The sequence below is a fragment of the Microtus oregoni genome, unplaced genomic scaffold (genome assembly GCF_018167655.1).
Source record: "Microtus oregoni isolate MIOR12 unplaced genomic scaffold, Mior012 000048F_ref0000485, whole genome shotgun sequence".
Taxonomy (NCBI): domain Eukaryota; kingdom Metazoa; phylum Chordata; class Mammalia; order Rodentia; family Cricetidae; genus Microtus; species Microtus oregoni.
The window spans coordinates 4,753,762-4,822,280 of NW_024543222.1; the positions used below are offsets into that span (position 1 = coordinate 4,753,762).

Genomic DNA, 68,519 nt, shown 5'->3' on the forward strand with positions numbered 1-68,519 from the left:
TCCTGGCTTGCTATGTAGACTAAGCATCACTTTTTTTTTGGGGGGGGGAGGCTTTTTTTTTTTTTGCCAAGGTTGGCCTCAAACTCACTATGTACCAAGGATGAAAGGGACTTCTGCTCCTTCTACCTTCACTTCCCGAGTTCTGAGATTTCAGGTGTATGCCAGCTATTATTATTATGTATCCAGCTGTTATTTTTAATTTAATAACTAGGGTACTAGCCTAGCATGCACAAAGCCCTGGGTTCGATCTCCAGCATCTCAGAAGCCCAAGGATGGTTGCTCACACCTGTGATCCTGGCACTCGGGAAACGGATTAAAAGTTCATAAACAGCGAGTTTGAGGCCAGGCTAAGATAAACTCTCAAAACAAAGCCAACTGGGCTATCCCATGGGTAACTCCTTTCTTCTCCTAAGAGCAGGTTCTGTGATGTGGTCCTCCTGGGACACAGCATCGTCGTGTGCCAGCTCCTCTGCACTTCAAGGAGTTCCCAGGGAGGTCAGGGGACCAGAAAGGTCAAGACCCGAGGGATGGACCGCTGCCAGCGAGGTGCGGAACTGCCTTCCCGGATCAGGCACTGAGACAGCCCCTCCTTCCACACAAGCAAGGGCTAAGCCCGCAGTTGTGGTTAGAGTAACTGCAGGGCTGGACCCATGGGTTGAACAGATCAGAAAGAGAAACAAACAAAACCCCTCAAAACCAAAAAACAACAACAACAACAACAACAACAACAACAAAACAAATGTTCCGATAACAACAGTAGGGAAGCGGGAAAGTCAGGTAGAGATGGCTGGAGGAGAGACGACAGGCCCCAGGACAGAAAGGGAATGAAGAGTCACAGTGGGAAGCAGGGGATGAGATGCCAGGAGGATTTCCGTCTTCGGGACTAATGGACAGAAGAGAGAGGTGGGATGGGGAATAACACTCGATTGTAGAACGAAGGGCCGAAGGACCAGGATTTGGGTTCCACAGAGAACTCTGGACTTCTCTGGAGGAATAAACGGCAGGTGCGGAGGGGCGGGGCCTTGTAGGGGCGGACCTAAGGGCGGGGCTACAAGGGGCGGGGCCGACGCCGGCGGCGGGCGGGGTTCGCAGCTCCGCTCCTCCGAGAGCAGCTGGGGCCGCGGAGCTGGAGCTGGAGCCAGAGCCCGAGTCCGCGACAGAGTCGGAACCCGGGGCTGGGCCGGAGCGGGCTCCATCGACATGGGGTCCGCAGACTCCAAGCTGAACTTCCGGAAGGCGGTGATCCAGTTGACCACCAAGACGCAGGTGCGCCCGGGGGCCCAGCCTCTTCATCCACCTGCCCGGCTTGGGGGCAGGGCAATGACGGGGGCTGGGTGAACTTGGCTCACTCGAGCGTAGGGTGACCAGCTAGTCCAGAGGGGGATGCTGAGACTAGCGCCGGAACGAGATCTTCCCTCTGTACCTCAGGGCTCCATCTCTACCTCTGGGATCCCACCCTAAGCCTCCTCTCCCCTGGGAACACTCTCCCGGGCATTGCTGCTGCCACCTTAGGCTGACGTGTGCCTACTCCTAAAGCCGGCGGCGACAACGTTATCCGCCCCCTGTCCCGCCCCCCAGTGCCGGCAGCCTCGCATAACCAGCCAGCTTCCCGCTCCCACCTACCCATCCATCGCCTGCTCTCCTCCCTGCCCTCAGTGCCCACGGTCCCGGACGCACGGGCCCGGGCTGACTCAATGCAAACAAAGCCGGGCCGGCGCCTGCCGGGGTCGGGGAAAACAGCTGGTGTGCGGTGGCAGCGGCGGCCTCTCTGGGCCCTGGTTGATGCCTGCGGGCAGGGAAGGCCCAGGTCTTCCTGGGAGCTCACAGAGTGGCAGGCGGCAGCATCAGGGTAAGAAGAGGAGCTGTCCTCAGGCCTAGGGAAATCCGCTTTCCAGCTAGGGATGCTCCAGGGGCTTCTCCGGGCCCGGTGGTGCTGGTTGATTGTGCTTTCTGGTACCCGAAATGGAGATTCCGGGTTTGCGCATGAGGAGGGACTCCCAGATTGCCTTTAGTCTGTTGGAGAGGGAGCCGTAGGTACCTCCAGTCCAATCCATGCTCTCTCATTTCCCCCTGAGTCCACAAGTGTCACAGAAGCCTCCTCCTCCTCTTATCTCCACTACACACCTCTTGACCCAGCAATGGTGTGGGAAGCCCTTCTGTGGTTATTTCGAGTCTGGGCAGCTGGGAACGAACAAGCAGGCTCCTTCCTTGTTCTCCCCTTACTCCTTATTGCCAGAACCAGGCTGCTATGATTATGGAGAGAGCCAGCCATGTCCCTGGGGGACAGGGGACTGGCTGTCAAAGGGCTCTGGACCTCCTGCCATCTGGAACCCCACCCCCACCCTGTTGTTCTCTGAGCTCTATATTGTTCTTGGCCAGTTTGAGTGAGATCAGGGAAACCATCTTCCCATGGCCAACCAGTCACAGCCTCAGAGGGCCGACCTCTGCTCCCACACTCTGCTGCCCACCTTGGAAAGGTCAGGGGCTGAAAAACGAAATGCCAGGGCTTCTGTCCAGAGAGCCCATTTCCAGCTGAGAGGCCCCTGATGCAAACCAGAACTTCTTTTTGCTCCCCGTGACTTGTTCCAGAACCTCAGAGATGAGATTCTAGGTCTGTGGGCAGCAGAGGAGGGCGGTGTGGGGCACCTCGCACAGCGGAGGGTGACAGAGAGGGTGTCTCCCATGTTTACTGCCTCGCTGGAAGGTGTGGTGGGCTCAGCAGGTCCCTTGGGGGCAGGATAAATTCAGACAGATCTAGGAAGGTGGGCAGTGACCTGCTTTGGCTCCCTCCCCTGAATATTGCATTCGTGTCTCTTCCTGGATTAGATGGTCTGTTCTTAGCAGAAAGGAGTCAGTTGCTTGAACCAGAGCCTAGAGTAGGCTGGGGACCTAGTCTGGGTTTCTCCCACTTCTTCTTCCCCCTCCCTCTCCCTCTTCATCTTCCCCCCTCTCCCTCTTCCCCTTTTCCTTTTCCCCTTCTTCCTCCTCCTCTTTTTCTTCCACCTCTCCCACCCCTTCTTTTCAATTTATATTATTTATTTTTATTTGTTTTGGGGTATATGTGTGTGTCTGCGTGTGTACACTGTGGTGTATGTGTGGCAGTCAGAGGACAACCTGTGGGAGTCGGCTCTCTTTTCTCACCATGCAGTCGCTAAGGGTTGGAATTAGGTTCTTAGACTTGCCTATCAGCAAGCATGAAGTGCCTTTCCGAAGTGTTTTTACCAAGAACCCTCACTGCTGAGCCATCTCACCAGGCCATGGGCTTTCGTGTAAACGTGGAACTCTCACAGGTGGGAGGGGGCCAAGACCTTAGACTCTTTGCGGTGTCAACTTTGGGCAGCTGGGATTCAAGAATCCGCGATGGTCTTCCTGGACCTGCACTCAGTATCCGCAAGGTGCTTCGGGTGTGTTGACCTCAGAACGACCTCACTTCCAGGCCCCCAGAGGCTGTGCTTTGGGTAGCGGACAGTGGACTCTTTCCTGTAGCCCGGGCCTGAGCGCTCGGGTGTGAGCGCTTGCCGGTTAGCCTTCCCTGCCTTCCTGCCCTGCATCCTGTTTTCTTCCTGCCCTGTTGGCCAGCCCTGGGCTGCCGGGCTTAGCTCTAACTCTGAGGCCAGCCACATTGGCTGTGTTTCCTGTCTCCTCTCTTGGCTGGCACCACAGAGTGGGGCGTTACAAGATCAGAGATTTCCCTCCACCCCAGGATCCTGCCTATCTGAGAATGCTCTGCTGCAGGCCAGGGTCAGAGCTGATAGGCACATGTTCACATGCGCACTCGTGTGTGCTAGAATGCTTTGATCACCTGTCAGAACAGATCATCCTCATCCAGGTAGATCACAGCTGGTTTTACTGCTTGCCACCCCCTCCCCAGAAGGAGATTATTGAAGCCTCAGCTGGGGACTGGGGAGATGGCTCAGTGGTTAAGAGGGCTCACTATTCTTTAAGATGAAGAGAAGTTCACGGCACCCATGTGGGTGGCTCACAGCTCCCTATGGCTCCAGCTTTGGGAGACCCAACACCTTCTTCTGGCCTCTGTTCAAGACCCCACACATGTTCATGCACACAGAAACACACATACTCATAGATAAAAATAAAATAGTTTTTTTTAAAGCTATATCTGGTTCCCTCAACCAATGCAAATGCCTAAGGCACAGTGGGATCAGGGGAGGAGATGCAGACTGAGGTTAGCGATCATGAGGTCCTATGTTCAGTCTCTGTAATGAGAGGTTGTGAAGGGGTGGCGTTTTGACTTCCACAGCCAGGTGTGGTGTAATCCCAGCACTTGGGGGTTGAGGCTGGAGGGTTATTGTAAGGCCAGCCTGGTCTACACAGAGAATTCCAGGCTAGCCCTGGCTACATGAAGAAGGTTGGGGTGGGCAGGAAGACACGTGCTCGTTTCTGAAGGGTTTCCCCTCTTCTTCTGGGTTCAGCCTCTAAGGCCCCTCTTAAGTTTCATTTGGATTTCAGTCCCTAGGTGATGCTTACCTAATGAACAAGGTCAGAGGTCATGCCTAGCTGTGCTCAGCTGGGCTTCTGCCCCTTTAAGGGTGGTAACTACCTGGGAGGTGGGTTGGGTATTAAGAGTTGGCAGATTTCCAGAGGTACTTCCAATGGGGGGAGCTCCACAGGCCTTCTGAGGGCGACTTCTCATTCCACTGGCTCCAGGCCACTCAGACTGGGGTCCCCAGCTCCTGCCTGCCCCCCATGGGTATCAGATGGCTGTATAGCTGAGGTCTGGCAAACCCCACCTCCAGGGCCTCTCCCTAGGCCTTTGTTTACCTCCAGCTAACTTGCTCTACCAGTTCTGAGATAGGCTGCAGCCAGGAGTTGGGCTCTGGAGTGGAGTGGGGGGGCTTTTGTTCAGGGAGTGGCACTTTGTTGAAGTGTGCATTCCCCAGCCTTGGGTTTGAGCAGCCCCCTGGCACTCAGCCTTGTCAGTACCCGCCTCAGCAGCAAGGACAGGGACAAAGGGCTGCCAGGCAGGCTCATCTAGACCTGAGTCAAGAATGTGATGACGTAGCCAGGTGGTGATGGCACAGGCCTTGAGTCCCAGCACTCAGGAGGCAGAGGCAGGCGGATCTCTGTAGGAGGGCAGCCTGGTCTACAGAGTGAGTTCAGGGACAATCAGGACTACACAGAGAAACCCTGTCTGGAAACACAAACAGACAAAAAGAACGTGATGAACAGAGATTGGGACTGGAGGTTCCCCGGGTAGGAGCATGCCTGTACACAGAGATGAAACACCATGACCAGAGCAGCTTGTGGAGGAAAGGGTTTATGTGGTTTACACTTCCATATCCCATTTAACCATCAAAGAAAATCAGGGCAGGAACTCAGGCAGGGCAGGAGCCTGGAGGCAGGAGCTGATGAGGAAGCTGTGGAGGGGTACTGCTTATTCCCAATGGCTTGCTCAACTTGTTTTCTTATAGAACCCAGGATCACCAACCCAGGGATAGCTGGGCTAGACCATCCCTCATCAGCTACTAAAAAAAGAAAATGTCCTATAAGCCTGCCTATAACCCAATCTTATGGAGGAATTTTCTTTTTCTTTTTATTCTTTTGGTTCTTTTGAGACAGGGTTTCTATGTGTAGTTGTCCTGGAAGTTACTATGTAGACCAGGCTGGCCTCGAACTCAGAGATCTGCCTTCCTCTGCCTCCCGAGAGTGCTGGTTTTAAGAGGATGCATCGCTATGCCCAGCTTGAGGTTCCCGCCTGTCAGGTGATGCCAATCTGCGTCATCAGCACGGGAGGGGGTTCTAGCTTCATCAGCGCTGGAGGGGGTTCTAGTGTCATCAGTGCGGGAGGAGGTTTTAGAGATGAAATTTATCATCTAAGTTGGCTGCCTTGGGGCTGGAGAAATGGCTCAGCAGTTAAGAGCACTGACTGCTCTTCTAGAGGACCCGGGTTCAATTCCCAGCACCCACATGGCAGCTCACAACTGTCTGAAAATCCAGTTCCAGGGGATCTGACACCTTCACACCAATGCACATAAAATAAAGATAAATAAATCATAAAAAATTTAAAAAAATAAATAAATTGGTTGCCTTGGTCTTTTGCTTGTAGGACTGTCTATATAATTCAAAGACCACACGTTTTATGTTTAAAATTTGTTTTTATTTATGTGTATTTCTTTGTGTGTATGCCACAAATGTGCATGTTCCTATGGAGGCCAGAAGAGGGCGCCAGATCTTGCTCTCCTGGAGCTGAAGTTCCCTGTACCTGAATCTGAAGGAAGAGCAGCACGTACTCTTAACCTCTGAGCCATCTCCAGCCCCCAGGGCCATATATGTGCTTGTCTCAATAGGGCCTTTAGGACTTTGTTAATTATCTTTTGTTCGTTCTTGAGATATGTAGCTCTGGCTGTCCTGGAACTCACTACGTATACCAGGCTGCCTTCAAACACAGAGAGATCCACCTTCCTCTGTCTCCCTTGTGCTGGAATTAAAGGTGTGCACCACCACACCTGATATGTCAAAATAAACAATAACAACAAAACACTTCTCTGTGTATGTGTGTGGCAGGCTTATATTTGTGCAAAGTCACATGTGTGTGTGGAGGTCAGGGGACAACCTGTGGGAGCTGGTGTACTCCTTTGGATAAGGTAGATCCTGAGTTCAATATTCAGGTCATCAAACTTGGTGGCAAGCCCCTTTACCAAATGAGTCATCTGTCAAGCTTCAAGCCTATAGGACTTTGTAATTATTGTTGAAATGAGAAGCTTATAATGGGAAATGGGGGCAGCCTGAGCAAAAGCCCTAGTTTGGTTTTCTCTGTATAGAGCTTGCTGTCCTGGAAATCTCTCTGTAGATGAGGCTGGCCTTGAACTCACAGAGCTCTGCCCATCTCTGCCTCCTGAGTGTTGAGATTAAAGGTATGCACCACCACTGCCTGACTTGTGTGTGCTTTTTTTTTTTTAATTATTTAATGTTTGAGTGCTCCATCTGCATGTACACCCTTACACCAGAAGAGGGCACCAGATCCCACTATAGGTGGTTTCGTGTGGTTGCTAGAGCTTGAACTCAAGACCTCTGGAAGAGCAGCCAGTTTTCTTAACTTCTGAACCATCTCTCCAGTTCCATGTGTGCTGTTTTGAGACGAGCCCTCTATCAACAGAGTTGAGCTGATGTTTAGACTCCATCCAGCAGGTGGTGGGAACCCCAAAGGCCTTTATGTAACTTTGGCTGTTTGCTTTGGTGTCTGGGGTCAGAGGCCATTGTACAAACAGCCCAAGAGGGGTAGCGTTGGAGGCTGGAGCTCCCAGAAAGTGACTGGACCTGCAGCATGGGCTAGCCGTGGATGCTGAGAGGAGCATGTGGGGAGGGGTCAGTGAGCTGGGCGTTTGGTAGATGTGCTGAAGAGGACAGCATTGGTGACTAAATGGATTGGTTTTTTTTTTTTTTTTTTTTTTTTTTTTGGTTTTTCGAGACAGGGTTTCTCTGTGGTTTTGGAGCCTGTCCTGGAACTAGCTCTTGTAGACCAGGCTGGTCTCGAACTCACAGAGATCCACCTGCCTCTGCCTCCCAAGTGCTGGGATTAAAGGCGTGCGCCACCACTGCCCGGCTGGTGACTAAATGGAATGCTTGTGTCCTTTGTTATCTTCCTTTGAGGGCAGCCCTGTCTCGCTTCTAGTAGCTTGACCTCCTGGTGTGGCCTTGGGATATGGCCCGGCAAGGATGTCAGCTTCTCTTTCATGGGAGAATGAGAACTTAGCCAGGGATACACAAACCCTTGGGGACTCAGATGGTTTTAGTACCAGCTGACCCTTGACCAAGCGCACTTATCTTACCGCTGACCCCCGTCTTGTGGCAGCTGAAAAAGCTCTTCCTCCAGATTGGGAGGCTCCTGGGTGCTGACTGGGATGGAGGGTAGCGTTTGTGGTCTCCTGCCAGGGGTTTGTCTGGAGCTATGGGGAAGGAGCTGTGTAACTGTGGACACTGGATTCCCCTGTAGCCTGTGGAAGCCACCGACGATGCGTTTTGGGACCAGTTCTGGGCAGATACAGCCACCTCGGTGCAGGACGTCTTTGCATTGGTGCCAGCGGCAGAGATCCGGGCAGTGCGAGAGGAGTCACCCTCTAACCTGGCCACCTTGTGCTATAAGGTAAGGGCTGTTTGGCTCCTTACTGCTGCTTCCCTCTTCCCCAGGGTGGCCGAGTGACCCAGTCTGCAGAGAGACAGAGCACACATTCGGAATACCCCATCCCCAGGTCCTAGAGGTCTAGCCTCTTTGCTTCAAGTTCTCCTTGGTAGGGTTGAGGGGAAAGTAATCACGGCCACCGTGGAGGAGCGCTTTATCCCGCCTTGGCCGGTACTTTTCATACACTAGCTCATTTTGCTTTCCCATAAGGTGCTGTTGTTTTTTTCCTCTATGACAAATTTAAAAGAAAATTTAGATTTATTTATTTATTTTACTTTACGTGTTTGAGTGTTTTGCCTGATGTATGTATGTGTTTCGTATGCATGTGTGATGCCTGAGGAGATCAGAAGGAGGAACTGGATCCCCTGGAACTGGAGTCATGGATGGTTGTGTGCCACCATTGTAGGTGCTGGGAACTGAACCTGGGTCCTCTATGAGGACGTTTGTTTTGTTTTGTTGAGACATGGTCTCTCTACATAGCCCTAGCTGTGCTAGAACTCACTGTGTAGATCAGGCTGGCCTTGAACTCATAAAGAGCCACCTGCCTCTGCCTCCTGAGTGCTGGGCTTAAAGGTGTGCACCTCCATATCTGCTTAAACAACACATGTTCTTAACCTCACAGTCACCTCTCCAGCCCCAGTCCTTTTTTAAAAATTTTTTAAAAAAGGCACTTCTATATGGGGTTAAACAAAAGGATTAGGAGCAAAAGAGGCTCTCAGAAGAAAATAAGGTGGGTACATACTCTTCAAGTGAGGGGTGCTGCAGATGAGGTCTTGGTCATCCAGGGGGCTGAACTCTGCTATCCTGATGCTCTGGGCTGCTTTTTGGCTTTTTTCTTTTTTTTAAGATTTATCTATTTATTATGTATACAACATTCCTTCCATGTATGCTTGCCAGAAGAGGGCACCAGATCTCATTACAGATGGTTGTGAGCCACCATGTGGTTGCTGGGAATTGAACTCAGGACCTCTGGAAGAGCAGTCAGTGTTCTTAACCTCTGAACCATCTCTCCAGCCCTATTTGTTTGTTTTTTGAGATAGGGTTTCTCTGTGTAGCCCGGGCTGTCCTGGAACTCGCTATGTAGACCAGGCTGACCTCGAACTCACAGAGATTCACCTGCCTCTGCTTCCCGAGTGCTTAGATTCAAGGCTTGCGTTTTAACCACATCTCAGTTCCCATGAACTAGCTGACCTCTCCAGCCTGGGTGGCCTACACCCAAAGGGTCACTTCCCATGTTCTTCCCTTGCTCTGTGCCCGCAGGCTGTGGAGAAGCTGGTACAAGGAGCAGAGAGTGGCTGCCACTCGGAGAAGGAGAAGCAGGTGGTCCTGAACTGCAGCAGGCTGCTCACCCGAGTGCTGCCTTACATCTTCGAGGACCCCGACTGGAGGGGCTTCTTCTGGTCCACAGTGCCCGGGGCAGGGCGTGGAGGGGTCTGTGGGCATGGCCAGGGAGGAGGGGAGGACCCAGGCAGGGTCACTTGCTGTTGAGGAAGTGTAGGGATGGGGACTAGGGATAGAGTGCCGCTGAGGAGGAAGGAGCCAGGACCAACTTTTCAGGCCCTCAGTTTCCCTCCCAAGAGGCCTTTGCTCCCTATATCCTGGAGCGGGGTGCAGGGATAGGACCCAGTGCCTGTCGTTAGAAGGTCCAGAGGGACCAGATTTCTTGTCTTCTCCCAGACCCCACCTGCTCTGGGCTTATCTCCAGCAAGTGCCAAGGGTTGAGCCCCCATGATTTCCAAGAGGGCTGCAACACTTGAGCTTGGTGTCTGACACCCTGGTGAGGGGGAGATTTCCTCACTGTTCCCCAATTCCTGTCTTTGTTCTGCTCTCTTCTGGCTTAGGGAAGTTTGGGATGAGCAGGAATTCACTTCCTCTTCCTCCCTCGTCCATCTGTCCATCTACGTATGCCTGCGAAGACCCGGTCCCTGTCCTTTACACCCTTGAGCCCTGGGACCACCTCTTCTTGGCCGGCCTCCACTGAGCAGCCTGCATCTCTTGCAGGGGGAGGAAGAGGATGAGAATGCTCGCCCCTTGGCCGAGTCCTTGCTCCTGGCCATCGCTGACTTGCTCTTCTGCCCAGACTTCACCGTGCAGAGCCACCGGAGGAACAACGTGGTGAGACACCACGACATCGCCTCCTGGGCTCTTGAGGCCGGAGATAGAGGGGTGGCCTAGAGAGCAAGGCTGTTAGGTTTATATCTCCTGGGGGAGGGGGGGGTAGGGGTGGCCCAGAAAGCAAAGCTGTTAGGTCTATCTCCAGGGGGGGTAGGGGTGGCCCAGAGAGCAAGGCTGTTAGGTCTATCTCCTGGGGGGGGTAGGGGTGGCCCAGAGAGCAAGGCTGTTAGGTCTGTATCTCCTGGGGGGGGGTAGGGGTGGCCCAGAGAGCAAGGCTGTTAGGTCTATCTCCTGGGTGGGGGAGGGGTTGTACAGCTGGAGAGGAGCCAGCTGGTGTCCAGCTGTGCAAGGCACCTGTTGTCCTCTTTACCTGAGGTGGGAGGGGTGCAGGGCTAGAACCAGGAAAGTCCCCCCAGCCTGCCACACCTCATCCCCCTAACCTTCCCCTCCCTCTTTCCTGCCTCAGACTGGACTCAGCAAGTAAAATTACCAATATAAGACTGAAGAAAACTGAGCATTTTAAGAAATCCAACCACATTTGTTTCTCTCCTTACATTGGGACCTGGGGCCTAGTGGGGGGCTGTCTTTAGGAGAATACTGGGGTATGTTGTGCAACTAGGGACAGTGGGAAGCTTGGGTCCTCTGGGCATGCGTCATGTGGCTGTTGTTTTGTGTCCCCCACCCCAAAATCCTACAGTTCCTCTCTCTTCCCAGGACTCAGCAGAAGATGTCCATTCCCTGGACAGCTGTGAATACATCTGGGAGGCTGGTGTGGGCTTTGCTCATTCCCCACAGCCCAACTACATCCACGACATGAACCGGTGAGCTGGACCCGGGCTGGGCCTTTGCATAGCTCTGAGACCCACAGGTCTTCCATCCAACCTCGGGAACAGGGGTCATTTCTTCCATGGTCCTTGGCCAGGGTGGTGGGCAGGGTTGGCAACTCCCTCCTAGAGGGAGATGGGTCCTAATGCACCCTTTCTGGTCCTTCCTGCAGGATGGAGCTGCTGAAGCTGCTGCTGACATGCTTCTCAGAGGCCATGTACCTGCCGCCATCTCCAGAAAGTGGCAGCCCCAACCCCTGGGTTCAGTTCTTTTGTTCCACAGAAAACAGGTGAGAGACTACATGCCTTTCTAATATTGCCTGGGCACTGGTGAGTTAAGCCCTATTGGCTTTATTTAGGGGGAAGGTGCTGCCCCCTGGTGGCATGAAATCATAATTTAGCTACACCCTTGAACCATCAAGGCCCCAAACCTCCTGGGGGCCCTTGGGTGGCCCAGGTCCAGGTCTCCTAGCTGTTTTTTTTCTTTTATCTTTTCTTTTCTTTTTCTTTTTTGAGACAGAGTCTTTTCTGCGCAACAGGCTGGCCTGGAACTTGCTTTGTAGACCAAGCTGGCCTCGAACTCACAGAGCTCTACCTGCCTCTGCCTCCCGAGTGTTAGGATTAAAGGCGTGCGCCACCACCACCCGGCTCCAGGTCTTTCCTGGAATCACATTGTTCATTACAAATAGAATGTGAGTAGCTTGATAGGCGTCTCTGTGTGTAGAGTACTTGCCTAGTGTGCATGGAGTCCTGGGTTTGACCACCAGCACCACGTGAACTGGGTGTGAACTGGGTGTGGTGGTGCACAACTCTAATCCCAGCATTCCAGAGGTGGAGGAGGCAGAAGAAGTAATAAATTTAGGGTCATCACTGGCTACTAGTGAGTTTTAGGCTAGCCCGGGGTATGTAAGATCCTGTCCCAAAAGCAAAAAGAAAGGAAATTAATTTGTCTATTTTATTGAACTCAAGTGTGTTTTAAAAAGTGAGCGCTATCTTTGCAATGAATTTATAGAACTATGGAGATCATCTGCGTTTCCTTCACTTACGCTTCTTTCCCCACCTCCGGTGTGTAGTTAGTATTTCCCGCACACTTCATCAGGACCAACCACTCAATAGCACTCAGCAGCCAGCCACATGGGACCTGTGGCTGTCCTTTAGGTCAGGGGGTGGAGAAGAGGAGAGGTCTGGACCAGGAGGGGACACTCACGAGTACAAGTGGGTGTCGCACAGTCATCCGTGGGACACGATATTTGAAACACGCACTCCAACTGGGCATGCCCAGCTCTAGGCGGCTATGATGCTGGCTCAGGTGCTGGCATTCTGAAACTTTTAACCTTCCCGCTTCTGGACTCTGATCCCTGCATAGCACAGCTCGCCTCCTCTGTGTTTTGAGGGCTTCCTGCTGGACTTCTTTTTATCCCCAGAAGAGGAAGGCTCCCACCCAGTCACAGTCAGAGGCTGGCCAGAGTTTCTCCTCATGGCTGCGTCAGACAAACGGCCACTCTTTGTTGCTTGTTTAACTGCTGGATCACAGTCTCCTCACCTGTAAGATGAGGAACTTGAACGCTGACATCTTCTGGACCCAGTTCACATCATTCTGTGGCCCGGGAGCTGGGGGATGGACCTGGGTCCTGCTCCCCAAGGGGAAGCTGTGTTCCCTTGCTCTTCTAACTGCTTGTCTGAAGCCCCTGAGCACTGAGAAGGGTGTGAGCATGTTCTCCACAAGGAGCCCCTCACCCTTGGCCCAGCCTGGCCCTGGTCGGGGTCAACTTCATGCGTGGATAGGGAGGGTCTAAGGGACACTACTGCCTCCCTGGTCCTAGCCTGCAGCCCAGTAGCTCAGCAGCTTCTTCTGTGGCCTGAGAGGCAGGCCCAGGGGAGCAGCCCTGCAGCTCTGCTCCGCTCTCCCCTGCAGACACGCACTGCCTCTCTTTACCTCGCTCCTCAACACCGTGTGTGCCTACGACCCTGTGGGCTACGGCATCCCCTACAACCACCTGCTCTTCTCGGACTACCGGGAGCCCTTGGTGGAGGAGGCCGCTCAGGTGCTTATTGTCACCTTGGACCATGACAGTGCCACCAGCACCACGCCCACTGTGGATGGCACCACCACGGGCACTGCCATGGACGATGCTGATGTAAGGATGGGATGGAGAGATGGCTGGAGGCAGATGGTATCTCTTAGCAGAGGTCCTGGGCAAGAGGCACACCATGGGAGGGGACCTGGGGGCGTTCATCTGCTGCTGCCCAGGCTCACCAGAGTGGAGCATCTGCTCATCATAGCTCCTCCCCTTGGCAGCCTCCGGGGCCTGAGAACCTGTTTGTGAACTACCTGTCCCGGATTCATCGTGAGGAGGTGAGCTGGGCATAGATGGAGGACTCTAACTGCCCACCTTCTGCAACGGCTGTGGGGATAGAGGAGTCCTGTCCTTCTGCATTTCATGCATGGCCACCCTAAGTTAAATAGTAATGGCAATGTTTGGGAGATTTTGAGGTGCAGAAAGGGCTGATGGGAGTTGGGGCTGTGTGGCTCAGATGGTAGAGCACTTGCCTGACATGCACAAAACCCTCCCTCCATCCCCAGCACCACACAACCAGGTGCGTGTAATGCCAGCATTTGGGAAGTGGAGGCAGGAGACTTGAAAGTTTAGTCATTCTTGGCTAGCCTGGACTACAGGACACCCTGTCTTTAAAAGTAAATAAATAAGCCAGGTGTAGCAGCACTTGTCTTTAATCCCAGCACTCGAGAGGCAGGCGGATCTCTGTGTTCAAGGCCAGCCTGGTCTACAAAGCAAGTCCCAGAACAGCCAAAAATAAAAACAAAAACAAGTAAATAAATGAAAGAAGGAAAGAAAATAAAGGGCTCAGGCCCCGAATGCACCAGGGTAACCAAGGCGGCTTCCCAAAGGGGAGGTTGCTGTAATGTTGGGGTTCAGAGGTGGCTTTAATGTCCAGGCAGACTCAGGGAGAGGGGAGGTGCCATAGTTCCTGGGACTCTAACTTCTGCAGATGCACAGTGAGGGACTATAGCTGAGCCAGCCCCCTCCCCACCCCCCAAGATCAAAATAGAACATAGCTCAGCTTGTGTGGTGTGCCCAGTAAATGAGAGCTCTATGAGAATCTTGTGTGTGATGGGGAAGGGGCTGGAGGTGCTGGGGGGAGGGGCAAAGGCTAGTCCCTGTCAAGGAATCCAGGTGGTTAGGGAGCCTGGTTCAGAGGTCCATCTGGGGGTTACCGGGAGCTTCAACCTTGCGTAGGGGGTCCTCTGACTTGCTGGAGGGAAGGCAGAGGCTCAGTTTTCTGGGGTGCCAGCAGTAATGTCCAAACCTAAGTCCCTCGATTGGAGATTGTAAGGTTATGGGAGAGTGAGGAGGCATTTGCAGGGGTATCCTGAGCTGGAGGGAGCCAGGCTGGAAGGAGCCCTGTTCTGTCCCCCAGGACTTCCAGTTCATCCTCAAGGGCATAGCTCGGCTGCTGTCCAACCCCCTGCTCCAGACCTACCTTCCTAACTCCACCAAGAAAATCCAGTTCCATCAGGAGCTGCTGGTTCTTTTCTGGAAACTCTGCGATTTCAACAAGGTGAGTGGGCTCCGAGGGCTATAGACATGGAGGGACAGAGCTGATGATTTAGCGGGGTCCACAGGGTCCAAGGACTGGCATAGCTTGGGGGTCTCCCCAGCCTAGGTGGGACAAGGTGGGGCGGAGCCAGTCCTGGCACTGACCCAGCCCACCTGTTCCCTCTCTCATTCCCAGAAATTCCTCTTCTTTGTCCTGAAGAGCAGTGACGTGCTGGATATCCTGGTCCCCATCCTCTATTTTCTCAACGACGCCCGGGCAGATCAATGTATGACAGCATGGGCCTGTGATCCCGGGGTGGATATGGGGTCTCGTTTCGGGTGGGGTCCAGCCAGTGTGTCCTGCCTCCCAGAAACTCAAGCCCAGTGTCCTAACCTTCCATAAGGGGCCCCCTCGGGCCCCTGTAGATGGGTCTTTGCTGAGTTCTCCCCTCCCCTTCCTGCCCGTGTGACACTTCCTATGTTGTGTGCCTCAGCTCGGGTGGGCCTGATGCATATTGGGGTCTTCATCCTGCTGCTTCTGAGTGGGGAGAGGAACTTTGGGGTCCGACTGAACAAGCCCTACTCAGTGCGCGTGCCCATGGACATCCCTGTCTTCACAGGCACACATGCAGATTTGCTCATCGTGGTAAGGGTGTGTGTGTGTGTGCATGGTCTGACTTGGGGGCTTGGGGGTGACATTCTCTTCTTGGCCGAGTCTGGAGATGGTGGGTCATTCACGCCATCCCCCTTCCTCCCTGCATAGGTATTCCACAAGATCATTACCAGTGGTCACCAGCGGCTACAACCCCTCTTTGACTGCCTGCTCACCATTGTGGTCAACGGTAAGAGCCCAGAGCCTAAGTTCCCCAAGCTCACCACCAGCAGATGGCGCCAGGCCACAGGCCAACCAGACATCAGGTCCCTGCCTGGCTTTATCGCCTGGAATAAGACAGCCACATGTTAATGCTGATTTTTTTTCGTATAGTATAAGAGGCAACAGGGACAGGTGATAAATGCTTCAGAGTCTATGAAATGGCCCAGAGGATAATATCTCTTGCCATGCAAGTTGGGGTGTAAAAGTGGAAGGAGAGAATTGACACCACCAAGTTGTCCTGTGACTGACTCTCTCTCTCTCTCTCTCTCTCTCTCTCTCTCTCTCTCTCTCTCACACACACACACACACACACACACACACACACACATACTCGTGCACACGATAATAGATAAAATTTCTAAAAAGCTTTAGAATACACTTTATATAATCTAAATTCAAAACACCTCCTCTTATATATGAAGAAAGTATAAAACCCATTGAGGTAGTTTATGTCCTGTTCATATCCAGTCTTCAAAGTCTTGTGTGCGCTCTGTTCACGCAGGACATCTCAGTGGACACTGGCTATGTGGCAGACATTGGATGGCCACATATGGCTGCTGGCTAGCTATTGGGTAGCAGAGGTTTGGGCTGTTGGAGTTACAATGTGAGGCTATCAACAGCATCTTCAGGGCCTGCAGGCTGCTCTCTGGGAATGGAGGCAGGAGGGCTCAGGCTAGCTGGGGGTCCTGCATGGTGGGTAGCTAGAGCGGAATGACTTTCGTGAATGTCTCTTGGCCACTGTGGTTCCTTGATAGATCCCTTTTACATTTCTGTTGCCGTAACAAAGATCCTTGCATTTATTTGGCTTTATAATTCCAGGTCACAGCCCGTCATTGCGGGGAAGTCAAGGCAGGCACTGAAGCAGCTAGTCATAGGACATACACAGCCAGGAACCAAGAGACAGACCCTTGCTTGCTGCCTGGCAGCATAGGCTCAGCTAGATTCCTTAGTCTTAACTGTTCAGGGCCCAGCTTAGGGAATGGTGCCACCCACATTTGTAGGGGGCCTTCCCACTTTAATTAACAGTCAAGGCGCTGCCCCCCAGACATGCCCAACACGAACATGATCTAGATAATTCCTCGTCGCGCTCTCTTCCCAGGTGATAGTGAAGACTAGCATGCTGACCGTACTGTCGTTTGAACTCCTGAGTGTCTGGGGTGGCACCGTGGGTCCTGAGGTCTCTAGCTGGGTTATGAGCTCTGTACCTTCCCTTAGTTGGTCCACCGATTCTATTTTCACGAGTCCTAACCGAGTGCCTAACAAGCAAGGGCAGCTCTGAGAATGCCCTTGTGACGAACGTCTGAGTCCCTGTTCCCACCCTCTGGGGCCTTCAGCAGAGTCAGGGGAAAAGGCGGGGAAAAGGACACACACAGGTCAGCTGCGGTTTCCTCTTTGATTCCCACTCACAAAGCTGTCCCAAGGAATACAAATCTCATGACAGCAACCTGTTACTCTTGAATGGTGTCACATCCCGTGTGAGCGCCCCTGCCCTGTCATTTTATTGCTGGGGAACTTGGGTTTGGTTTATAGCCCTCTCTAAACCCCAGGTTCTTTATCTACATCCTCGTCCCTGTCCTTCCTCCCTCTGTATCTGGGAGATGCCTGGGAGAAATGATCCGGGTGTGCCTTTGAGGTTGTGGGGTGGTGGAGGCTGGTCTTTGTCGGGGGGGGGGGGTCCCTGCAGGTAGCTGGGGACAGCGGGGATCTGTTGTTGAGGTGAGTGGTTCTGCCCTGGCCTGGGATTTTCAGGGCTGGCCCTCCCTTACAGGGTGGGGGTCCCTCAGGCAGCTGGGGACAGCGGGGATCCGTTGAGGTGAGCAGTTGTGCCCTGGCCTGGGATTTTCAGGGCTGGCCCTCCCTTACAGTGTCACCCTACCTCAAGAGCCTGTCCATGGTGACTGCCAACAAGTTGCTGCACCTGCTGGAGGCCTTCTCCACCACCTGGTTCCTCTTTTCGGCATCCCAGAACCACCACTTGGTCTTCTTTCTCCTGGAGGTCTTCAACAACATTATCCAGTACCAGTTTGATGGTGAGGCCTGACCTGAGCCCCTGGCTTGGCTTAGGGGAAGTCCTGGTTCAGGGATCTTTTTTTTTTTTTAAGATTTATTTATTTATTATGTATACAACATTCTGCCTCCATGTATGCCCACACACCAGAGGAGGGCACCAGATCTCATTACAGATGGTTGTGAGCCACCATGTGGTTGCTGGGAATTGAACTCAGGACCTCTAGAAGAGCGGACAGTGCTCTTAACCACTGAGCCATCTCTCCAGCCCCTGGTTCAGGGATCTTGCCTGTTAGCTTAACATCCGTCCCAGGGATCCATCAGTGCACGCTTACTGAGTGCCTGCAAGTGCACCTGGGCATAGGGAGCACAGCAGGGAATCAAAGCATGTGTTCCTCATCCCTCCTAGAGCTTAGAGCTGGGGCATGGAGTCACAGAGGAGGGCCTTAGGCTGACAACCCGACCCCAAAGAGTTCATTTAGCTTTGGATACTTGGAAAACTCAGAGTGTCAAGAGCCTGCCGGCTGCCACAACAGATGTCTTACTGGGGTCACCGGTGCAAGCCAGACCTTGCCACCCACGTGCTCTGTGACTGGCTCTGAGCCTTGGTCCCCATTTGTGGGATGCTCATAATGATACCGCTGTGAGTCCCTCTCGCAGGGTGCACACCTTTAGTCCCAGCGCTTGAGAGGCAGAGGCAGGGGGACCTCTGAGTTTGAGGCCAGCCTGGGCTACAGAGTGAGTTCCAGGACAGCTAGGGCTACACAGAGAAACCCTGTCTTAAAAAATAAAACCAAGCAAAACTAAACAACCAAAAAGGCCCTTTCTTAGAGATTATTGGGGGGGGAATTAGTAACTCAAAAAAAAAAGCACTTGGCACAGATCTAGCAACTCAAATATTTGCAATATACATATATATGTGTGTGTATATATATGAATATATACACATATATAGTATATATACATACATATGTGTATATATATGTGAATGATGGATGAACGTGAGGTGGGCAGAAAAGCACTGCATGGCAAGGGAATGTCCAAAGGCCCTGGGATGGGTGCTAAACTGAAAGCAGTATGGTACGACACAGGACTGGAGAGGTAGACGGGGCCATTGAGGGTTCTGGGAAGCCCTCACACCTCCCCCTGATAGCTGTGGGAACATAGGTAGATGACGGAGGACGGGCACATGCAGCAGCGTCCTCCTGGACTTCTCTGTGATGCTGAGAGGGTGACAGATTTAATTCTGGGTTGATGAAGACACGGTAGGGCTCAGGTTGCCCCCCCATGCCAGAATATACCCCCTTAGCGCTGGGCTGCAAGGGGATTTCAAGATATACCAAGATACTGAGAGAACTCGGGGCTTAGCTGTTTCCCACAGCCTAACATCTGGGCACCCCAACAACCTAATTTATTCCCTCCAAAAAAAAAAAAAAAAAACCTTCCTTCCTCCTCCTCCTCCTCCTCCTCCTCCTTCTCCTCCTCCTCCTTCTTCTTCTTTCTCTTCCTCTTCCTCCTCTTCCTCCTCCTCATCTTCTTCTTTTTCCTCCTTTTTTGGCTCCCTAATACCTAACTCCTTGGTATGTCCTACAGCCTGATTTCTTGACATCCCACAGCCTAACAACAGGCACCCCACAACCTAACTTTTGGGGATCTTCCATATCTACGATGACCACTGACACCCATACAGCCAGGCCTGTCCTGCTCTGGATACCCTGTACCAGTTCTTATCCCTGGGGAAGAGACCCTGCTGTCTCACAGACTGCCCTCTGGTCCTGGAAACCATCCCAGAGGCAGAGTGGGAAGCAAAGCGAGGCCAGACATGTTCCTCCCACAGGCAATTCCAACCTGGTCTATGCCATCATTCGTAAGCGTGGCGTCTTCCACCAGCTGGCCAACCTGCCCACGGACCCACCCTCCATCCACAAGGCACTTCAGCGGCGGAGGAAGACGCCGGAGCCCCTGTCCCGTGCTGGTTCCCAGGAGGGCGCTTCCATGGAGGGTTCCCGCCCTGCTGCCCCTGCAGAACCGGGGACCCTTAAGACTAGCCTGGTGGCCACTCCAGGTCTGGATGCTTTTAGTGCGGGAGAGTGTGGGACTTGGCTGGAGATGTCATTGTTAGGGAGTGGGTGTGATCTCTGGGGTGTCATTCCTGTCTAGGAAGCTGAGGAAAAGGAATTCAATAGCCTGTGGGGGTGGCAGTATTGGGTGGGCCTGGAAAGGTAGCTTGACAGGGCTCAGAGCTGAAGGCAGCTGTAGGAGGGAAGGACACACACAACCTCTGGGGCCAGAAGGGGCACTATAGCGTGTTCCTCTCCCCCTCCTGTGTCCCACCCAGGCATTGACAAGCTGACAGAGAAATCTCAGGTCTCAGAGGATGGTACCTTGCGGTCCCTAGAGCCCGAATCCCAGCCAAGCTCAGTAGAAGGCAGCCCGTCTGAGGGGGTAGGTATTGGGGATGCCTGGGGCACAGTTCAGAGCATAACTTCATTGCCTTTTTCTCTGAACTCTGAAGTGTAGGAGTGGGCAAGGCCAGGACATTCTGAAGTTGCTGTATTGGAGCAAGGGAATCAGGGCTGCCATCGCTGAACCAGGGAGAGGGAGCCCATTACGACCTTCCCTGTTTACTGGTCACAGCAAAGCCCTGTGACCTTCGGGTTCCTCATCCATCAGCCTTATCTGAGTCCGGCCTTTACCCTGCCCTCTCTGTCAGCCCCTGGCCCTAAACCTGTCACTGGGCTGGGCTGGGCCGGGCCAGGCCTTGGGCTCAGGGCAAAGGGTACAGGACTAGACCTACCTCTCAGATGCAGTCAACCTCCCTGTAGCCCTGTAGTGGGGTCAGCAGGGGACACATTGTTGCTCTATGACCGCACCCTGTACTCATTCCTTCCCTGGTCACTTCCATTCCTTCCGGGGAACCAGGAGCCTAGCCAAACATGGAGAGAGCAGCGGCGATTGTCCAACACATCAACCGGTGGCCAGTGGAACCCGACATCAGATTGGGTGAGGAACACAGCCAGGGGATCTGGAAACTGGGGTTTGGGTAGACGGCATGGAGCATGGTCTGTCCGAGCTCCAGCTCTGGAAAGACTGGGGTGAGAAGACCAAAGACGTTTGGTCTAGAAGCCAGGCTGAGGGACATCCCTTCCGGCTGTCCTTCCTTGCCTCCGTCTGACCTTTTAGTAGTTGCCCAGAGGACTGATTCTTTCGTCAGTCACCCTTGCTAGTTCCTCCCCAAATTGCTTCCGCTCCCTGTGTGTTTCCTGTGAGCCCCGCTGATGGCCGTGGACGGGGATAATAACCATCCCTATGATCGTGCCATCCAGCCACTGCGAGAATTAAAGGGGGAGGTCTTCCGGAAGGCAGGAGGCACAGCAGCTGGCCTGTGGGCACTGCTCAGCACGGCCTGGGCTCTTCCCGTTAGCAACAGTTCCCCTTGAGACAGGCTGTTGATCACAGCGTCACACTCCCTGTCCTGGGGAGCCCGTGGCTCTGGGTCAGGGTCAAGCCTGTCTCTTAGCTCTGGGCATGGCTCTCACAGATCCTGTCCTGGGGAGCCCGTGGCTCTGGGTCAGGGTCAAGCCTGTCTCTTAGCTCTGGGCATGGCTCTCACAGATCCTGTCCTGGAAGTCGAAGTTGCCGCTCCAGACCATCATGCGCCTGCTGCAGGTGCTGGTGCCCCAGGTAGAGAAGATTTGCATTGACAAGTGAGTCTGGAAACTGGGTACCAACCTAGGTGGCCCTGGAGAGGGGCCAGCTCAGACTTGGGGCAGAGGTGACGGGAGCACACGCCCCAGGGTTCCAGGTTCAGTCTCCAGGAACATTCTAGTGGTCCCACCTTTTTCTCTAGGGGCCTGACAGATGAATCAGAGATCCTGAGGTTCCTGCAACATGGTACCCTAGTGGGGCTTCTGCCTGTACCCCACCCCATCCTCATCCGAAAGTACCAGGCGAACTCGGGCACTGCCATGTGGTTCCGCACCTACATGTGGGGTGTCATCTATTTGAGGTGGGCCTTGCAAGGGGTCGGGAAGTTACACCCTGGGGTGGAGATGGTTGTCTCCTTGAGGAGTACCCACCGGGGGATTTTAGCTCTGGGTTCCTCTCATCCACAGTGGGGCTAATGTTGAGGGTGGGCACTCTTCATCCAGACTGGGGACATCAGGATGGGTGGGGGCCTTGTAGCTACCTAGCCCTTTCTCCAAGGTACCCCCCTTCTAGAAGGTGATAGCCCACTCCCTCTATAGGAACGTGGACCCGCCCATCTGGTACGATACGGACGTGAAGCTGTTTGAGATCCAGCGGGTGTGAGGATGGGGACCTGAGGGAACAGGGCCAGGAGGGCTGGTCCTAGACCCCAGTGCTCCCCAACCTAAAGGACCGTGATCAGGGCAAGGGGCAAGTAGGTTGGTCAGTCCTGGCTGGCAGGTCCCAGGTGCCCATTGTGACTGGAGACAACAGGGTGAAGAAAGCCTGTCCTCTAGGCTGTTCTCCTAGGAGCCTTTTGTCTCCGGAGATACAAGCCCCACCAGAGCCCTTGCCCACCTTGGCTCCTCCTCCAAGACCTGCCCTTGTGCCGTCTGCTCCTGGAAGCTGCCAGCTCACTGTGCCCTAATAGGTTTTCCCAAAAAAGCCATGTGCTGTCCCTTGGGGCACCTGGTCATGGTGAAGGAAGTCCTGGCTACCTAGTCGGAGACTACTGGTCCAGGCCCACTCCTTGCCAGGGCCCCTGGAGAAAGGGTGGCTGAGCTGCTGGCCAAGGAGGCTGGGGCTGACAGCCTAGAGAGCAAACCTGATGAGTATGTTTTAGGAGTGGGGTGTCGAGGGCCCCCTGTTCCTGTCTTTGGGTCGGCAGATGTTGCCTGACTGGTGGGGCCTGAAGAATATCAGTGTCCCTGCCCTACTTACTGCCTGGGTGGTGGGGGAAGCAGGACTCTGCCAGCCAGCTCTGGCCTCTGGGTCTCCCTGCCTCCCCTGTGTCATGCAATCTTTGTTCTGCACAATCGGCCACCTTACACAATAAAAATGTCCCTCTCTCTGTGCCTCTCTCTGTGCCTGGGGTTGGGGGAAGTACCTGACTGGGGCTCTTATTTCAGCACAGTTGGGGACTCTGCAACCCAGAGCCCATCCCCTGAGGTCTCTTGCTCTCTGACTGAGCCGGTCATCTGTCATTGTGGGGAGGAGGACATAGGGCTGCAGGATCGGACTCTGTCACCCAGTGTTTGGCTATGGCAACCCAGAGTAAAGCTCACACAGGAGAGACCAAAGGCCTGGCTAAGTTCTTTGCATGACCTCAGGTAGTCAGAACAAATGTTGAGGGGCCTGGGGCCTGGGGCCTGGTTTGACAGTGTGTGACTTAACAGTGTGTGGCTTCATGGGAGCAGGGGAGTTTCAGAAAGGGCAGAGCTTTGGCTGCAGGGCCAGGGCCACACACTTTGGGCCCTGGACATATTTGTTCTGAGCTCAGAGAAATGGATGGGGTGCTGGTGTTGCCAGCTTGCTCACCTTCTTCCTGGCCACCAGTGGCTCAGGGGACCAGGCCTGGGCACTGGGCAAGCAGAGGCCACAGTGACCATCCATAGTGAGCAAGTTGCAGAAATGTCCTGGAGACTGTTCCAAGACAGTGCAGGCCAAGGGTGGAGGTCGGGGCTCTGCAACCCTAGACTCATCTCTTCCTGCCTCTGTCCGTGGACCAGACAGAGAGTACCTGGTGTCGACCGCTCCTGGCTGAGGAACGGGACTGTCTTGCTTGAGTCCTCTCAAGGACCATTCTGTTGGCCACACCTGGAGTGGCAGGTCTGTCTCCAGGAACAAATGCCGCAGAGGCTGAATGGAATCAATCAAACAAACAGGGTTTATGGAAGCAGGAAAGAGCTGTTGAGCCCTGCCCGGCAGCTAATTAAGGAGCTCATTAGAAGATGGGGGAGAGGGGCGGGGCTGCTGCCAAGCTCAGAGGGCCGGGTTCTCAGTTCCCAGTAGTTCTGAGCTTCCAGGTTGTCCAGGAGCCCCTTCCACAGGACCAATCATCCCCTTTCCAGCCGCTAGATGCCATGATTTCACATTGACCCTCACAGATAGTAACCTTTGCCTGTCACCTGCGTAGTCCGTACCACATGGGTTCTTGCGAAGGGCTGTGGTCAGGCTCCACTTCCAAGCCCTACCCTTGGTTTTGAGCTCCAGGTGGTACCTCCCCTCTCAGTCAGGCTGAGGAACTTTGGGAACTCCGGGCACGTGTCCGCACCCCTTCATGTGATGTATCTGCCCAGAGAGGCCACGCTTCCTCTTCTGCCTTGGTACTCCAGGGCTTCTGCTGTGGCTGATTTGGCTGGGCACTCAGGCCCCCAGGTAGACTTCCACCAGTCCCCCAACAGAATGCATGCGGTAGAAGACCCCCAGAGGCAGGCCGAAGTTGACAATGGTGAACCAGGTCCTGTAGCCGTAAAAATCCTTTTCCAGCCCGTTCTCAAACTCAGGGTGTATGCCAAACGCGGGCATCATCCACAGCTGGGGAGAGAGAGGAGGCTGCTGGGTGAGGGAGGGGCTCTCCCAAACCTTAAGATGCTCAGCTCATGTGAGGCTGACCTGGACTCTGCAGTTGGCCCAGCATTCATCCTGGGGTTTTCAGAGCAAGGTCCCCAGCCCTGATGTCCTTCTTACCCCCGACACGGAAAGTCATGGCCATGTTGGTTGGCTTGCTTGAGGCCTGGTTGAGCCCCAGAGGGTTCCTTATACATAGCATTTGGCAGGACCTCTCAGCCAGCAATCTACACTGCCAGGTTGGACTGTTTGTGCCCTAAGCCCCGAGCACAGGTTTTACTACTTCTGCTAGTTACAGCCACCTGCATCCCTCCTGCTCTCCTGTGAGAATTTTACCCGTTTGCCAAAGCCCAGATCAACCTCGTCCACCTTCCAGAAACACACGTTGGCTCTTGGGACGCGGGCTTCCGTCACTGAACTCATGACACAGTTTAAAGCCAATTTATCACTTCTTCTTGGCCTAGCCCAGCTGCTTCACATCTGGGGTGTGTTTCAAGCTAAACAACCCTGAGCTGTCCCATATCTGCCAGTTACAGGCGGTGAGAGCCAGGACTGAACAGACAACATACGCTCCAGTTGGTCCAAAGGGGAGGGGGACGGACAGCAACACCGCCTGTCATTTGGAGGTGTGTGCTGATTGGAGGGGGTGTGGAGAGAGCGCATGGACCTTTGGGCTGGCTACTCAGCAGCCAGCAGATGCTAAGAGACCAGTGCCGACCTCCGACTCCACTAGGGTCTGCTCTTCCAGCCGAATTCAACATATGACGAGTTCAGTGGTCATTTTCTAACAGGCCCCCTGGCACCTTCCCCATCAAGACTGAAAGCTTCTGGGGTCAGAGTCGTGCACATTTGTAAAGAGGGCTCTGCTGTGTGCTGAGCACATGAATTCACGCCAGGCAGCTTGCAGGGAGCCGCTGGAGATATTCCTGGCTCTCAGGCAGCATCAAGCACCGTGCTAGAGACGAGTGACCACCCCCACACGCCAGGAGTTTCTGCCCAGATACTCACCGTGATGTTGCAGAGGATGAGGAAGAGCGAGATTTCCTTGAGCACCCTTCGTTTCCAATTGAGGTGGCTGTAGGAGTGAATGTAGGCCCGTGAGGCTCTCCGTAGATCCTGGCCCAGCTCCCTCAGGGAGCCTCTGCGGGGCAGCTCAGCATCCTGCTTCCCCATCACATCCGCATCCGGGAGCACAGGCTCCCAGAGCGGGCGGCGGTGCAGGCCCTCAATGATGAAGAGGTTCTGAGTGATGTGTTGTAGGATAAGCAGCAGGGAGTAGGCCAGGATGAGCTGGTTGAGCAGCTCGTGTGGCCGGGTGGCCACGATAGCCACGATGGAGAAGTAGGCGATGCCCATCTGGCCCAGGGCGGCGCCCATCAGCAGCACCACATCCAGGCTGCGGGTGGGGTTCTTGAGTGTGTCCAGTTCTCGTTCCTCCAGCCCATGAATGGCTGTGCCTGCCAGGCACGCCAGGCTCATGGTGGGCAGCACGACCACATAGTACGCATAGTAGAGGGTGAAGTACTGGCGGCCTATTTCAGGGCCGCTTGCCTCGATCTGGAAGAGCACAAAGACGCACACACCAGCCACCAGCGCCAAAAGGCCCAGCAGGGGCCCAAAGATGACCCCGTGCAGGCGGAAGGGTGGTCTGTTGGGATGGGCACCTGAGTGGGCTGCCAGGCGGCGGCCCACGTTCTTCCACATGACGAAGAGTACCGCACAGCAGATGAGGCAGTACTCCGTGCTGAATGGGTAGAGCATCAGGTAGCCCTTCCGGAAGACCTCGCACACCGTGGCGTTGAGACACATGCAAGTGTTCGTCTCGTTACCTGAGAGGGGGTAGGGCAGGAGGAGACAGCATCTCAGGCAGGCCCTGCACTGGAAACCCTAGTGCCAACGATCACTCTCACCCACCTCCTGGAGCACACTGGATTCGGACGGGACCCAGCCAGATGTTTGTTTTACAGATGTGGAAACATCTGAGGCTGGAGCATAGAGATTGGAAACCACAAAATGATCACTGTTTTACAAAGGGATTCGAGACTCCAGGTCCAAACTTTCACAGAGCATTTCAGGCATGCTCTCCCTGACTCCAAGCATCACCTCCCCAGATCGCTCCGTGGGAGAGCAAACCCGTCATCTGCATAAGAAACCGGGCTGCCACACCTGAATGCGGTGACCGGCCTCAGCACGGCACACTGGGGTAACTAGAAGTCAATGCCCCTGGGTGAATGCACCGTCTCACTGCACTCATGGGTGCCAAAATGCTTGAGCTGAAACCAAGTCAGACTTTGGGCCGCACATCTAGGAAAAGCAGAGGCGAGGGAAGGAGCCAAATGCCACCACTGGGAAGCAACTAGAAAACCTCAAGGTCATTTCAAAAAAGAATCTTTGTTTCTTCAGAGATCACGCAGTGGGCTATCCCTGCAGGATCCAGGTTCGGTTCTCAGCACCCACATCAGGGGCTTACGACCACCATAACTCAGGTTCCTCGGGATCTGAAGCCCTGCTGCCTCTGTGGACACCCACACTCTTGTACACAGACTCTCACACACAAATAGCCACACACAACAAATTATTTAAAAAAAAAAATAGAGTGTTAACCGAAGTGCCAGGTGTGGTGACACACCCCTGCAATTGCAGAGCTTGGGAGACCAAGGCCGAAGGATCTCAAGTTTGAGGCCAGCCTGGGCTACACAGTTAACCTTTGTTTCAGGAAGTCAAGGATTAGGAATGTGGCTTTGTAGTTGAGCTCTTGCCAGTGTATTTTGAACCCCTATACTGCAAAAACAACAAACAAACAAACAAGAATTTAAACTTGTAATAGTAGCTCACACCTGTAATCCCAGCACTTGGGAAACTGAGGCAGAAGGATCAGGAATTTGGGTTAGCCTTGGCTAACCTGCCTCAGAAAAACGTAATCACTATGTCGTATATTTGGGGTGTGTGTGTGTGTGTGTGTGTGTGTGTGTAGGCTTGATGTTGATTTGTCTTCCTTAGTTGCTTCTCCACCTAATGTTCTGAGATAGGGTCTCTCACTGAACCTGGTGTTTTGGCTAAACTGACTGGCCACTGAGCTCCAGAAATTGCCCAATAATAATGAATTGAAACTCTGGGTGTGGCTCAGTGGTAGAGCGCTTGCCCTGCCTGAATGAGGCTCTGTTGCAACCCATAGCCGCAGACATACAAACACACATCCATGACGTCACTGGACCCAAGCTTCCTCTTTACACTTTTTGTGCAAAGTGCAAACAGAACGTAAGGGAAGGCCACAACATACAGACATGCCATGATTCACGCGCTGGGTGTGTGAATGCGTGAGAGCTGGTGCACACAGGCCATGATGCCGCCTGTGGGTGGGGCAGACACATAGGTGTGGCTGAATCCCACAGACTGCATGCTCCCATGTGGATTTATGGGATGTTGCTTCAAAGGGCGGACTATCCACACTCAGGATTAGCCAGACCGGATGATTTGGGGATAGCTGTCTATCCACAAGTCTCCTTTCCCTCCTGGTATGTTTAGATTTTAAGATTGCATCAGGACAGCATTCCTTTCAGCCCCAGAGAGGAGTTTTAGCCTCTTACAAAGAAAATGCAAATGGCATGGGTGGGCGTGTGCCTGAAAGGCTTCTCAGTGATCCGCTCAGCCAGGACCAGTGGCTGGTTTGCTGCGGGCAATGTGAGCAGCGGTTAGGACACCAAGTGCCAGGCCCTGATGGAGCATGAAGGGGACCATGGACACAATGAAGTGCGCGTGTGTGTGGTGTGTGTGCACTGACACAATGAACTGTGTGTGTGTGCATGTAAATGTGTGCACATGCACATACAAACCAGAAGACACTCAAGAGGATGTAGTCCCTTAGGAAGTATCTGCTTTTTTTTTTTTTTTTTTTGGCAGTATCTCATTAGCTGTCAGTTCTAGAATGCCTGGCCAGTGAGCCCTAGGGACTAATCTGTCTGCATGGTCTTTTCTTTCTTTCTTTCTTTCTTTCTTTCTTTCTTTCTTTTTTTTTTTAGATAGGTTCTCACTGTGTAGCCCTAGCTGGCTTGGAACTCACTACGTAGACTCTGAACTCACAGAGATCTGTCTGCCTCTACCTCCCAAATACTATGGGAACTAAAGGACTGTGCCACAGTGCCTGGCTATGCCTAGATTTTTACACGTAAGCTCCCAGGGAACAAGCACAGGTCCCTCTACTTGTGTGAGAAACAATTTATAGACTGAGCCATCTCTACAGCCCACACTTCCGTTTAACAATGACCTGGCCTTGAGTGTGCTCCCAACTTCATAAATGTGTTGCCTCCCTAGTTGACATGTGTGTGTGTGTGTGTGTGTGTGTATGTGTGTGTGTGTGTGCATGCACACACATGAATGTGATGGGTAGAAGCTCTGGTCCCCTTGTACCTGAGAATTTTTCCATGAGGGCGTCGAGCTCGGCCTCAATCTCACGGTGCATGGAGTCATTGGTCACAGCCAGAACCCACAGCAGCAGGTTCGTGGCCAGGGTCAGCATGAGGCCACACCTGGAGGAAGGGCCACATTCTGCTCACACACGTGGCTTACACAGCCTGGAGAGCTCCCAGAGTCCCATCCTCACCGTTCTCTGCTGTTGGGGTGACCGCTCAGTCTCAGAAGCAGATCACAGAGGTGGTAGGATTTTAGGAGCCCTTAGGGGTCACTTGGAATGCAGCCTATGCTAACCCGCAGCTTCAGGTCCCTCCTGTCTCGGGAAGCTGGAGAGTGGTGGAAACAGAGCCCCAGAAGACTCACCTGGGAAGATGTCTCACCTGGTGAGGTTGGTCTGCACCTGAACACAGTCTTTGCAGCGCCTCCACAGTACCCATGTCTGGAAGAGACAGGGGTCTTGAGCCCAGGTGCTAGTGACTTCAGTTGTGTGTGTGTGTGTATGTGTGTGTGTGTGGTGTGGTGGTACACAGGGTGAGCACCTCAGTTGTGTGTGTGTGTGTGTGTGTATATGGTGTGGTGGTACATAGGTGAGTACGTCAGCTGTGTGTGTGTGTGTGTGTGTGTGTGTGTGGTGTGGTGGTACACAGGGTGAGCACCTCAGTTGTGTGTGTGTGTGTGTGTATATGGTGTGGTGGTACATAGGTGAGTACGTCAGCTGTGTGTGTGTGTGTGTGTGTGTGCAATGGAGGGAAGGCAGCTTCCATAAGGAAGCCTAGGTTGGAATCCTGGCTCTGCCATTTCCTTTTTTTGTGCAGTACTGGGCCAGTGGTAAGCATCCCGGGACTGTGGCTCGCTCGGCTGTGAAAAGGGCCTCCGTCTCCACTGCTTGGGGAAGGGGAGACACCTACCTCGTGAGGAAAATAAGGGTGATGTAAGGACAGCATAGTAGAGACTCAACAGATGGAGAAGCCGGGGTATCTGGGAGCTGGGTAGAAGAACATGCAGGCACATCTAGACGAAGGTGTTTGTAGGTGTCGACAGGTATGTGTGGAGGCACACACGTGCAGAGGAAGGTATGTGTGGAGGCACACATGTGTAGAGGAGAGCTGCGTGGGTGTGGGTGCACTGAGGTGAGCTATGACTGGTGTATGTCTACACCCTGGAGCATGGAGACGTTGCCTCTGTGGCTGGTTTTAGGGTAGGTTGAGTGGTCTGTGTCCCTGCAGGTATGGGGGTGTGGGAGACTCGTCACCTGGACACTCATGAAGATGATCTCAATGATCGGAAAGATGAGCTCCACTTCTGACTTGCAGTGAATGTGACTCACATCGTAGCCCATGCGGAATGCATTCAGGCAGATAGTGCAGCTGCCGAAGAGCACCAGGGAGCCTGGCAGGAGAGGATGGGCGGGCGGTGGGCACAGGCAGCTGCTCCCAAACAGGTTCTCCTTCCCCAGCCCTCTCCACCCTCCTAGCACCAAGCGCTTACCCCTCACCCAAATGGGTCCTGCATGAGGGTCACGGTACAGCACTGCGTGGGGCTTCCGTGTGGTGCCCACTACGTAGTAGAGGAGCCAAGACAGGGAGAGGACCTTCAGCGCGGCCAGCAGGATCCACACGTCACCCAGAGTGACAGCCACGTTGTTGAAGATCATGCTACAGATGAATGCCCCACCCAGAAATACCACATTGAGGGCCAGGAGCCCCGAGAAGAGCTGCCCGGCCTTTTGGGCCTGTCGGTCTCTCCTCAACAGCAGGGAGAAATGCCGTGCTAGCCAGGACTTCTGCTTTGGAGGGCATGGGAGCCCTGTGTGATTGGTTGGCATGTCTGCTTGGTCATAGGTAGATGCTGCTTCGGTGGTCTCTGCTTCTGAAGGTGACACGGGTGTGACCTGGGCAGGGGCTGGAGAGAGAGAGAGAGAGAGAGAGAGAGAGAGAGAGAGAGAGAGAAAGAGAAGATCGGCTCACAAGAAGACCTGTGGTGGAGCCCACCCCAGCTCCTAACGTCTGTGCGGTAAGAGCATACTATGAAGCCCTTCTAGCTGGGACACTGGAGCTGCCCCATATCCCTTATGGGACTCAAGGTTGAGACAGACCAAGGTATATATACAGAAGTCCTTCATGCTGCACATGAAGATGGAGAGCTGTCTTTCCCTCCCCATCCATGACTGGACCAGCTCACTTCTTTTTTTTTTTTTTTTAAGATTTTATTTACTTATTATGTATACAACATTCTGCCTCCATGTATGCCCGCATGCCAGAAGAGGGCACCAGATCTCATTACAGATGGTTGTGAGCCACCATGTGGTTGCTGGGAATTGAACTCAGGACCTCTGGAAGAGCAGACAGTGCTCTTAACCACTGAGCCATCTCTCCAGCCCCGCCAGCTCACTTCTTAACTCAATGCTTCGTCTTAAAGTGTGATAATAGCTTCGTCCAGTCACTAAGGGTTACTTGAGTGCTGTTCTTTCATTGAGTATTTTTTTCAGAGCTGGATTTTTTCCTCAGCAAAAGTCAATGTGAGCCTGCTTGTTTATAGAGAAATTCCACTCAAGAAATCAAGAGGGCAGGGGTTGGCTCCCTGATGGTGGGGTGTGATTGCCTACAGGGTTGTGTTGAGAAGGGTCCTGAGGTTGAGTTTTGGCTTGGTGGGAAGGAACGCAGTGGTCTGGAATAATACTATTAGGGGTACAGTGTAGTATCTGGAGATGCAGGCAAGGTCTAGATGCCACCCACTGCGTTCACAATAGAGTTTCTTCTGCAGGAAGGATGAAGGAGCTGGAAGAGAGAGAGTCCCCTCTAGCTCCTAAGAACCCCGGTGCTCATAAATAAATAAGAAAAAAAGTGGTCAGGCAGTGGTGGCACACGCCTTTAATCCCAGCACTCAGGAGGCAAAGGCAGGTTGATCTCTGTGAGTTTGAGGCCAGCATGGCCTACAGAGCCCCAGGATATCCAGGGATACACAGTGAAACCCTTTCTTAAAATACAAAAACAAAAAAATTATCACTATAACTAAAATGTATCTTTAAACTTAATGAAGGTTTGGAGGCAAAACTGTGATTCGCCAAGCTGCCGTGTGTACGGGATGTGTAAGGATCAATATGCATGTCATGCCCTTGACTTTAACTGCCCCAAATTCTGTCTGTTCCCAGTCTACTCTTGGCTCTCCTGTGAATGTGTTGCATAGCAAGAGGGCACTGCCTGGACCCTACTCTTCCCCTGAAAGTTTCTTGCTATTTCCTTGCTCATCTGAAGTTTTCTCTCAGGCCACCCACTGTCACCACTTGCTAGGGCCCAACTTTGGGCCACCCAATAGCTACGGTGCTGTCCCTTGAGGTCACTTAAGGCCCTGCTCCTCCCCAGTGGAAATGAGTTACAGCTGAGAAGGCATAGTTCCACAGCTTCTGCGTACTTCCCTGTTCCACGTCCTGGACGGCCCTCTGAGAGCTCCTGCCTCCAGGCATCCTGGCCTCAGGGCTCTGAATTGGTGCTGACCCATTTCCTCCTTTTAATGTTCATAATTCCAGGGTCTTTCTGGACTCACATGAGCTGGACTTTGTCTTTGCTTTTGTCCGGACCATGCATGCCATCAGATCCCAACCACGTCCGTCCCAGCTCTCACACTGCCTGCCTGCATCTTCCTCTTGTCCATCTCCTTCTCTCCTTCTTGGTTTCTCTCTTGTTAGCTTGCTTTCTTTATAGTCTGGCTCTGAAGCTCAAGCTACCATTTTTCCTGCCTCTGCCTCTCACGTTCTAGGAATAGACATACCTGCACATCCTTGGCTATTTAGATTAACCACTACCTTAGTCTGGAGCCCATCTGTTCTCTCCTGAACTAGCCTTCCTGCTAATGGTGCCTGTCTCCTGCTGAGAGTCCTGCAAAGACAGCCAGTAGCCCTCAGTATAAAGTCCAAGGCTTATGGGGCCTTACTGAGTGAAATGAGATAGTGTGTGCTAATGAGGACCTGGTGTACACAGAGCTCAAGGAAGAGCGGCTGCTGCTGCTGCTGCTGCTTCCTGCTCCTGCCTTCAAGTACCTCCCCAGCCCCAACTGCTCTCCCCATGGGCTGCGGCATCCTGCTATAGTTTCCAGAATGCCATCTGCTCTTGCTCACCTCCCTATCTTTCCCCATCTTTGTCTATGATACCCACCTTCTTCCTCTTTGGGGACTCCAGTTGATCCTTCAGGACTCATTCAGGCTGGGTAAGGGCCCCTTCTTGCCACTCCCAGCATCCCTTGCTCATTGCTTTGCCCAGCATGCTCTATCTACATTAAGGAACTTTGCTCTGTCTGTCCCTCTGTCAAGACCCTCCTAGGAAGCCCTTGCCTCAGTGGCCCTCACCACAGCTCCTCTGGGGCCCTGTTTTCCCACATACACCCTGAGCAATACCCAGGACTGGTAACTTCCAATGTTCTCTGTTGGACAGTGAAGTACTAAACTTTGAACCCCTTTCAAGACTTTGTAAACAAGTTTCACTACTCCTCTAGTCCATCCGGTCATCCTTGGGAACAATTCTACCTCCTTCCTGTCAAGCCCCTGGCCACACCCCAGGCTCCTCAAATCCATTCAGACCCAAGTAGAGGACTCCATGTTTTCCATGTGGTCTCTTGGCTCCCTCTTCTGGGGGCACTTTTTCTCTTGCCTGTCAACTCCCACCAATGCCGCTCACCCACCTCTTCATGGGAAACCTTCCCTCTGCCCAAGCAGACCTGTGGCTACTTTGTTGGGCCACTCCTCTGCTGAGCGTGGGTGTGAGTGTGCACCATTTAGGACTGGTTCCCTCAAGATCTGGGACTCCTCCAGGGCAGAGAAGGGGTCCTGTTCCACTTACCTCTTCAAATCTAGCACAGTCCTAAAAGCCAGCCTGACCACCCTGGACCCCATTGTTTCCTGGGGGGCGGGATTTTAGCGCCAGAGCTGCGGGCAGAGACCCTGCCCCTTAACCCTTTCCATCCTGGTGCAGCAGAGGAGGCGGTCCAGATGCTTATCTTTCTACCCTCCCTACCCAGGTTAAGCAAGGTAAGGCTCCCAGGACACCTCCCTGCTCCTTTTCTGCCAGCTCTGGTGGCTCCACCTCATCGTCCCCACTCCCTACTGATGGAGAGCCCAGATGGCATTTAGCATCTCTGTGATCTTGGCCAATCTACTTAGTTTCTATAGTCAGTGTCCTTGTTCATCCGTGAAATGAGCCAGCAACTACGGAACAGGAAAGCCCGGTACTCAATAAATCTGGCTCGGCTTGCTTGCATGGCCATCTAGCTCACAGCCTCCCTCTCCAGAGCCTCCTGCATGCTGGGCTGGTGTGGTACCACTGAGCTATATCCCCAGCGCAAAACATTCTTGAATGAATAAGCGAAGGAACGAATACATGATACTCCTCTCAGGAGTTTTGTCCGAATTTAGTAATTCAATTCATGGAGAGACATGACGATGAACCGCGCCTAATAGATGTTTGTGAACTTCCCTACAGATCCCAGAGGGACTGAAAGGTTGGACTTTTCCGCTTAGACTCCAGGCCTTGAAGTGGGGGTGTGTGGAGACCCTGGAGAACAAAGTTCCAGGTGCTCTCCCTTCAAAGGGTTGGAATTTTAAGGTTTCCCCCTGCTCCTATGCCCGTGGTTCAGTGCTCCACCAGCGGTTATCAAAGGGGCAAGAATAGTTCACAGCCAGGCAAGGTATTAGGATGAACATCAAGGGGTCCAGGAAAAAAGTTAGAACTAATGCACTTGGAACGAAGTAGAACTCAGCCATCCTTGGCACGCCTCTAGGCACGACGCCATTCCAAGGGAGGTCCTAGACACCAAACTGGTTTATGGATGGCATTCAGAGGCGAGCGACGAAAGAAGACGAACCGTCGGGGCCACGAAGCCAATAGTGCAGGGCCAGTTCCGTGGGAGGCTGAGGAGCACAGGCACGGAAGCTTCGGGATTTCGTTCCGAGCCGAGCCGGGGAGAGAGAGGTCTAGGCAGCCCCAACACCAACCATCCATCTAGGTTTCAGGATTCTTTCAGGTCCGGGCACCCTCTTTGGGCTGCGAGGACCCTTGAATCCGAAAGTGAAGTAGAGAGGAGAAGATAGGCACAGAGCCAGAGTTGGGGTGCGCGATACAGACGAGACAGTCTCGGGTCTCCCCCCCAACTCACTCTCCCCGTTCTTTCCAGTCCTTGTAGCTCCCGGCTCATGAACCCCACTTTGGAGCAGTGAATGTGAGGATGGGGTTCCAGGGAAGGTTTAGTCAACTATTCCCGAGCACTCGGGGGTCCCAGCTCGAGCTGGGAAGCCCTACCTGAGGTCTGCGAAGCCATCCTCGCGGGCTCCCCAACGCCTGAATTGCAGCGCGTATCTTCCGTCCAGGTGAGGCCCCAGGAGCCCTGGGACAGATGCCTCGACGCCCTTTCCTCCCCCCCGCCACCCCCCCGCGAGACTGCGCAGCCGCCGCTTGGGCTCCAAGGCCCATCGATTTTTCTGTTGACTTTGGGAACCTCATTAATCTCTCGTTAATTACTCCGCCGGGGGCTCGGGCACAAGACGGGCAGCCAATGGCGAGGCGGCTGCGCGGGAGGGCGTGGCAGGAGGCGGGGCGGACGTCGGGGGCAGGGTCTGAGTGGGGGCAGCTCCCAAGGTGTTTTGGGGTGCTTTGTTCTCAGCCTCGCACCGAGAACTTGCTGGCTTCAGGCTGTCCTTGCCTGTGGTGTCTGAGCTACGAACGGGACCCTCTTCTTTCCGGGTCTAAGTCGCCTCTTTTCCACACCCTACCTAGCTGACCTAGCTCCAAAGCAGCCTCCTGTGATGATCTTTCTGCGTTACATGAAACCTGAAGTTGGGGTAGAAGAGACCCAAGGCTGAAGATGGGATTAGAAGGCAGGAGGGGAGGCAGTCTTTAGGGTCTTCTCTGGTCCTCCTCTTTTCCTCTCCCTCCCCTCTCCGTCTCACTGCCCCATCACCCCACCCTCAGCCTCAAAGACCTGTGGACCTCACGGTGATGACAGCCAGGTATTTCCCCTCTGATGTCTCCAGTGCTCTAAGTGTTACTGTTCTCTTCCCCCGAATGCCACCACTCCCAGCCTAATCCAGGTATGGCTCTCCCTTCCTGTTGGCTGTGACATCTCCATTTCAATCTCGGACTCTGTCTCACACACACAACCAAACAGACTGACACTGGCGAGGTGGCTCAGTGAGTAATGGCTCAGGGGGATCTGGGTTCCAAACCTAGGACCTATAAGGTGGAGGGAGAAAACTGATTCTGCAACTTGTCTTCTGACCTCCACGGATATGCACCGCAGCAGGTGACCACCCACATGCATGCACACGGGCAGAGAAATTAAAATGTAATAAAATAGGAAAACAAATAAGCCCAGTGATACACACTTGTAATCACAGTACTTGGGTGGGGAAGTACGACCATCTGGAGTTAAAGGTCATCCTTAGCTACAGGAGGGAGTTAGAGGCCAGCTGGACTCCATGAGACCCTATCTCAAAAAACAAACAAAAACAAAACAAAACAAAAACCCCCAACGTAACATGATACAAACCCAGCTCTGTCCCTCTAGCTTTCCTGCCTCCACCTCTGTACACAGCTGGAGCAGAGCGGAAGTCTTGTGGCTTTGGAGGGGTTCCTAAAGACCCCAAGCAACTGTACTTACTCTGGGGGTAAAGACTCCCCCAGCTTCTCTTAAACTGGAACCACCTCTTATGTCTATACTAAGAACTCATGCTCCCGGTGTTCCTGAGATGTTTGAAGGAAAAATGTCTGCTGCTTGGGGTTAATGGGTTCAGATGCGTGGGAGCATTGCCTCCTGTAGAGATCCATAACATAGGAGAGTAACAATGACTGGCAACGATCCATTGCATATTTCACAACAGCAACTAAGGGGACTTTGAATGCTCCCAACACATGTGCTCCACGTTCTCGGTCTGAGGCAACCAATATGCTAGTACGTGGATTGGATCCTGACACGTTGTACTCTGAAATGTACACTTACATTTACAATAACTATGTGTCAATTAAAAAAAATGTCAGTAGCCAAGCTGTGGTGGTGCACGCCTTTAATCCCAGCACTTGGGAGGCAGAGGGAGGTGGATCTCTGTGAGTTCGAGGTCAGCTCAGTCTACAAGAGCTAGTTCCAGGACAGCTAGGACTGTCTCAAAAAAAAAAAAAAAACGTTAGTAACAACAACAAAAACCTCTACTGCTGGGACTGGATAGATGGCTCAGTGGTTAAGAGCACTGACTGCTTCTTCCACTGGACCCAGGTTCAATTCCCAGCACCCACATGGCAGTTCACAACTGTCTGTAACTCCAGTTCCAGAGGATCTGACACCTTCATACCAATGCACATAAAATAAAGTTAAGTAAATAATATATGTTTAAAAAAAAAACCCTACTGCTTCATAAGAAAGAAATCTGAGGGCCAGGGAGACAGCTCAGTCAGCAAAGTGTTTGCCACAGAAGCGAAGACCTGAGTTGGCTCTCCGACACCACATAAAACATTGGGTGTAATTGCACACCTATAATAGAAGGGCCGGAAGGAGGGCAGGAGGGTCTCCGGAGCTCAATGGCTAGGCAGTTGTGCTGATTTGGTGAGCTCCCCATGAGAAAGCCTGTCTTACATGATAGGGGCTGGAGAGATGGCTCAGCGGTTAAGAGCATTGGCTGCTCTTCCAGAAGACCCACACGCTGGCGCACAACTGTTTGTAGCTCCAGTCTCACAGGATCTGGTAGCACCCAGGCAGGCAAAAACAATGCAAGCACCGTGCAGAACCCCAGAATTCACGGAAATGGTAAATGCCCGGTGGCTGCGGTGGCTTGTTTGCCTTAGAAAGCAGAGCTGGAATCCCCAGGGTTAGTGGGCTACCAAGATTAGCCACAGGAAGTGAACTCTGAATCCGACTGAGGGACCCTTCCTCAAAGAACAGAAGAAAGTGGAAAGTTAGGTGATTCCTGACACCAACCTCAGGCCTGCACGTGTCCTCACACACATGTATACACACACACACACACACACACACACACACACACACACACTCATACACACACTCACACATACACCCCCACATACCTGTATGGCACACCTTCACACATGCATGTATACACGTATACCCTCACACACATGTACACATATGGGGTTGGAAGAGTGCAACGTAGAGAGCTCCCTGAGGTTGACCTCTGGCCTCTACACTCACCCACACATGTGTACAGTACACATACACACATACAAAGTTGACAGATTGCTGTTGCCGATAGAAAGGCTCTGGGTCTCTGTATCCGTGAGCCTCAGTTTCCTTTTTGTAAAGCATGGGCATTAGATGAAATCAGTCCTCACTAACTTCCCCAGTAGCATCAGAAAGGTGACTACATCCATGGGCCCTCCCCTGGCCCCTCCCAGTCATTCTGTCATCCACTGCTCAGAAAGTCTACCGCTTGGACTCAGCTCAGCTCACCCACGGAAAAGGCGGATTTCTGAAAACCTTGAACCTTTCCAGCTCAGACCTCCAGGTTCCTCTCCAGCGATCACCGCAGGCAAGGCAGCTGAGACAAGAATTGGGGACGGAAGTGCAGGTGCAGGTTTATTGGTTCCTAGCTCCAGACAGTGCACAGGCCACACGGCTGGGATTAGAGAGAGAGCCAGAGACAGTATTTCCAGATCCTGTCTGGTCCTAGGCAATGCTGCAGGGAATTATTTCCCTGCCTCAGTTTCCCCGGGCTCCAGGGTCATGCAGGAGTAGATGGGTGGGCATGTCTCGATTTTGATTTAAAAATTCATCCTGAAAAAATAAACTTTGGTGAAAATTCTAGTCTTGGGCAGACAGGGAGAGAGCGCCAGCCCTCTTCAGCCCCAGAGGTGCTGGGGATCCTCTGCCCTGTCTCGGTGTGGAGCTGTGTGGAGCCATCAGGACAGCACGTAGACCTCCAGCAGGCTGGAGACAGCATGCATTCGGTAGAAGATGCCAAAAGGCAGGCAGATGTTGACGATGGCGGCCCAGAGGGAGTAACCGTAAAAGTCCACCTCCACGGTATTGCTGAAGTGCGGGCGGGCACCAAAGGCAGGCATGATCCACAGCTGTCGGGGGAGAGGGGCACATCAGGAGCCTGCTGTGACATCTCTGGGCTTTGTTGAGCATGGAAGGTTGGGATCCCAGCCTTCTAGCTTGGTGGCCCATGAGGGACTGTCACCCAGGGCTCATCTTCAGCATTGAGGACAGGGCCTGGATGAGGAGCTGAGGAAGTGTGTCTAACTAGACGGGCCCACTCTTAGTTGAGGACCGGCTCGAAGTCACTCCTCCCACCCTTGGCCTTCCTATGCAATGGAAGTTTCAATAGGTGACATAAGCCACTGATAGAAACAGCCAAAGGGGCAGCAGGGAGGAGTGTGCCTGAGGACTGGTGAAATCAATTAAGTCTAAGGTGATAGGGTGTGGGGAGGTTTCAAAACCCAGCCAGGAGGCCACCCCACTCCAACCCTCCACGACCGCTACTCCTGTTTCACACCTCCTCCTTGTCCCTTCCCTGTGTGGGAGAAACCAAAGGCTAGAGTCCTGCTTCACCTCCAAATAGGAACTCAGATCTTCCTTATGGGTGTGGGATATGGAACAAAGGAACAAGTCTTCAAGGCTAGCCTAACCCTTATGCCAATTACTCCATTCTTGGGGGACATCACAGTCTCTCCCAAGTCTGGTTCCGTTCTAGAAAATGAGAGATGGGAGGAGGCTGCCAAGAGTGATTAGGATGCTGGGCAGTGGTGGCACACGCCTTTAATCCCAGCATTCGGGAGACAGAGGCAAGGCGGATCTCTGAGTTCCAGGCCAGCCTGGTCTACAGAGTGAGTTCCAAGACAGGCAGGACTGTTACATAGAGAAGCCCTGTTTCAGAAAAAAAAAAAATTAAAAAAAAAATAATGAAAAAAAAAGAAAAAGAAAAAAGTGGTTTGGACTCAGATACTTGAAGCAAGAACAGCCTCTTGAAAGGTAGCGCTCAACCTCAAGGCAAGGCTGAAGGTAGAGGTGGGGCACAGGCAGATGTGCGGTCAGAGCTTGAAGACTGAGGTTTTTTTTCTTTAAAGCAAAATTGACTGTTGGAAGTCTGCATGGGGGCTCACAGTCCCAGCCTCAGGATCTGACTGCATTAGGATGTTTCTATGTTAGCAATCCTCTCTGTTGGAGGACATTGTCAAAACGGCTGCTTTTGGACTGAGTCGGATTTCATTAGAGATTTTTTTTTGGCTTGAGATACACAGTTGTCATTTTGTGTAACTGGGGGACTGGTTAAAGAACTGGCCCTGGAAGCAATAGTTTATGGAACCAGCACACAAGCATGCTCAAGTCCCTTACATAAAATGATACATAAAATAACTTACGTATATCCTCTTGTATACTTCAAATTACTTACTGTGTTCAATATATATATATATATATTCAATATATATATATATGCGCTATGGAAATAGCTTGTACTTTGTTTTGTTTAGGGCATAATGACAAGGAAAAAATACATTCAATATGATCGGAATTTTTTTCACTAATATTTTCCTTCCAAGAGTTGCCCAAATCCTGGGGCATAGGACCTGCAGACCTAGAGGCTGGCTGTCCCCATAGAGGCATGTTCTGTATCAGCTATTTCCATGTCGGGGACCGTGTCTACACTGGGGCACGACTATGCTGGTTGCAGCTATGCTAGGAACGTTCCTCTTTGGGGGCACCATCTTACTATGAGGGTTTCTGCTTTGGGCTATTTCTTTCCAGAGAACATACTTGTAATAGAAGTCTCTCACTCTTTATAGGTGGCTTTGCCAAGTCACCTGGGAGGGGGCAGCTGTTGTACACACCGCTCTTCCCAGCCGGCCCTCTGCTCCATCCTGCCAACAGACTGCTCACACTTACGCTCTCTGCGACTTCCTGAGGCTGCTCCAATTATTCTGAGAAGCAAGCAGGTCACAAGATCCTGGGAGCAGTCACACCTCCCACCTGGGGGTGAGGGCCTTAGCCCTCCCGCTCTCTCTTGGCTCCCTCTCACTTCCACCCAGCCCCCATGCCAGCCTTCCTGGGACCCCTCCTTTAGGTGCCTACATGACAGAGGGCTGGGACTGCATGCTCCCTGTTTGCCCTGAAATGTTATTTGCCTAAAGGCTGCAGTAGTTCCTCTAATGAACCTGCTTCTGTATAAAATTCTAGAATGAGCCTTTGGCAAGACAGAGAAGGTTAAGTGATCAGCAGTCCTCCCCCAGTCTAGGGGCACCCCCACCCCACTCGCCCTCACCTCCCTCAACTACTCACAATGACATTGCAGAGCAGGAGAAACAGAGAGATGTCTTTGAGGCACCGCCGTCGCCAGTGGCACCTGGGAGCTGAGATGATAGCCATCGCTTCCTGAGGACTTTCTGGGTTGGGGCTGACCAGCCTGGGCGTGGGCGGGCAGGAGGGCAAGGTGTGAATGGCATCCAGGTTGGCAAAGGTGATGCCTTGGCAGGACTCCTTGGGGGGCATTTCGCAAGGCTCGGCCCCAGGCGGTCCCCGATGGAGGCTCTCAATGATGAACACATTCTGAAAGGTGTGCTGAGCAATCATAAGCAGAGCGTGTGACAGATTGAGCGCCCCCAGCAGGTCCCGGGGTGAGCCCACTACCACAGCCACGATAGAATAGTACGAGATGGCATACTGGCCCATCGCGGCGCCCATTAGCAGGGCTACATCCAGGGTGCGTGTCGGGTTCTTATGGTGGTCCATGGCCCGGCGATCAAAGCGATAGATGACTGAGCCACTCAGGCTGACCAAAGTCATGAGCCCCAGACAGGCGATATTGAAGCTGTAGTAAGTGACCAGGGCCTGCTGGGTATTGTCTCTCTCGCCGCTCACCTGGACCTCATAGAGGATGAAGACGGCCAGGCCCACAATGAAGAGTAGCAGGCCCAAGATTGGACCCGCAAAAAAGGTCTCCCGGAAGAGGCTGACCCTGGACGGCGTGTGGCCGTGGCCGTGGGTGGAGCCAATCAGCCTTCCCACGTTCTTCCACATGACGTACAGCATGGTGGAAGCAAAGAGGCTGTACTCGATGTTGAAGGGGTACAGGTAGAAGTAGCCTTGCTGAAAGATCTGGCAGATGGCCGTGCTGCAGGGGCACGGGTCTCCTCCGGCTGTGCTGCCTGCACGTTCTGCTGTGGAGAGAAGGGCACAGGGCTGGGCTCTACCCTCCTCTTCCAGTCTGTGACAAGTGAGGGCATGGGTTCCCTCTGCCAGTTACCACGGCAGCCCAAAGGACTCCGTAGGGTCTGGCTTCTTCATTCCTTCTGTAATTATTTATTGTGCCCGATGCTACAAATCAGTGCTAAAAATAAAACAATAAAAATCTGGGGCTTGGGCTGGAGAGATGGCTCAGTGGTTAAGAGCATTGACTGTTCTCCCAGAGGACCCGGGTTCGATTCCCAGCACGCAATATTGTCCGTAACTCCAAAATCTGAAACCCTCACAGACATACATGCAAGCAAAACATTATTGCAAATAAAAATCAATAAATTTTAAAAGTCTGGGGCCTGGAGAAGTCTCAGTTTATAAAGTACGAGGAATGCGGGAATAAGAACCTGAGTCTGACTCCACGGTACCCATGTAAAAGGTGTGGCATGGTGGTACGTATGTGCCCAAAATCCTTGTGCTTGGTAGGCAGAGGCAGGGTGTCCCTGAGACTTGTTGGTCAGTCAGTTTAGCTGAAGCTGAGGTCCAGATTTAGTGAGATAACTTGCCTCAAAAAGTGAGGCGGAGGACCAGGCTGATGGCTCAGCAGGTAAGAAGGTGCTTGCTACCAATTACTACCAAGCCTGTGGACCTAAGTGTAATTCCCAGGACCCACATGGTGGAATGAGAGGCCCAACTTCTGAAAGCTGCTTTATGACTTCTGTGCACACACGTGCACACATACACACACGCATGCATACACACATAGAGAGAGATTCTATAAATATATAAATACCTGTAAAAAATTAAAAGAAAAGAAAGAATTGAGGAGCCACTTAACATTGTCCTCTGGCTTGTGCACACACACACACACACACTCAAACACAAAAAGAAAATGGGGACTGCAAGTCTGTGCACCTCCATTTCTCCAGTTCCTCCTGATTCGTGGGGACCCCTTGTTCCCTGAGTTAGGCAGGCTCTGGACCTCATAAAAGAAAGTGCTTTCCCCCAGGCCAGCCCCCTACAGCTCTCCCTGCATCCGACAGCTCAGAGCTCCAGCTGCTGTGTCCAGACCCCCACCACGATTCCCATCACTGCAGTTTACGCCACATTGAGAAGGTTTAGAATGGGCTGTCTAGAATGCCTGGGGCCTCGGCTAATGGCTGTACCCCAGCTGGATCTGTGGATGAAGAAGCGGAGGCCCAGTGAGGTCTGAGAATTGTAATGGTCGAACCAAGGAAAAATGCCTGACTCCCAACACTGCAGCCTCTCCTATGGTGACCTCCTCTCTGGGGCTGTGGTTTCCACCATCAAGATTCCCTGTGTACACCAGGTGGTTCTTACCAGTCCTTCTACACTGGGGTCTCTTTGCAGGCCAAGGCTGTGCTTCCGGTTTCTAAAGCCTCCCTTGTGCCAGCAGGGGTTGTGGGTATAAGTGGGAGTCTTAGCTATCTAGTTTGGTCTTGGATAGAGGAGAAGCCCAGAGATCTAGAACCAGTGGACTGTGAAGGATGCTCTTTTTCAGGGGAACTCACTGGCTAAAAGCAAAGGTGCATTTGAGCACTTCCATTTTAGGCTCTATGACCTTGGGCAACTATTTACCTACCTGTGCTGAGTTTCTGCTTCTATAAGATGGGAACATTAATCATATTTATCTCCAAAGGGAAGTTGTTAGAACACTTGAGGCATTTTGCACCAAGCAAAGCCGCCATATGTTCAAGTGATGTCATCATGAGGTCACCACCCTCATGGGGTGGGGGTTGCCTTTCTTTCCTCCCCAGGCTGGAAGGCTGAACCACACTGTCTCCCTTCCCTTTCTGTAACGTCATCAGTCTCGCCCTCCCTGCTGGAAGCTTGGGCTCCTTCTTGGTGGGACGGAGACCCAGAGAGTATGGCCAGGACCCTCAAGGGTGAGGAAACACGTCATACACTCTTGTTCCTTGTTGCCTCCACCCACCCACAGGGAGCGTCTGGAGCAGGAGGAGGCTCCGGCTTCTACCTTTACCACCATGCCCTGGCAAAGACATGGTTGACTGACTGTAAATACGCCAAGCACCCATCCAGCGCCTGGCAGCCGCAGGACCAGTGCTTACAGGAAACTTACGGTCAGGGGTGAGGCGGGAGTGGCTGCTGTTGCCGTAAGAGCCGCTGTAGGAGTGGGCCTGGTGCACAGACTCATCCACGACGGCTGCCATCCAGATGGCTAGGTTGGTGGTGAGGGTGAACATGAGCCCACACCTGTTTCAGAGTGATGGACGAGGAGAATAAAAGGCTCGTGAGTCTTGGACTCACTATGGGTCCCTGGCAAAGCAAGGCAGGGTCAGGAGCCCTCCGTAGAGATGGAGTTATGAAACGAGAAGGGCAGATGGACGGACCCCCGTGAACATGGGAATTGAACTTGGAAGCCAGACTCGGCCTGGTGGGATCCCAGATAAGAGAGGGCCAGCAGGTGTCTGAGGCTCAGGCCCCACTAGGGGAAAGGGCACAGTTTAGGCAGTGGAAAGTAAGCACAAAGAGGAAGGGGTGGCTGACACCCCACCCAAGACTGAGAGGGAAGGGCCGCACCCAGGACGACAGGCTTCCTCTCTCATGCCAGGTGAGCCCTTGGCCCACAGACATTGAGCTGTGGTTCTTACCGGGTCAGGTCCAGGTGGGTGTGGATGCAGTCTTTAGCAGAGACCCAGAGGAAGTAAGTCTACAGAGAGAGAGAGGGGCCAGGCTCAGTACCATGTACACGGGCTGATCTCCGGAGCCCAGTGCCCACCCACACCTAATATAACATTTCCTCTATCCCAAGAACCCTTAGACTAATTGAGCTTATTTTAGCGTTACAAAAGGAGAAGGAATAATTTCTCTTTCTACTCTATACTTCAGCTTGTTTTTTTTTTTTTAAAAAAAAATAGTGGCTTTCTGTTCCTTAAAGCTCAGGGAAATGCCAGACATTTTCATCTTGATGAAATTTGAGAGGGGAGCCAGGGTGATAGAGGAGCAAGTGGAGTTTTGGCTACCAAGTGATGTTTTTCTGGGAGCAAGGTCAGGCTCAGACTAGATCTTGCTCAAGGTCTCAAGGTAGAGAAGGTTTCTGGGGTTTTATTGTTGTTATTGAGACAGGTTCTCTGTGCAGCTCTGGTTGACCTTGAACTCCATATGTAGAGTAAGCGGGTCTCAGACTCACAGTTATCTGTCTGCCCAGGCTTCCCAAGGGCTAGTCTTGAACTCCTTATACATCAAGAAGTAACTTTGATCTCCTGACTGCCCTGTGGACACCTCTGGCCTCTGGGTTCACATCCCCTGTTGTCTTCTTCCTTCGTGGACTTGAAAGGCCTTGCCCTCATCTGAATGCCACTGAGTCCCTGCCACGGGACTTACCTACACGGAGGTGTTTGTGTTTTCATTTTTCCTGAGCATCCTTCAAACTTGTGACATGTGAAAGACTAAAGCTGCAGTAAGTGTCTCAGCCACATGTGTGCAGCACTATGGACATCTGGGTGTCAGGGGGATGCTTCAAGGCGTGGCACCATCCCCTGGTCATCTTACTAATGCTACAAGGTCCCATGCAAGAGCACTCCTGCCTCAACCCAGTCAGCTCTTTCAAAAGGATCTTTATGCAACACATTAAAACAAAAAAGCTAGCGAGCCAGGCGTGGCACACTCCTGAAATTCCCGATCTTGGGAGGTGGACGCGGGAGTTCAAGGCTAGTCGGGCTGTGTGAAGTGAGTCACAAGAGGACAAAGATAAGAAAGTGATTGGAACTTGTCTGAAAAATCATCGTTACGGGATGTCCTGCCTCCTAAAACAAACATCAAGCGTGGAGCTATGACCAAGGTCAAACAAGCCGTAGCCGCGGTCATGGTCACAGCACAACCCTAGGCAGGGTCTGATGTCCTCCGTGGACACCCCAAGGTTCTACCAGACAGGGATGGCTGTCACAACTCACACCTCCTAGGTGTTAATTACTGGCACCACTTAGGTTGAAATAAAGTTGCAGCACCCCTAAGTAGGAACTCACATTTAGACACACTTCATGAGTCAGTGTTTCCTCGTTTATGGACTCATATGATCCCTACCACAGTCTGACTCGGTTTACCAAATTGCTCAGGGCTAGGGGGTGGTATGTGTGAAGCTCAGATCTCCTGAGCTCCTGCCAGGCATCAGGCTCTTCCCCCTATGGGGACATTCCTTCAACCCACCTGGACAATGACAAACACAGCTTGGATGATGGGGTGCAGGATCTTGATGGCCGACTGGCACTCCAAGAAACTGGAGTAGTAACCAGTCTTGAAGACATCCATGACGAGTGTGCAAATCCCAAACAGCACGAGCCCACCTGAGAATCAGGGTCAGCAGGGGAGTAGTGTATCAGGGAGGCAGGAGAGAGGGCTTGTAGGGTGGAGGATAGGTTCTGAAGGTGAGGGGTTAGCTGGGGGTGTGCGTAGGGAATAGGTGGACAATTGGGTGGGAGAATGGATGAGAGGAGAGGTTGGGAGGATGATGAATTGGTGGATGGATGGACAGGTGGACGGACTGAGAGGTTACTGGGTGGATGGATGAGGGCAGGAGCAGGCAGATGGATGGAGGAAGGAATGGAGGGCGTGAGGGACAGAGAAATAGAGCATGGATAGGAACATGGGCAAACTGAAGGACTGGGAGATGAAGAGGTGGGTGGGAGATGAGTGCACAACTGAGGGGGAAGAGGGAGGACATCCTGTGTCCCCTCCATTGCACAGACAAGGGAAAGCCTTGTCGGCTGCTATTGTCTTTTACTTTTTTTGGTCTGCATACAAAGGCTCTGCATGGCCATCCCTGTCCAATCTTTAGACAAGCCAAAGAAGCTTCCTCCACCTCTCCATATCCTCTAGGATCCGTTTCCCTCTCTCCACCCCCTCACCGCGTCCAACCCCAGTAAGTTTTCAGCCACATCATCCTTCCCAGGGAACTTTAAGCAAACCTGTCTCCCCAAAGTCACACCCCGAGGTCCTCCAGGAGCCCCACAGACTGCAACCTCCCACCGTGCCCATCCCAGTCTTGTCCTCATATCCCAGGGCACCTCGGAGCCAGATGGGGCCGGCGTGTGCATCCCGGTAGGGTACCGCATCCGGACAGCGCGCAGTGCGGAGGAGGTAGAAGACTATCCACAGCGCGGCCAGCAGCATCATGGTGGTGAGCAGCGCGAACACGTCGGTGTCATACACGGCCACCTTGTTGAAGGCACCACCGCTGATGAGCGTGGAGGCGAGCAGCAGAACGTTGACAGCCAACAGCACCGACAGCAGGCGGCCGCCCTTTTTCCACACCTCACGGGGGCTGGCCCGTGGCCCTGGCAGGCTCTCCTTGGGGTGCTGGGCCAGTTCCTCCGACATGGTGGGGGCGACTGGAGGAGGTTGAAGGGATCACTGCGGGGTCGAGGGGGAGGGGAAGGACGGGTTTCCAGGTCAACCCAGGGGGCTCTCCTTTCCTCCTGGAATGAATTTGGGGACCCTGGAATGTGGGGACTAAGGGTGCTAGACCGAGCCCTGGGGAAGAAGAAGAGAAAAACTGAAGACTGAACCTCTCCCACCTGGACCGGAAATACTGTACTGAAAGAAAAGCAAGGGCACTAGGCCGGGTCCCGCACAAGATTCTGCTCCCCAAATCCTACAGTCCCCTGGCCAGGGGCACGCACCTGGCTGCACTGGTAGCCGACAGCAAGTTGGGGGTCAAGGGGCAGCGAGCGTCTCCTCTCTCCCACGCCGGGCTGGACCAGTGCTTTATACCGGAGAGGGCAGAGTGATTTACAGCCACAAGAGCCCGGTTCCATAAACCTCTCAGTCCCACTCACATGATCCATCTTTTCTCCGAGCTGAATTTAGGGAAGTCAGATAAGGTGAGATTTATATTTACCTGTTAAGATCTCCTCACCCTGTCGCGCTGGCGCGGCCAGGGTTCAGGAGTGGCCCCATTATGCGGTACCTAGAGGGTCCTCCGCCCCCAACACCCACTGCAACCTGGTACTAAGAGATCGCACCCACCCAAAGCCTGCAGAGCGGACTCCCATCCCAGTGCCCGCCTGCACCTAGATGCCGTCGCAGCTCAGGAGTCACCTATATCTTGGATCTTGCTTGCTGTCCCTGGATCAGGACAGCAGTTCTCCCTTTCCCCACCTGCCCTCAGAGTGATCCAAGTTCGGTCTTCCTGTATCCCTTACTACTGCTGCCCGGAGATGCTTGTTGGATGCTGCAAAGTCTGGTTCCCACGGGGTGCCCGCAGCCGTCTTGTAATCGTTTAGCTCCCCCTGCTGGAGAGCCGTTGTCCGACCCCGCGCGAGTAGGCTAACTCTGGAGGCACTGCTGCGCCCTGCTCCCGGATTGTCTTGCAGTGAGTGGGTCCTCCTGCTCCTCTAGGCCCTCTGTCCTCCGGATCAGGACTGCCTTTCCATCCCACCCTCAGACACCATTCTCCAGTCCTTGGCGCGTTCCTTTTGACGGGTGAAGAAATCAGGGAGTCCAGCGCCCGGAGCTCTGTCGAGGACATCCTAAATTGTCCTCAATACTGAGCCTCAAGAGGCGTAACGCCAGAGAAGCTTTTGACGCGAGAGAGCTGGACTTCGATTGAATCACCCCTGTGTGCTGAAAAGCAGGGCGTTTAGGACCCAGGGGAAGCTCCTGGGCGGCTCTTGGGCAGTGAGAGATTTCCCCCTCCCTCTCCTGGTGCGCGGCTCAGATGTCCCGGTAGTCTGTAGTCTTCTGTAGTCGTGGCTCTGGCGCCCCGCATCCTCCATCTGCGCCAGCAGGGGCTGGTGGCACAGGCTCCTGCCCAGCCCCTTCCTTCAAACCCATGTTTCAGTCCTAACCTGGCTGCCCTCCCCGTCGGGGGGATATTTCTTGGTGCCCCTTGCACGACCCGTCCAACTCGGGCGCCATGAATGACCAGTATCACCGGGCCGCCAGGGATGGCTACTTGGAGCTCCTCAAGGAGGCCACCCGGAAGGAGCTGAATGCCCCTGACGAGGATGGCATGACCCCCACCCTCTGGGCTGCCTATCATGGCAACCTGGAGTCTCTGCGCCTCATTGTGAGCCGAGGGTGAGTATACTCTGCCCAGCCAGCAGGGAACCATAAAAACCCCGTATCCCAAACCTCATGGCATTTCTTACCCTCTCCCCTGAGGTGCCCTCTTCCCGTATGGATAGCCCCTAAGGTGAGACCGTGCAGCCTGCCATACTTTGAGAGACACACGTGGAAAGGACATCAGCCGAGGCTGATGGCACTTGTGAACTGTGTGTAGGGCTTAGAGCAGAGGAACTGCGATGTGTGTGTGTGTAGCGGGGGGGGGGGGGGGGCTGCAGAGTGATTCAAAACTTAAAGACAATTCTGAGTTGGGGGCACCTGGATGCAAGAATTAAGGGAAGGGGGGAATCAGAGAGAAGGCTGAGAAGTCTCCAAGTCCCTAAAAGTGGGAGCCAGAAAGGAGAGACCTTCATGCCTACTATCCAACCTAGGAGTCAAAAGTCTGTCCCCACAGTATCAGATGCTCCCACAGGACGAGTCTCATACTGACCTGTGCCTTCTTACCACTCCTCTCCTGAGATTTATGGGCACTGTCCACACTACCAAATGTCACTGGTTCAGCCGTAATTAACTCTCTGTACCCCCTCCCCCACAGCAGGACAGAGAAGTGGGAAGCCATATATGCAGGGAGGGCAGCTGTCCCTCTCCTCCCTCTGGAGCTGTCCTGAGAGGGAGGGTCAGCACAGAGAACCTGGAGGGGTCAGGCAATGTAGGATCCAGGGTCACTGAAGTGAGTCGGGGGAAGGGCATTAAATCACATTACCGGAACTATCCTAACATCAACAGTTTAGTAGGGCTGGCCTCGATACTGGTATGATCTGGGCAGGAGAAGGATGCCCTCAGAGTGTTCAAGTCAATGTCTCAGGTTCTAGGGGTCAAGGGCAGGGGCAGGGATTGTGTTGACCCTGGTACTTGGAGTGCCTGGATATGTGGGGAAAGGTTTCAGTCTCCCTCCGGCAGCCCCTTGGGTCTAAGCAGCAGGTGGAGACAGCCTGGGATCAGACAGCTTAGGCAGTGAGAGGCCAAGACTCTCCGGGACGGCACACAGAGGTACTATCCCCTCTGCACATCCGTCAGAGAGACTCACAGGGGTCTGAAGGGAAAGAGGGCTTGCCATTGGCTCTCCAAAGCCCTCGAGAAGCAAGGATTTGTGCTTGATGAGGGAGGGTCTGTTGCCGAGCAACGCTTCCCCACAGTATCCTGCAGGACTTGGCAAGCAGAGGGGGAAGCTGAAGTGGGGATGGGAGCAGGGCGCGGGGTAGGGGTGGGGGAGGGGGAGACTGGGAGGTGTTGAGACAAGGGAGTGATTCTTTCCCCAGCTCTGGGCTGGCCTTGTGGCCTCATTAGTGTTGGGCAGGACCCGGGGCTCAGACCAGAGAGAGAGTCAAGATTCCTAGAGAAGGCAGCAGGAGCTGGACTGTGGGCCGGAGTCAGACCCGGAGGGCATTAAGAGAGGGCTTCTGGAGGGGGCCAGGCCACCGGCTTCAAAGGGCAACTTGAAAAAGGTAGAGCAGCACAGCCAGGTGGCCGGCCCTCTTCCTTTCCAGTCCTGGCTGTCCCCACAGTCCCCTTCTGGCCCAGGCCAAGACCCGACACCTACTCTAACACTGGCGTTGCCAGGCCTGGCCCCGCTCCCTGCAGACATGGCGGTGCCCACTGCATGCCAGCGCGCACCCTCTCATGCTCTTCCAAGTTTAAGCCCGGCACACACCACCCTCGGGTTCTCTTATTCAGTCACCCTGTAACATGTGGCTTTCACAAACCACCTCACCCGCTTAGAGACCCAGACTCAGCCCTGGCCCACCACCTCTCTGGACCCGCTCCCCGCAGGGTCCATGAATAATTCACTCCTTTCTTTCAGCGCATCAAATATTTATCCCCTGAGATTCCCAGCCCTCTGTTCTCTAGGGGAAGGCCCGCCCTACCCCGCCTCCTAGGTAGCCCCGCCCCTTTGTGGGTTGGGCCATTCCCCCATACTCCTGCTTTGTGCTCAGTCCCGAAACATCTGTTGGCTCATCTCCTGGGAGTCTAGGTCTCAACCACATGCGTTTCTTTAGGGCAGTGGTTCTCAACCTTCCTAACGCTGTGACCCTTTAATACAGTTCTTCATATCCTGGTGACCCCTCCCATCATAAACTTCGTTGCTACCTCATAACTGTAATTTTGCTACTGTTATGAATTGTAATGTAAATATCTGATATGCAGGATATCTAATATGTGACCCTGTTGGGATCGCGACTCACAGATTGGGAACCACCGCTTTAGGGGGTGCTGTGTTGCAGGAAGCTCACAATGTCTTTGGGTTTTCCTTTCTTTTTCTGATTTCCCCCAACCCAGATTCCTTATACCTCCAACCCGAGCCCACAGGCTGTCTTGCTAAAAGGACTCGTCCTTTCTTTCCCCTGCAGGGGTGATCCGGATAAGTGTGACATCTGGGGAAACACACCCTTGCATCTGGCAGCTTCTAATGGCCACCTGCACTGCCTGTCCTTCCTCGTATCCTTCGGGGCCAACATCTGGTGCCTGGACAATGACTACCACACGCCATTGGACATGGCCGCTATGAAAGGCCACATGGAGAGCGTGCGCTATCTGGACTCGATCGCAGCCAAGCAGAGCAGCCTCAACCCCAAGCTGGTGGGCAAGCTGAAGGACAAGGCCTTTCGCGAGGCGGAGCGGCGTATCCGCGAGTGCGCCAAGATGCAGCGCAAACACCACGAGCGTATGGAGCGGCGCTACCGGCGAGAGCTGGCCGAACGCTCCGACACGCTCAGCTTCTCCAGCCTCACGTCCAGCACCCTGAGCCGCCGGCTGCAGCACCTGACGCTGGGCAGCCAGCTGCCCTACTCGCAGGCCACGCTGCACGGCACGGCCAAGGGCAAGGCCAAGATCCAAAAGAAGCTGGAGAGGCGCAAGCAGGGGGGCGAGGGCACCTTCAAGGTCTCCGAGGACGGGCGCAAAAGCGTCCGATCGCTCTCGGGCCTGCAGCTGGGCAGCGATGTGATGTTTGTGCGCCAGGGCACTTACGCCAACCCCAAAGAGTGGGGCCGTGCCCCACTCAGGGACATGTTCCTCTCGGATGAGGACAGCGTCTCCCGTGCCACACTGGCTGCCGAGCCTGCGCACTCGGAGGTCAGCACCGATTCAGGCCACGATTCCTTGTTTACTCGCCCCGGCTTGGGTACCATGGTATTTCGAAGGAACTATTTGAGCAGCGGGCTGCACGGGCTGGGCCGCGAGGACGGTGGCTTGGATGGGACAGGGACGCGGGGTCGGCTGCAGAGTTCCCCCAGCCTGGACGATGACAGCCTGGGCAGTGCCAACAGCTTGCAGGACCGCAGTTGCGGGGAGGAGTTGCCCTGGGATGAGCTAGACTTGGGCTTAGATGAGGACCTGGAGCCTGAGACTAGCCCTTTGGAGACCTTCCTGGCTTCCCTGTACTTGGAGGACTTTGCCTCCCTCCTGCGGCAGGAGAAGATTGACCTGGAGGCTCTGATGCTGTGCTCTGACCTCGACCTCCGCAGCATCAGCGTGCCCCTGGGGCCTCGGAAGAAGATTCTTGGGGCCGTGAGGAGGCGCAGGCAGGCTCTGGAGCGTCCCCCGGCGCTGGAGGACACAGAGTTGTGAGTGCCTGATTAGGGGAGAGGATCTACCTCTTCAATACTGGGAGGAGGCTTAGTATCGTATTGCATAAAAGCCAAAGCCGCCAGCAATCAGCTGCAAGAGCTCCATTATCACCAGCTCAAAAAAAAAAAAAAAAAAAAAAAAGGAAAGAAAGAAAGAAAAGAAAACCAACCTGCCAGTTTAATAACCGGAGGCTTTGTTATTATAGTTGACACTCAGTTCTGGGATTACCCAAATGGGGGGAAAAGAGCGTTTTAGTGGAATATACTTAGAGTAATCATGGCTAAGATTTTAAGAGCCTTTTAGACAGGGTCTCCTGTGGCCCAAGCTGGCCTTGAACTTGTTGTGTAGCTGAGAATGACCCTGAATTTCTGATCCTTGAATTTCTGATCCACCTTCCAAGTGCTGGGGTCTGAACCCAGGACTTCGTGCATGCCAGGCAGGCGCTCTCTACTGACTGAACTATATTCCCGGCCCTAAAGCTGAGGTGTTTTGGAACCCTGCCACTTCCCAGGTCCTTAAGTCAACGCTTTTGTCGAATCCTGAGCTCCATTCCCTGAGCGTGTGCCACAATGAGCCAGTGGACGATCGGGGATTAGAGTGTAGCTCACCCCGTGCCTCAGGGTGGTTTCCTGCGGAGATGACCAAGCTTGGGCGGGGGTTTGGCTCTGGAGCCCGGGGAACAGCTAACTGCTCTGGGACTGAGGGCGTGGCATCAGCGTCTCACCTCAACTGCCTAAGCCCTCAAAGCAGATGTGTTTTACCTACTGTCTCCAAGCCCTGCTCCCAACAGGTCCAGCAGCAGCCTTGGAGGCACCTTAGAAACGTGATTATAGCAGCCCCAACCCTTGCCAGTCCCTCCTGTTCACTGTAGCATCCCACAAGCTCGCTGCCTCCATTTGATATCTGAGGGCTTTTGCCCCCAGTGCTGGGGAAAGGCTGGCTGTGGGAAGGCAGTCTGGCTCACGATTCAGGCAGCGGGGTACTCAGTGTCCCCGTGAAAGGCCATCAGCCCTACGGAGAGTGGATGGCTAAGTCTCAGAGTAGCTGGTCTCGGAAGGAAATGAGACCTTTGAAGGCTGTGTTCTGAACCCGGTTCTTTCTGTCTCTTTCTCCACAGATGAAAGGTGCTCCTCCTCGCCTCAGACCAAAATGAATTGCAAGTTGCCACAACCCATGGTGGGGCCCAGAGGTCCTCACAATTGCCATCCCTGCCGCCCCTTCTCCAGGAGCAAGGGTCACATGGGTCACCTCCCTAGGAACACTGTCCACATTCTGAAGCAGAGGTGTCGCCTGGAGGTACCCAGAGGGACCACAGCATTCCAGAGCGCCACTTCTGAGGGGTGTTGGATCCCCTGAGCCACCCTCATTGAAAAGTCCTGAATTACAAGAGGATTGATGGTTAGGGACTGATTGGCCCCGGGAATTAGATGACATCAGAGCTGAATTTGAGGTGGAGAGGGGGTGGGGTGTAGCGTGACCTGTCGCAGGTACATCACCTCCCCCACCGACCTTTTCCAGTCCTTCTTGGCAGTGGAAGTGGGGTCCTGTTCTTTTTCAGGCTGGAAACTTTTGCTTCTTACTCACTGTAATGGAAGAGTTTGGGTACCCCCTCTTCATACACCCCAAAAGGGAGGTTTTCCAACCAGATCCTTCAGCCAAATGCCTGGTCTTTCCCCAGCACACCCCGTCTCCCAGAAGGCCAGATCCCCTCTCTTTCACCCTTAGCTTTGCCCCACTCCGCTGTGAAGCTGGATGTTTCCAGGGTCTCCAGAGGACCAGGGGGCCTAGAAGCAAGGTGCATCAGTATTGTGGCCCCCAGGCCTGGAAGTCAAGGCTGTAGAATCACATCTGCTAACTGCCTTAGAGTCTCCCAGGCCTAGACAGGCAGGGGGCTGGATGCAATCTGTGTCAGGCCCAGTGTGGGAAGGCTCTGTGAGAGAGGAAGATCCTGGATAAGCAAAGAACCTGAGGTCCTGATTGTGCCCAGGCTCCCAAAAGCGCTCTCTCTCTCTCTCTCTCTCTCTCTCTCTCTCTCTCATGTGTGTGGGGCGATGTGTATATATAGGGTGTATGTATTGTGTGTGTGTGTGTATATACAATGTACATATAGGGTGTGTGTGCGTGTATGTGTGTGGTGTGCATATGTTATGTGTTGTGTGTATAGTGTGTATGTGTGGTATGGATATAGGATGTGTGTGCTTGTGTGTTGTGGTTGATCAGAGGAAGTTTTCCCTCAGAGTCTAGAGGGGCCTGGGCTGCTCATGAGTCTGCATGGATCACGGAGAAATGAGAACTTACTATGTGTTCAGCCCTGTGATGGTATGGAGGTGAAAACCAGAGCAAAGGCTAGCCCAGAGGTCCTCAGACTGTGTCCTTATAGTGCCTCCATCCCACCAAGGTTCTAGATATGGTTCAGTCCTCAGGAGCCATGTGCATGCAGGTTCACATCCAGCCCCCCATGGCCATGCCCCTCCTCCTTGTCAGCAGTGAACCCCTGTCCCAGACTCTAGCTCAGAGAGCAGGGAGCAGGCACAGTCTCTAACTCCTCCCTGAGCTCCCTGGACAGAGGAAAGAAACCCAAAGACCTCTGCGTTCTATCAGGAGGTGCACTACCTATGCACACGCAGTTCTGAGTATGGAGGAGGTGGCTTCTTTGCCACCATTACCCTGAGTCCACCCCCAGCCTTCTTGCTTTCTGGGCCCAAGCCTGGGGCCACCTCCAAGTGCCGACTCATTTTTCTCAGAGCCCCAGACACTGCTGTTTCTCACCTCTTCTGAGTGTTTACTGCCTCAGCCCCTCCTGGTTCTCCCTGCACTGGGGTTGCCAGATACTGTGATCCCCACCATTGTACCCCAAACCCTTCAGGCTCATTATATTTTTGTACAGCACGTTCTACACTGTTGTGGTGCTTGTGTTCTGTTCTGTAGGCACTGGGGAGTGGGTGGGTGAGAGTGGGGTGATGAAAGGTTGGGGTGCGAGGTGGGGTCTATTCATTGGAGGGGTCCTTGAGCACCCCCACCTCTGCACATGTCTGCAGGGATCATTCCCAGCATCCCTGGGCCATTGTCCTCTTATGCTCTGATCCCAAAATCGGTAGCAGCTGAAGGCAGGATGGCACCCTCCCTGCCCACCAGACCCACCAGGGCGCTCTCAGAAGTGGGCAAGAAGTCAGTCTCCTGAGGTCACCTGGGGGGGGGATGTCTCAATTTCCTTACCTATCTCTGCTAAGTCTTTCGGGGTGCCAGATTTAGTACTCTCTTCTCTCAGGTACATTTTACCAAGTGGGTGGCCAGCATGCTGTCATTTCTTAGCCAAGTCTGAGGTTTCCTTGTTCCATCCCTAATGATGTGCCTGATGTAGGACCGATTAGAAAGGAACATAGGCTATAGACGCTATATATCAACCGTCCAGAGGTCCTAGGCTACCTGTCTCCACTTTACAGATGAGAACACTGTGGCCCTCAGAGGTAAAGAACACAGGTCTTCTTGGTTACACAGTCCTTACACTCAAGCCACCAAGAGGATCAAGAAGACATCCTTCTACCAGTGAGGGTTACACGGCATGTACAATTGTGACCACTGCTGGCCATCTTAATTATTGCAGCCACCTCTGGGAAGGCACACTGGTCCTTGCCAAGACCGTCCTGGGAAAGACATAGCAGGTGAGAAAGACTGTGAAAGACAAGACAGCATGGTGGGCGTGTCAATGTCCAGGCAGAGTGGGGAAAGTGGGGGCGTGGATCTCGAGGGGCCAGTGTGGCTCAGGGACGGGATCCTGGGCGGCAGTAGCTGGCAAAGATTCAAGAAGCAAGAGGAACTTCAAGTAAGATAAAGGGAAGAATACAATTGTTTTGTCTTTTTTTTCCTCTAAAGATTAAATTGATCCGTGCCCCATAGACCTACATTGAGCCATAGAGAGTATGTGCTATGATATCTGGGGGCCAGTGAGATGTCTTAGTGGGTAAAGGGGCTTTGCTGGCAAGGCTGGTGACCTAAGTTTTGTCCCCAGGACCCATGTAGTGGAAGGAGAGAACTCACTCCTGTAAGTTGTCCTCTGAACTGCTATAGTACACACACACACACACTACATAATACATACATACATACATGCATGCATACATACATGTAATCCAAACAGAATATGCTTGTGATAGGTGAAAGCTGCTCAATACAACATTGGCTTTCTCGACCCGGAAACACACCACATTCTCAGGCTTCTCTGTGTTTTACACGGGGCCTGGGAAACTCCTTGTTCTGTTGTGCATGTAGCCTTTCATTGGAAAACAAGGAAGACCTACAAATTCAGAAAAACTGGGGTCTGGGGGCTGGAGAGATGGCTCAGCAGTGAAGAGCGCTGGCTGCTCTTCCAGAGGTACTGAGCTCAATTCCCAGTAGCCACACGGTGGCTCACAACCATCTGTAATGAGATCTGGTGCCCTCTCCTGGCCTGCAGGCATATATGCATGAGGAACATTGTATACATAATAAATAAATAAAATCTTTAAAAAAAAAAAGAAAAGAAAAGAAAAAAAGAGGCAGGTAGTGGTGGTGCACGCCGTTAATCCCAGCACTCGAGAGGAAGAGGCAGGCAGATCTCTGTGAGTACAAGGCCAGCCTGGTCTACAGAGTGAGTTCCAGGACAGGCTCCAAAGCTACACAGTGAAACCCTGTCTTGAAACACACCCCTCCCCCCCCAAAAAAAGAAAGAAAAGAAAAACTAGAAAAACTAATGATTCTTAGTTTGAGGCTTAGAATCTGGAGATGTTTCCTGGAAAGCCTACACAAAACACACGTACACACACACATGTTCACGTTCTCTCTCTCTCTCTCTCTCTCTCTCTCTCTCTCACACACACACACACACACACACACACTCCCATACTCATATTTAATTTTGCTCATAGTTCTAGACAGTTTATATCCAGAATCTGAAGAGACTCAGAGACAGAGACCATGGATTAAAAAGCTTTGAGATGGGGTGGAGGGATGGCTCAGTGGTTAAGATCACTGGCTGCTCTTGCAGAGGATCTGGGTTTGGTACCCAGCATCCACACAGAAGCTCACAGCCATCTCTAATTCCAGTTCCAGGGGATCCAACATCCCCTTCTGGCCTCTGCAGGCACTGTGGTGCACAGATATACATGGAAGTAAAACACTCACACACATAAAATAAAAATAATTTTTAGGAAAGCTTTGGGTTAGATGGCTGTAGGGTTAGTGTGTTACAATGAAAGTAGCAATGTAATGGAGGTGGAGGCGGGGCAAAGCCGTGTCAGAAGTGCTCCCTAGTCTGTGATTAGCGCTCTCATTACACAGGGACCCAGAGGGAAGGGGCTGGTCAAATGCCATCAACAGCCACAGGGCAACAGCTCAACTCCGATGCCTGATGCCAGACTCTCAGCCACCTGTCTCCATGTTATGACTGAACACAATACTGTGATTCCCCTGTGCAAGCTTGTATCAATTTCTTTTAAATAATCCAAGTGAGGAGATGGCTGGGCTCAGGGGATAACCAGACCTGCACAGCAGAACCTGTGACTTTGTGTGAGTGGACGCTCTCTGTTTCCTTATGTATAAAATAGCCATTATAATCATAGTGGTCACCACAGGTTATTAGGGTGAGTGTTAAAGCGTTCTCTACACACCTGATATTTAGTACACTCCAGTTACTAATGAACACAGTTATTGCTGGCCTGAGAATGGCCCAGGGGATGCTACTCATATCTGTGATTCGTCCAGCTACCCAGTAGATGGGCCCTAGACAATCCCAGGGAGCAGCCTTCCCTCCAGGCTTGCTTCTGAGAACAGGGCTCCCTCCTATTCTCAACACCACCCCGACTCCCAACAGAAGGAACACTGGAGGTGTCTCTAGAACACCAGTAAGGGGTGCTGATGACCCAGCCTAGGGAACAGACGGCTGGACCTGCCCCATCCAGTGGGAGAAGGCTAGAGGTCTTCTTGGAGCGTCCAAGGAGCTAAGTAGCTTTTCTGGAGGAGGAATTCCCCCTCATTATGCCAGGACCTGAACTTGAAATTTTATCAGAAGAATCCCCTGGGAGGTGGGTAGATGAGAATAGGCATTAGCTTCAGTTCTTAGTTGAAGACATGGAATTTCATGGAAGCTATGATATATAAATATATTTTTCTGGAATATATGAACTATTACATATATGTTCGATATATATGAAATATGATATGATATATATATAATATGAAAAAGTATATATATTCTTTTTCTGTGAGAGGGTCTCAATGTACTGCTGGCTGTCCTGGTATTTGCTATATAGACCAGGCTGGCCTTGAACTCACAGAGATCTGCCTGCCTCTGTCCCCCAAGTACTGGTATTATAGGTTTGTGCCACCTCACCTGTTTTTTTTTTTTTACCAATTGTTGAAATTTATAAAGTATTCCGAACATATGCTAAGTACTGTATGCCTATTTAATCCTAACAATAAAGCCTCAGCCCTCGGGCTGGAGAGATAGCTCAGGGGTTAAGAGCACTTCCAGAGGAGGCTCTTCTAGAGGACTCAGGTTGGGTTCCTAGCACCCACGTGACCACTCACAACCCTTTATAATTTGAGTTCCAGAGGATTCCGTGTCCCCTTTTGGTCTCACTGGGCACTGCACACATGTGGCTCATGCACCCAGATGGGGAAAATAAACATTTGTACACATAAAACACAAAAAACCCTGGCCCTTGTTTATGGAGCGAGGAACTACATTGCCATCGTCCTCACTTTACAGATGGGAGGGCAGAGGTTCAAAGTGGGATTTCCTAAATGCTGAACCGTGCAGCCGGAGCCCAGGGCGTGCACCATGGTGAGGGATTCCTTTGATTTGAGGATCCTTGATCTGAGCATCCTTGAGGTCCTGGGCAGGTGCCAGGCTCGGACACAGATGGGGCAAGGGACTCCAGTCACTTTAGCAACTCAGGTGTGTAGTCTGAGCCCGGTGCTCAGTTCTCTGGCAGGCGGGAGGGAGAGAAGGCAAGGCGGGTTGTGGGACCACAGGCAGGATGCTGGGAGTAGGCCTTTGGGGACACAAGAGCATCTCAAGTCTGCTGAGATGAGGCTGGGGGAAGAATCTTGTCCTGACAGGGAGACTACCTCTCTCCTTTGTCCCATTTACTTCGGGATACCAGGCCGCTGGTCTTTCTCTTTTCCTCCTCATCCCCAAATGTTTCTCTGTCTCTGTCTTAATGCCTGGCTCAGGCTAGCCTATGACCTCAAATTCATTGTATAACCCAGACTAGCATTGAGCACATCTTCCTGCCTCAGCTTCCTCTCGGGTTTCTGGGATTGCAGCCGGGCACCGCCCTGGGCGCTCTTGTTTATCATGCTCTCTAGCTCCCATTCGCTCCGGCTCCCTGTTCTCTTTGCCCTGCCCCAATGTCTCTGGTTGATCAGGAAACACCCAGCCCCTCCTTCAGGCACCGTTTCCTTCCCTTACCCTGACCTCACACCTTGGAAGCTTGTGGGGTCTGTCTGAGAGGATCCACTGTGCCCCCAGGATGTCCAGTGTGCAGGGCACTGAAGCTATGCCTGAGATCCATCAGAAACAGTCTGGGAGCTGATTGGTTATGGCACAGATCTGACACTGAATAGCCTTGACCTGGTCCAGTCACCGATTCCTCAAAATGGATCTCAAGTTGTCTTCCCAGTGTGAGGTCATCGTGAGGCTCCTTGACACTGCGTGGAACCCAGTCTGGCCTCTTGTCACTAGTGAGAGTCCCACCTATTGTGACCCAGCCGCATTAGTAGTGATGCTCACTTGGTCTATTGCTATAGAATGAATGAAAGGGCTCTTGTCATTTTCTTATTTTTTTTTTTCATATGAGGAAATCTAAGAGCAGAGATAAATGTAAAAGGCATTAAACCCACACCACTGGGAAAAGGAGTTGCTAGAAATCCAACTGAGGCATTGAGGCCCCACAAAACTTAGGCTCTAACTTTTCTCTGGGTGACCGGCTTGCCGGGTGGGAGGTCCCCAGTCCTTGAGAGGGAGTGGACAGTAGGAGAAGAAGCCACTGATGCAACCCTGCCATCCTTGCACTTATAAAAACAGTTGGATGATTGAGAGTTTGAGGCCAGCCTGGGTTACATAAAGAGAGCCTGCCTGCTCAGCTGCCACACAAGCCTAGTGACCTGAACGGGGTCCCTGGAGTCCAGGTAAAGAGCAGCAACTCCACAGTTGTCTGGCCTCCTCACATGCTCCACCTCTGTGAGCAGAGGTGCCAGGATGGCGAGATTTGAACCGCAAGCCCAGGCCTGGAGACATATGGTGGGGAGTACGCTCTCTCTCATCCTCGCTTCTCAGCAGCCGCCACCCAGCAGACCCTGGAGGGAGCAGCCAGCTCTGGAGAGAGTGTGAGTCGGAAGCAGTGGGGGCACTGCCAGGTTTCTAGGTAGATAAGGCACAGGTTTGGAGCTGTCCTGGAAGGCTGTGTTTGTGAGATGAGCATGTGTGTGTCTATGATCTTTCTCATTCGTCTGTGCTTTAGTGTCTCCAACTTCCAGAAGGTGCGCTTGCGCATGTGCATTCTCACAAAGGGCCGAATCGCATTACTTTGCTTGGAGTCTATTTTTAGATTCTTCCTCCTGTCTATTATCTATTTTTAGGGGCCCAGTTCCTTCCAACTGGAAGACCCAAATTCCCAGGTACTCCTGGCCCCACCCCTCATCCTGAGTCAGGGTCCCACAAAACTCCTGCCCTAACCTCACTCTGGGTGATGACTGGCTTGTGTGTGGGGAGGTCCCCTGTCATTGGGAGGGTATGGACTGTAGGCAGAGAAAGACCAGTGATCCAGAAGACAGGAGTTGCATGGGACCAATCAATTTGGGGGGGTACACAAGTTACTGGAGTCCTGGAGAGGATTCCCCTGTGTTAGGGTATCTAGCCAGGAGGCATAGCCTGTCCCTCGTTAGGATGGTGGGTCCTCTTTTCCAAGGTCTCATGTTCCCACCTGTGAATAGGGATACCTGTACCCCCCAATTACAGCCAGTTGTGAGGTTAACAAAGAGTGCTTAGCTCAGTCCTAACCCCTCTTGGGAGTCCGGGAAACAGCCAGACCTGGGCACCCCTGAGCCAACAACAGTAGGAGCTGGCATGTCGAATGGTCCCCAGTCCCCCCCCCCCAACCAATATGTTCTGTGTGGAATATTCAGTATTCCAGAACAGAATCGGGAGGGGGCATCATTTCCTGAGGCCCCAGCTTTCTCTATGCATACATGTGCACCTGTGTGCATGCATGCGTGCACACACAGGGAGGCACGGGCAAGGAGAGCGGCCTGGAGGAGTACCTAGTGTCTCCTTCTGAAACAGCCAACTAGGATCGGTATGGGTCTAAGTTATTTCAACAATTCAATAGCACAACGCCATTATAATCACAGCAGCATGACAAACGTATCTGGATGAGCTCTACCTCAAGCGCATGCCCAGGGTGCACACTGGTGGCATGGTCATCTTACTCCTCTCCAGGAACCCAACTTCACCCCTTCCACCTAACTTCCTTAGGAACCTGAGACCCAGGGAGGGTAAATTGCTTACCTTGGGGGCTGGAGAGATGGCTCAGTGGTTAAGAGCGCCGCCTGCTCTTCCAAAGGTCCTGAGTTCAATTCCGAGCAACCACATGGTGGGTCACAACCATCTGTAATGGGGTCTGGTGCCCTCTTCTGGACTGCAGGCATACACACAGACAGAATATTGTATACATAATAAACAAACGAATAAATAAATAAATAATAATTGCTTATCTTGGGACACATAGCAAGTGCTAACCTTGCTCTAGAGGCTGCGCCTGCACAGCTCACAGCCCTTGACCCCCTCCCAGCCTGCCATCAGGCCCAACACACACTGGTCCACTCATCTGTGTCTCACAGGAGACGGTGGCGCTGCCCTGATGTGAGCGGAGGGAACCGGTGGTCCCTGGAAGATCTCACCAACAGGGAGCCTATGATGCCAGGAGGTCCAGCTCTGGGTTCTGCTTTTTTGTTTTTGTTTTTCGACACAGGGTTTCTCTGTAGCTTTGGAGCTTGTCCTGGAACTAGCTCTTGTAGCCTAGGCTGGCCTTGAAGGCACAGAGATCCACCTGCCTCTCCCCGCCCCCACCAGTGCTGGGATTAAAGGTGTGCACCACCACCTCCTGGCTCAGCTCTGGGTTCTGAAGGGTCTAACTTGTCTACCTTTGAGGGGCATCCTGGGCTATAGATTGTTTTTCTGTAAGGTGCGGAGAGGCTGGGAGACCTTGGAGCATCAGCAGAATCCCTGCTGGCTCCAGGCCTGCTTTCTTCTCGTCCTCCCTCCTCTCCTCTTCCCTGAGCCCTCACTCACCGGTCCTTGTCCCCACAGAGCAGCTGGCAGCCAGGACTGCTGGCTGGAAGCAGAGGGTCTGCTCAAGCCAGGAGCAGGGTCCTTGGAGGTGAGGCTGGTGCAGAGTCCTGTCCCTTTGGAGCTGAGGAAGCTGGGGGACCTTGGAGTGTTCGTCCCATTCTCAACTGGCTAGGATCTGAGCCATGAGCCCCACCACTTCTTTCCCAGCTTGTACAGCCCCACCCTGGTGAATAACGCCAGTTGCCTGGGGAGCTGGGCCTCGTTGGGTCTTTGATGAATTGGGGGAGGTATAAATGGGTGGTGACAAGGGAGGGACAAGGACTCAGCCAAGTAGGCTTAGGCAGTAGGAATAGTTAAATGCTAGCAACAGGTACCAACCCCAGCCCTCCAGGGCTCTATGTCCATCTGACTCTCAGGAGCCAGGGCCAGGGCGGGACTCTGGCTCACCCCACCCCAGCCACAACAGTAATTAACCCCATGAACTCAGCACATAAAGATCCAAATCACAGACGGGAGGGGTAATCGATGCCCCAGGAGGGGGAACTCCAGAGGCCCTAAGAGGGGGAACTCCAGAGGCCCCAGGAGGGCATCCCTGGATTTCCAGCTTCACTCTGCCCCCACTGTCACTGCCTGGGTGGCACCTCCACTCCACTCGGGGACTTAGACAACATCTCCACTGTCTGATTTTGCTGTCGTTTTATTTTTTCAAGACAGGGGTTCTCTGTGTAGCCCTGGCTGTCCTAGAACTCACTCTGTAGACAAAGCTGGCCGTGAACTCACAGAGATCCACCTGTCTCTGCATCCCTAGTGCTTCGCTTAAGGGCGTGTACCGCCATGCTCGGCTGATGTTTTATTCAATCTCCGATCTCCTACTTCATTTTCATGAGCATATTTATCCATGCCCTTCTCTTCTACTCTGTAAACCTCCCACGGACTGAGCACTGTGTGAGGTTCCAGGGGAGCAAGGTCTCCCCTAGACAGGCAGGACTTGCTGTGTGCCTGGCTTCACAGCCCCTCCTCTTCCTAGCTTTGCTTGTCTGTTGGTGCCTCTGTGCAGTTGCTGCAGTGTGAAGACCCTGAATGCGGAGGGTGTATCAGCTGGGGATGCCTGAGATGTCATGGAGGAAGTCAGGGAACAGTAGGAAGGCCTGGAGTGGGGGTCCTCAGCCTCGGGAGTGAGTCCACGGTGTGGTTGGCCACTGGGAAGAGACAGGACATAGTTTTCTTTCATTCATTTTGAAAGATTTTGTTTTAAAATCTGGGGTGGGGGCGGGGAGGGTTGTGTAAATATTTGGAGATGAGAAGAGGGTGTTGGAGGAAGCAGGTGGTCACGAGCCTCCTGGTGTGGAGCTGGGAACCAAACTAGAGTCCTCTGCAATAGCAGAACACAAAGCTCTCTAGCCCCTTCCTTCTTCCTTCCTTCCTTCCTTCCTTCCTTCCTTCCTTCCTTCTTCCTCCTCCTTCCTTCCTTCTTCCCCTTCCTTCCTTCCTTCTTCCTCCTCCTCCTTCCTTCCTTCTTCCCCTTCCTTCCTTCTTCCCCTTCCTTCCTTCCTTCTTTCTCCTCCTCCTTCCTTCCTTCTTCCCCTTCCTTCCTTCCTTCCTTCCTTCCTTCCTTCTTCCTCCTCCTCCTTCCTTCCTCCTCCTTCCTTCTTCTCCTTCCTTCCCTTCCTTCCTTCTTCCTTCCCTCCCTCCCTCCCTCCCCTCCTCCCTTCCTCCCTTCCTTCCATCTGTCCTTTCTTCCTCCCTTTCCTTTTCTCTCTCTATTATGGTAAATTATTTTATTCTCATTTATTTGTTAGACAGAACCTCACTATGTAGCCTTGGCTGACCTGAATTTGATATATAAACCAAGCTGGTCTTGAACGTACAGACATCTGTCTAACTGCCTTTGCCGCTGTCTCAAAGGGCTGAACTTAGCTTTTCTACCTTGACACAATGAGCTCCAGCTCCACCCATTGTCCTGCGAATGCAGCTTCATTCTTTGTGTGGCTGAAGAAAACTGTGCTGGGTCTCCGCACCCCACTGTCTTTATCCACTCGTCAGCTGGTGGACATCTAAGCTGCTTCAGCATCTCGGCTGGAGTCAACGGTGCAGCATCAACCTGGACAGGCAAGTACCTCTGCCCAAGGCTTCCAGCCCTTTGAGGAAGTACCCAGGAGTGATGTGGCTGGGTCTCAAACTAGTTCTGTTTTCAGCTTTTGGAGATTCTCCACACTGGCTTCCAAAATGGCTACACAGCTGTTATGCCCTTCCTCTACCTGGGGACATGAGGCGGGGTGGTGGTGGTGGTGGGGGAACAGCTCCGAGTCTGCAGGTGGCTGTCTGCTGGTGTTCTGACCAGTGGGTCATGGATGGAAGAAGCTTGTGCCATTTCTAGGTTCAAAGTTCTCCCTTCTGCTGTGTGTCGACTGGAGTGGCCCAGAGTCAAGGCTCTAGTAACTGAAGGGGACTCTCCAAGCCAAACTACCGTTGACGTGAGTTCAGCCAGGCCTCATTGTAAAAGATCACCACACCTGGGTTTGTTGAATATTTAGATTCCCCCATGGACGGATGGGGCAGGAAGAGTCATGGACCCTCAGCGAGTCTCCACTCACCCTTCCCAGCCGTTAGGACACAACCCCTCAGCAAGGGGTTGGAGAACACAGACTCGGGAAGAGTAGAAGAGGGCTCTATGCGCACAGTTATCGGGCATACTGCGTACACGCTTTCTAATGCAGCTGTTTAGGGTTGCCCAAACCTTCACCCTTGTACTCCACTTTGTACATAACCCTGATAGAGGCATTGATTTCTCAGGGTAAGCTTGGTGAAATTTACTTTTGATTTGTCATTGGAAGCTTAAAAGCAGGTAGACATTACAATATAGACAATCCCTCGACAAGGGAGAAAATTCCCCCGACAGGGCATAAATACCTGTCACTGCTTAGAGGAGGGCCACTTGACTCCCATCTTACTTGGGGGTAAAAAGAGATTACTCCGTATTGTCTTTAACCACCAAGATGCGGGGGGATGTTTGTTACGACTGTCTGTGTACTCACTGATACAGGCAGACCATACACACACACACACACAAATGCTCACACACATGCACGCACACACACACACTCGCATGCATGCACCCACACCCACACACATATGTGCACACACTCACAAGCACACATGCACACACACACTTGCACACATGCACGCACACACAGGCACAATCACACACACACACACACACACACACACACACACACACACACTTGATTCCTACAGCTGCATCACAGAGGCTCATTTCCAGGTAGTGTGTGATCACTGAGTCCTAAAGCCAGAGGTAGATGGCATGAGGTCTGAGGAGAGCGATATGGAAGGCTACAATTCTTGACTTATAGTAAATATTCAATAAAATGGCACACACCTTTAATCCCAGCACTCGGGAGGCAGAGGCAGGCAGATCTCTGAGTTCAAGGCCATCTTAGTCTACAAAGTGAGTTCCAGGTCAGCCAGGGCTACACAGAGAATCCTGTCTTTAAAAAAAAAAAGTGGAATGAGCGTGGGGAGCCACACTGAGCCAAGACTTTCTCAGAGGCCCTGAAAGGGAGAAACAAACGGTCCAGACCACGAGTTCTGTGTTCTTATAGAGGAGTGAACTTGGCAAGACTCATCTGGCACTGGATCCAGTCAGTACCTTGAAGGTGTCAAGACTGAAGTTTCTGAGGACCTAAGTCTTTCCCCGGTCTGTGGTTGTCAGTCCTAAGGCAGCTGCATCTGATATGTCTTGTGGGTTTTTTTGCCCAAACTGATTTATCTCTCTGCTGCCCTTGGCCAGTTTCCCCTGCAGAGAGTAAATAAGACACAGTGCTTCTTAATAAACTCGCTTGGCAGAAGTCGTCAGCTCTGCTCTTGTCTTTTTTATTTCTCATCTTCATCCCTCAATGCCTGGTCCTCCCACTTGACGCCTCCCAATCAGGACCCTTATTCCTGCGAGTTTGGGGGAAGAGCTGTGTGTACCGATGGTTGAAGTCTCAGAAGCCCAGAAGATGGGTGGATATGAGATAATTACCCTGAGAATAAACACCTAGAGGTGAGAGAGGATAGGCCCTGTCCGTGAGTCAGAGGTCAGTGAGCGGTCATCCTGACACAAGGAAAACAGTGATCGGTGATGAAGCTAACCACTTAAAGGCCGGGCTGATTGCTACAGCCCAAGGTCCAAAAGACCTTATGTTTGTGAAAAGAGTCTACAGTCAAGGCTGGGGATGTAACTTAGTATAACTTGCCTAGCACGAGGGAGGCCTTGTGTTCAATTCCCAATACTTCAAGAAGAATCAAGAAGAATCTTAAAAAAGAGAAAACAAAGTGAATTGCAGGATCGCTACTATGCTGGGGTCCCTGGGCTTGAGTCTCAACATCACATAAAAGAAAAAGTTAGATGGGGGGTGGTGGCGTATGCCTTTAATCCCAGCACTTGGGAGGCAGAGGCAGGCGGATCTCTGTGAGTTTGAGGCCAGCCTGGTCTACAAAGTGAGTTCCAGGACAGCCAGAACTGTTACACAGAGAAACCCTGCCTCAAACAAACAAACAAACAAACAAACAAAAAATAAAGTATAGCATACATATAGCCTGCTGGTTTGATTTGTCTCACTGTGTTTTGGTCTTGCCCATTCCTACCCTTAGAACTTGAGTCTGGCTTCTTTCTTTTAACATAGACCTGTGAAGTTCAATCTGTCAGATCATCCATCTACACTGCTGCCTGGACCAGTTTTATTGCTCCTGCTCTAGAAATGCGTATGGCTCACATGTCCATTCCCCTGGACATGTAGACTATTTCCAGTTAGCTATGATCAGCCAAGCACAAGACCATGTGGAGAAATGTTTTCATCCCGGTTGGGCAGATACCTGGGAGCTGAGCGGCTGGGTCATGCAGTGGGTATATATTTAACCTTCTACAACACTGCCATTGGGTTAGTGGCACATATTTGTAATTGCAGCACTTGAGAGGCTGACTCAGGAAGATTGTGAGTTCGAGGACAGCCTCAGCTACATGGTGAGACCCTGTTTAGTGACAGACTTACCCCGCAGGGGCAAGGCCCAGGTTTGGATCCTCAGACCAAACCAAACCAAACCAAACCAACATGGAAGCCCTGGCAAACCAAACTGGTTTCTGAAGGGCTTGCATCATTACATGCTTTGGTTGGTAGCTCAGTTGCTGTAGATCTTCTCCAGTACTGAGTTTTGTAGTTCATTTTAGGTATGTTTTCTGGGACTTTAATTTGTATTTCCCTATACTACTGATCTAAAGCCCACTGTCCTGAATCTCCTGGCCATTTGTGTATTTTTGCTGTGGGATGTCTTTCTGTATGCTGTGAATATGTGCTGCTCTCATTGGTTGATAAATAAAGCTGCTTTGGCCGGTGGTAAGGTTGGATAGAGTCAGGCAGGAAATCCGAGCAGAGATAGAGGAGAAGAGAGGCAGAGTCTGGGCGGTGCCAGGCAGTTGCAGAGGAAGCAAGACATGTAGAAAATGGGGTGACACCACAGCCACAATACATAGAGTAATAGAAATGGGTTGATTTAAATGTAAGAGCTAGCTAGTAAGAAGCCTAAGCCATTGGCCAAACATTTATAAGTAATATTAAGCCTCTTCGTGGTTATTCAGAAATTTACTGACTGTTCACATCTCCCTTGTCTCCGTATATTCCACAGCCTCCGCCTCTGCTATCTACATGCTCATGGTACATTTTGATTTGGGTGTCTTGGAAAATTCGCTAGATTCTCTCCAGCTCTTTCTTGTATAGACAAGCCTCCCTAACACACACACACACACACACACACACACACACACACATTTCTCCTCTGGTCTAAAGCCTACGGTGGCTCCTGTCGTCTGCAGGGATAAGCCCCAATGTCTCTGCCT

The 68,519-nt window shown here is 52.7% G+C and overlaps 4 protein-coding genes across 5 annotated transcripts; 2 read left to right on the forward strand and 2 right to left on the reverse strand.

Moving 5' to 3' along the window:
• The first annotated feature begins 1,072 nt into the window (after window positions 1-1,072).
• Hid1 (HID1 domain containing) lies at window positions 1,073-22,552 on the forward strand. Its single transcript, XM_041636131.1, has 19 exons — window positions 1,073-1,266; window positions 7,952-8,101; window positions 9,398-9,568; window positions 10,139-10,252; window positions 10,967-11,073; window positions 11,250-11,366; window positions 12,992-13,214; window positions 13,376-13,432; window positions 14,515-14,655; window positions 14,830-14,920; window positions 15,128-15,279; window positions 15,397-15,475; window positions 17,373-17,537; window positions 19,352-19,579; window positions 19,853-19,959; window positions 20,437-20,517; window positions 21,130-21,221; window positions 21,365-21,523; window positions 21,762-22,552. Exons 1-19 carry the CDS (start codon window positions 1,201-1,203, stop codon window positions 21,823-21,825), a joined length of 2,364 nt encoding a protein of 787 aa, XP_041492065.1. The 5' UTR covers window positions 1,073-1,200; the 3' UTR covers window positions 21,826-22,552.
• A 1,043-nt stretch (window positions 22,553-23,595) lies between these two features.
• Otop3 (otopetrin 3) lies at window positions 23,596-34,767 on the reverse strand. Its single transcript, XM_041635595.1, has 7 exons — window positions 34,749-34,767; window positions 29,950-30,330; window positions 29,714-29,850; window positions 28,842-28,900; window positions 28,459-28,577; window positions 25,060-25,880; window positions 23,596-24,018 (listed from the first exon to the last, which is right to left on the reverse strand). Exons 1-7 carry the CDS (start codon window positions 34,765-34,767, stop codon window positions 23,848-23,850), a joined length of 1,707 nt encoding a protein of 568 aa, XP_041491529.1. The 3' UTR covers window positions 23,596-23,847.
• Window positions 34,768-38,351: 3,584 nt separating this feature from the next.
• Otop2 (otopetrin 2) lies at window positions 38,352-46,983 on the reverse strand. 2 transcript variants are annotated; one of them, XM_041635566.1, is made up of 6 exons: window positions 46,671-46,983; window positions 45,814-45,950; window positions 44,259-44,317; window positions 43,727-43,860; window positions 40,732-41,606; window positions 38,352-38,522 (listed from the first exon to the last, which is right to left on the reverse strand). In XM_041635566.1, the coding sequence occupies exons 1-6, from the start codon at window positions 46,981-46,983 to the stop codon at window positions 38,352-38,354; spliced, it is 1,689 nt and encodes a 562-aa protein (XP_041491500.1). The 2 variants fall into 2 exon arrangements, with proteins under 2 accessions (XP_041491500.1, XP_041491499.1); XM_041635565.1 differs by having other exon boundaries at window positions 40,732-41,609.
• Window positions 46,984-48,520: 1,537 nt separating this feature from the next.
• On the forward strand, window positions 48,521-52,296 carry Ush1g (USH1 protein network component sans). Its single transcript, XM_041636165.1, has 2 exons — window positions 48,521-48,684; window positions 51,078-52,296. The coding sequence occupies exons 1-2, from the start codon at window positions 48,521-48,523 to the stop codon at window positions 52,294-52,296; spliced, it is 1,383 nt and encodes a 460-aa protein (XP_041492099.1).
• The last annotated feature ends 16,223 nt before the right edge of the window (window positions 52,297-68,519 follow it).

What these genes read in the sequence shown, in the direction of transcription:
- Hid1 (XM_041636131.1), top strand. Translation starts at nt 1,201, where the DNA reads ATGGGGTCCGCAGACTCCAAGCTGAACTTCCGGAAGGCGGTGATCCAG. An exon ending in AGTTGACCACCAAGACGCAG is followed by an intron (nt 1,267 to 7,951) that starts GTGCGCCCGGGG and finishes ATTCCCCTGTAG; the next exon opens with CCTGTGGAAGCCACCGACGA. An exon ending in AACTCTGCGATTTCAACAAG is followed by an intron (nt 14,656 to 14,829) that starts GTGAGTGGGCTC and finishes TCTCATTCCCAG; the next exon opens with AAATTCCTCTTCTTTGTCCT.
- Otop3 (XM_041635595.1), bottom strand. An exon ending in AGGACCCATTTGGGTGAGGG is followed by an intron (nt 29,851 to 29,949) that starts GTAAGCGCTTGG and finishes CTCTCCTGCCAG; the next exon opens with GCTCCCTGGTGCTCTTCGGC. An exon ending in TCATCCTCTGCAACATCACG is followed by an intron (nt 24,019 to 25,059) that starts GTGAGTATCTGG and finishes CTCTCTCCCCAG; the next exon opens with CTGTGGATGATGCCCGCGTT.
- Otop2 (XM_041635565.1), bottom strand. Translation starts at nt 46,983, where the DNA reads ATGTCGGAGGAACTGGCCCAGCACCCCAAGGAGAGCCTGCCAGGGCCA. An exon ending in CTGTGTTTGTCATTGTCCAG is followed by an intron (nt 44,318 to 45,813) that starts GTGGGTTGAAGG and finishes CTCTCTCTGTAG; the next exon opens with ACTTACTTCCTCTGGGTCTC. An exon ending in ACCCACCTGGACCTGACCCG is followed by an intron (nt 43,861 to 44,258) that starts GTAAGAACCACA and finishes ACTCTGAAACAG; the next exon opens with GTGTGGGCTCATGTTCACCC.
- Ush1g (XM_041636165.1), top strand. Translation starts at nt 48,521, where the DNA reads ATGAATGACCAGTATCACCGGGCCGCCAGGGATGGCTACTTGGAGCTC. An exon ending in CGCCTCATTGTGAGCCGAGG is followed by an intron (nt 48,685 to 51,077) that starts GTGAGTATACTC and finishes TTTCCCCTGCAG; the next exon opens with GGGTGATCCGGATAAGTGTG.